This window comes from Panicum hallii, chromosome 5, assembly GCF_002211085.1.
Source record: "Panicum hallii strain FIL2 chromosome 5, PHallii_v3.1, whole genome shotgun sequence".
NCBI classification, from domain to species: Eukaryota; Viridiplantae; Streptophyta; class Magnoliopsida; order Poales; family Poaceae; genus Panicum; species Panicum hallii.
The window spans coordinates 57,690,452-57,751,399 of NC_038046.1; the positions used below are offsets into that span (position 1 = coordinate 57,690,452).

General features: G+C 48.3%; 7 protein-coding genes, 1 non-coding gene and 2 pseudogenes across 11 annotated transcripts; 5 read left to right on the plus strand and 5 right to left on the minus strand.

Moving 5' to 3' along the window:
* Positions 1-4,862: 4,862 nt before the first annotated feature.
* LOC112895125 (protein GRAVITROPIC IN THE LIGHT 1-like) lies at positions 4,863-9,659 on the minus strand. The gene is made up of 2 exons (XM_025963005.1): positions 9,473-9,659; positions 4,863-6,727 (listed from the first exon to the last, which is right to left on the minus strand). The coding sequence occupies exon 2, from the start codon at positions 6,653-6,655 to the stop codon at positions 5,108-5,110; it is 1,548 nt and encodes a 515-aa protein (XP_025818790.1). The 5' UTR covers positions 6,656-6,727; positions 9,473-9,659; the 3' UTR covers positions 4,863-5,107.
* A 5,342-nt stretch (positions 9,660-15,001) lies between these two features.
* On the minus strand, positions 15,002-19,372 carry LOC112895474. Its single transcript, XM_025963428.1, has 8 exons — positions 18,967-19,372; positions 18,224-18,279; positions 18,016-18,140; positions 17,670-17,829; positions 17,020-17,432; positions 16,366-16,860; positions 15,828-15,906; positions 15,002-15,609 (listed from the first exon to the last, which is right to left on the minus strand). The coding sequence occupies exons 1-8, from the start codon at positions 19,045-19,047 to the stop codon at positions 15,471-15,473; spliced, it is 1,548 nt and encodes a 515-aa protein (XP_025819213.1). The 5' UTR covers positions 19,048-19,372; the 3' UTR covers positions 15,002-15,470.
* Positions 19,373-24,710: 5,338 nt separating this feature from the next.
* Positions 24,711-27,697, minus strand: LOC112892864 (annotated as a pseudogene).
* Positions 27,698-27,844: 147 nt separating this feature from the next.
* Positions 27,845-29,905, minus strand: LOC112895966 (annotated as a pseudogene).
* Positions 29,906-31,453: 1,548 nt separating this feature from the next.
* Positions 31,454-35,636, plus strand: LOC112891385 (WD repeat-containing protein 53). Of its 4 annotated transcripts, none has more exons than XR_003228543.1 (11): positions 31,454-31,687; positions 32,560-32,656; positions 32,757-32,818; positions 32,941-32,997; positions 33,158-33,214; positions 33,790-33,846; positions 33,983-34,025; positions 34,179-34,256; positions 34,533-34,863; positions 34,979-35,082; positions 35,191-35,227. XR_003228543.1 is itself a non-coding variant. In XM_025958229.1 (11 exons), the coding sequence occupies exons 1-11, from the start codon at positions 31,532-31,534 to the stop codon at positions 35,278-35,280; spliced, it is 1,095 nt and encodes a 364-aa protein (XP_025814014.1). In that variant the 5' UTR covers positions 31,456-31,531; the 3' UTR covers positions 35,281-35,636. The 4 variants fall into 4 exon arrangements, 3 of the variants coding, with proteins under 3 accessions (XP_025814015.1, XP_025814014.1, XP_025814013.1); XM_025958229.1 differs by having other exon boundaries at positions 31,456-31,687; positions 34,614-34,863; positions 34,935-35,082; positions 35,191-35,636; XM_025958228.1 differs by having other exon boundaries at positions 31,461-31,687; positions 34,935-35,082; positions 35,191-35,636.
* A 605-nt stretch (positions 35,637-36,241) lies between these two features.
* Positions 36,242-37,528, plus strand: LOC112894471. Its single transcript, XM_025962196.1, has 3 exons — positions 36,242-36,506; positions 36,705-36,959; positions 37,195-37,528. The coding sequence occupies exons 1-3, from the start codon at positions 36,428-36,430 to the stop codon at positions 37,368-37,370; spliced, it is 510 nt and encodes a 169-aa protein (XP_025817981.1). The 5' UTR covers positions 36,242-36,427; the 3' UTR covers positions 37,371-37,528.
* Positions 37,529-38,008: 480 nt separating this feature from the next.
* On the plus strand, positions 38,009-38,081 carry TRNAE-CUC. The gene has a single exon. It is a non-coding gene; the product is annotated as a tRNA-Glu (tRNA).
* A 50-nt stretch (positions 38,082-38,131) lies between these two features.
* On the plus strand, positions 38,132-40,650 carry LOC112895508 (60S ribosomal protein L11). The gene is made up of 5 exons (XM_025963459.1): positions 38,132-38,289; positions 38,423-38,530; positions 38,931-38,973; positions 39,063-39,258; positions 40,238-40,650. Exons 1-5 carry the CDS (start codon positions 38,287-38,289, stop codon positions 40,434-40,436), a joined length of 549 nt encoding a protein of 182 aa, XP_025819244.1. The 5' UTR covers positions 38,132-38,286; the 3' UTR covers positions 40,437-40,650.
* Positions 40,651-44,727: 4,077 nt separating this feature from the next.
* Positions 44,728-45,800, plus strand: LOC112894206 (enoyl-CoA delta isomerase 2, peroxisomal-like). Its single transcript, XM_025961839.1, has one exon. The coding sequence runs from the start codon at positions 44,827-44,829 to the stop codon at positions 45,541-45,543; it is 717 nt and encodes a 238-aa protein (XP_025817624.1). The 5' UTR covers positions 44,728-44,826; the 3' UTR covers positions 45,544-45,800.
* A 6,841-nt stretch (positions 45,801-52,641) lies between these two features.
* On the minus strand, positions 52,642-56,703 carry LOC112895075 (shaggy-related protein kinase GSK1). The gene is made up of 12 exons (XM_025962946.1): positions 56,599-56,703; positions 56,378-56,461; positions 55,736-55,795; positions 55,373-55,645; positions 55,214-55,288; positions 55,073-55,129; positions 54,371-54,511; positions 54,217-54,267; positions 54,043-54,138; positions 53,778-53,861; positions 53,187-53,288; positions 52,642-53,079 (listed from the first exon to the last, which is right to left on the minus strand). The coding sequence occupies exons 1-12, from the start codon at positions 56,701-56,703 to the stop codon at positions 53,008-53,010; spliced, it is 1,200 nt and encodes a 399-aa protein (XP_025818731.1). The 3' UTR covers positions 52,642-53,007.
* Positions 56,704-60,948: the final 4,245 nt, after the last annotated feature.

The following is a 60,948-nucleotide window of genomic DNA, read 5'->3' on the forward strand; positions in this document are numbered from 1 at the left end:
CATCGGCCTCGTTCATGGGCCGGTGCGGTCATAACGGATTCCGATGAGGTATCGTCGCGGCGAGGCGCGCTGCCCGGCGGAACTGACGCCGCGAGTGAGCCGGCTCAACGGCGCAGAAAACGGCAGCCACCAGAGCACGGCGTAGGGGCGCAAGAGCATGATGCCTCGGCGCCGAAGGCGGAGCGGGTGTTCGACGAAACGCGTCACCGTGTTCCACGAGCTCCGCGAACATGTGCGTGTTTGGACTGGCCGGCGTTTGGCACAAACAATTGCAGACACGGCCGGCTGATTATGGAGCATAACGACTTAGCTTTATTTGCAGTGATGAACGAACAATGTAAATGATGCATGGTTACTACTCTTTGTTGCTGCAGATCCGCGGAGGAGGCGAAGATATGCTTAACGCATCGCCGGCGAACACGCGCGTCCTCCTCCTCCGTGCAGCCATAACAGCCGATGTTGTGCCAAAACTCAAAACATGCAGAGCAGAGAGCCAGAGACATGGAATTGGCCAAGGACTCAGGACAGACACGGCGAGATATCCGCGCCACCGCCGCCGCTAGAATCGAATCAAATCGTCCTCTCCAGGAACATGATCCAGCAGCCTCGCAGCCAGGCCAGAGCTTGCAGCGACGCACGCCGCGCGTCTCGGAAGCACTCGGTCGGGCTGGTTGCGGGGACGGGGAAGGCCTTCGCCGCGGCCGGTCCCGCTCACCAGGAGCACGACCAGACCTCCAGGAGGCCTCCAGTTCGCGGAAGTGAGGCGAGCGCGCGAGGAACGGCCGGGACGCTGCGGTCGTCCGGCGAGACAGCGACCCCAGCGATGGACGGTAAATGAAATACCGTCCGCCTCTGGGTCCCTACCAACCGTCAGATCGAGATTGCACGGTCGAGATTGGCCTGAAAATTACATCAGGAGACCCCCTGTTCTTCTTCCTCGCTCGCCTCCCGTGCTCCCGTCCCTTCTTCCGGCCAGAGGATCTACCTCCCTTCGATGACGCGCTGACTGAGCGGGCCTCTTGCGAGACGCTGGCCGCCGGCGCCGCCGGCGGAAGGCAGGCAGACGCTCGTTCCTAATTCCGCAGACGTGTCCTTGCGGCGAGGCGCACGGCCCGGCGGGACTGCCTTGTCATCCTGCTACTTGTCGCGAGGGAGCGGGCTCGACAGAACGGCGGCCGCACGAACACGGTGGGGGGATGCTGGGCGACGCGGGTGACATGGAAGCGGGTGTTCGACGAAATGCCTGATCCGACGTTACCGATGGCGTTGAGTGAGCTCGGTTCAAAAAACGAAATGTTTCATCGATGAACATGGGGATTTCTGCAGTCCCGAGGACAGACCACCATAAACCGAAGCAAAAGGCAGTTTGCAAGCGTGGCTACGAGTGAAGACATGCCATCGTCACGCAAATGTTCCTCAAGAAGAACTCACATCAGCCGTCAGGTCATGATCGAGCATGAAGTCGAGAACAGGCCATCACAGTACAACGCTAAGAACATGAAGCCGCTTCTAATTTCTGAAGCAGCAAGGGATTCAGAGAATTGTTCAGCTATCTTCTCCATCACCGTGGAATTGTGCAGGCATGAAATCCTTTGTCAGCTGTAAGGGCAGAACTGGATCCCAATTTTGGGAAGGCATTCATAAGGTCAAAGAGAAGTTCTGCTGGGGTGCAAAGTTTGTGGTGAATAATGGGAGGAAAGCCATGCTGTGGGAGAATGTTTGGTTGAAAGAAGATCCTCTGAAGAAGGTATTCCTTATATGACTGTTGTAGTGATAAAGAGATCCTGGTTCGGGACTGTTAGGATGGAGAAGAATGGGATTTGAAATTCAGAAGATCCTTTGGCCTGGATGAGTCGAGAGAATGGGAGAATCTTATGAGGGTGAAGATCTGGTGAAATGGAAATTGGAGAAATCAGGAGCCTACATGACAAAATCTATGTTGAAGGACTTTAACAGCAAACAACTGAAGAAGCTGTGGAAGAACAAAATGCCAATGAAACTCAAAGTTTTCATATGGCTGGCCTTTCAAGATAAATTACAGACTGGGATGGCTCTGAAAAAGAGAAAATGGAAGGGTTACAGTAGATGCATTTTGTGTGGGGTTAAGGAAAATGTTGATCACATTTTCTTTGGATGTGCCATTTATTCATGTGTCAGGAGCTGTTTCAAATAGGCTCTGGGGTGGGATAGAACGTCTACTAGTTTGCTTGATTTTTTTCAGGGTGTGGCTTCCTTTGGGGTGTGTTGATTATGATCTGAAACTTTTTCAGTTTGCAATTGTTGCTTGGGCGCTCTGAGTTTGCAGAAATAAGATGAATACAGAGAAGAATTTGTTGAGAAAATAGGCAGATGCAATATTAAATTCCATATAAAATAAATCATGATGAACACAGAAACTAGCATGCATAAGTCTAACATACTAGTCAAGTCAGCATAAATAGTATAGCCAGAAACTCAGAATACATGCTTAAAAAACAGATCAGATCATGGAACACGTACTGAGTCGTGGCTGGAGGATTGACGACGAACCGACGCTGCTGAAGACGACGAAGCCGGTTGGCGCATGAGTTGACGTAGTTGGGTGGAAGACGCGCCACGACGAAGATCTTGAGCAGTCGCGCAAAAGCGCTTCCAAAAATCTTATTCACCCTCTCCCGGTGTAGGATCCCAAAGGCGAAGAGTTCCAAAGGCGAAGAGTGTTTGGTAGCGGCGCAGCAATGAGAAGAGGCAAAAACTCTAGGTTTTGGTGTGTGTTTGGTGAAGGCCGATGAGTCATATATATATATATATATATATATATATATATATATATATATATATATATATTGAAGTTAAACCGACTTCGCGTTATGATCGGGATCTAAACCGATTAGGTTTAGGGTTTAGACTTTCATATCTCGCAAACTTAGTTACCAAGACACTAAAAATTAAAACTGTAAAAGAAAACCGCGCCCCCGCAGGGTGGACGGATTTCGACGGACCATTCACGAAGGTGCCGAGCGCCCTCGCCCTCGCCCTCGCCCTTCGCCCGGCCCGGCGAGGCGTGGCGTGCGCATGCGTATGGTATTTTATCTTCCCTTCTCCATTACATAGCTTGGAGGAGTGGAGACAACCTCCGTATTTACGTTGGTCATCTCATTCCTCCACTAGCAAGATAAGACTAAATTTGTACCACTTTCTCTTGTGCATATGGGACTTTTCTGAATTTGTTAATAGACAAGTCCACTAAAATTCCAGCAGAAGTTTCCTGCCTCAGTAATTGATGTTCTGTACAAATTTGGATTGCTAGAAATGGGGGATTCTACTGCGTGACGAGGACCGAAGGAAACTGGATGAAACAAGAGAATGCTTGGCGAGATGGGTGAAGGACTTCGCTCTCAAGGCGCGACAGAAGACTACCGAAGAAGCTCTTTTCTGATTTCCGTTTCGTTGTTGAGTCTTAGTCGTCTTTGTTCATTAGTTCTTGTGTTTTGCGCTACTCTCTGGCTAGCTGGTATCTCCAGCAGGTTGTAAGACCAAAACGTTTATGGCTTTCTATAAACGCAGGATTTGATCTTTGTCAAAAATTAAATTGCAGGCATGACGATATTGGCATGCTGCACCTAGCGTAAGCAGAACAGGATGGCAACGCATGTGCAGCTACACATGCATTTTGCTGATTGCTTTACACAGCTGAAAATTTTCATCAAAAAGAATTGCACAAATGGGTTTGCAGTTGAGACTCGAGACCAATGGTCAAGTCTGGTGTCTAGTATCTGGCAATGATATCCAAGCCAAGCATGGTTAGTCCGAGAATTCGACAAGGGGCTCGCCGGCGCAGCAGAACGAATCAGAAAATAAACACTGTTTTTTTATATATATACTTGAAAATAATAAACACTGTTGGGGATTCAGCTCCAAACAGAAGCATCTGGGAGTCAGCAACAGGAGAAGGGACAGTTGGGATACACCACAAAAGAAGAAAAGCCGTCAGCAGAGAAGGTGCCATTGCCTCATTCCTAATCTTTTCTTTGCCGCTGCTTAGTGCCATTTAGCTGTATCTTTCCCATGCTTGTTTATGAAAAAATGCGTCTCACATTGCCAATCAATAATTCAAAACCAAAGCCAAGACAATTGTGACAACCAAAATACACCAGGCAGGAAACAAAAGGAAGAGGCGAAACGGCCTAGTGGAAAGAACCTTTTTTTTATTTTGTTGTGTGCAGCTCCTTTTTCCCCCCTTCAATCTCAACAAAATAGTCATCCGCGAAGCAGAAGCACGTTTCCTGAAAATTTGTGGTGTTAATCTACTGGGAGGCTTTATGTAGAAAAGATTAGAACCTAAAGCAATGAAAATCATGGTACTGAATATTTTGCAAGCATAACTGGACAGAATGCAACTGCTTCAGAATTCCATTGCCTCACCACACGGACGCCGTCGCCTCAAGCTTGTCCTCTCCAGCATCAACCAGGTGGCTGAATGATGGAGAGACAGGCGAGTTTAACTAGTCCATAATCACACACTTTTAGCGCTTGATCACAAACCACCAAAAGGAGCCAACCAACTGCAAAACGGCAAATCACAAGTTCCAACACACCAAACCCGTATCAACAAACGTCCAAAAAGAATCCATTGCTGTTTGTTCCTCACTTCCTCTTCCTCCCCGATGAACAAAACAAGGCACTAGCAGCTTCAGTTGGGACCGCATTCATCAGATCGGCGGGCATGCTGGGATGCAATCCATGCTCAGATTCACCACAAGATTAGAGGAGCTCCCGGTTCCTTCCTGCAATGGTAAGAACTGGATCTGCTTGTCCCAGATCCACCATAGACATGGCATGCAGCATTGACAATACCAGTAAAGCAGCATGACAAAAGCAGGGAGCAAGAACAGTTGCGGCAATGCTGATGCATCATCTGGAACTCCAAATACCATTTATATTACGATTACATCGCTACTACATGCCCTGATAGATTTACATAACCACCCGTCATCATCATCGCCACCCCCCCAGGCGGCTGCCGGCGGGAGGCCTCGACGGCCTACCCAAAATGGGCATTCTTTCCCCATCATCCGCCGGGCGCCGGAAGCAAGCACGGCCTTTTTTTCCCCCCGCCGCGGACGCATCACGGACGCCGCGCCGGCCGGGACAGGTACACCCGGCATTGGATCAGCGTCCGGCCGACCCTGAACCCCGGAAGCACGGTGAAACCGACCACGCGCTCCTCGGCGGCCGCGGCTGCGGAGTCGTCGGCGCGCCCGTCGCTGACGCTCTCCATGTACACCTCCGAGAACCGCGCCCCAGTGCGCACCTGGAAGATGGACGCGCCGTCCTCCTCGGCGCCGCCGTCGAACGCGAAGAAGAGGCAGTGCAGAAGCCACACGCGGCGGGCCATCTCCGCGAACTCCGCGAACCACGAGCTCTCCGGGAACCCGGGCCCGGCGCTGACGATGCCGCGCTGCTCGAGGCGGCCGAAGAAGGCCGTCTCCATCCGCGCGTGCACCAGCGACAGGTACTTGGCGCGCAGGAACTTGCCGAACCCTCCCCACCGCGGGTTCCTCACGTCCAGGAAGGCGCTCGCCGGCTCCGCCTTGAGCTCCGTGAACTCCTCGAAGAACCGCCTCCGGTCGTAGAACTCCCGCTCGTTGAGGAAGCTGAAGATGAAGTCGCGGCGGTGGAAATTGGCGAACATCTTCATGGCGACGTAGGATTCGAAGACGAACTTGGTGTCGCCGGCGCGGCGCAGCGGGACGCCCGGGTGCACGGCGGCGGCGGCCGCGGCGAGATCCCACCCGGCGGACTGCATCGAGTTGAGCATCGACTTGGAGAAGGACCGGATCGACTTGACGGTGTGGCGGAGCGCGGTGAGGAAGTGCGTCGGGTTGAGGCCGGAGAGGTGGAGGTCGTCGAGCGACGCGAGGGTCCGGCCGGGGTGGAGCCGCGCCTCCAGGGCGCGCTCGGCGCGGAGCTCGGCGGTGAGGGAGGCCCTGGCGCGCTCGGCCTCGGCGTCCTTGGCGCGGAGCTCCGACTCGAGCTTGCGCGCCGTGATCTGGTACGTCTTGAGGAGGTGGCGCTGCTCCTCGGCGTGCGCGGCGAGGGCGGTGTGGCCCGCTGCCGCCGCGCCCCGGGCCGCGGCGGCGGGGTCCCTGAGGTACCTGCGCTTGGTGTCGGAGAGCCTGGTGAGCTCGGTGACGACGGCGGCGTCCGCTGACTGGATCGCCTCCGCGTCGTAGGGGAACTGCGCGAGCTGCAGCTGCGCGTACGCCGCCTTCACCGCCGAGACCCCCGCGAACAGGGTCGCGAGGAGGGAGTCCGCGGCGGCCTCGGGCGTCACATCCCCCGGCAGCGGCCGGCCCACTGCCCCTCCACCTCCCCCTCCCGCCGCCGCCGCAGCCGCAGCCTTCTTCTCGGCCGCGTTGCGGAAGAAGGCGTCGAAGGAGTAGGCCGCGGCGAGGTTCCCGGACAGCTTCAGCTTGCTGAGGGACGGGACGACCGGCTGCTCCGCCCGCTCCTCCTCGTAGTCGCCTCCGGCCACGGTCGCCGGCGCCTCGGGCACGCCCTGGGCCGCATCGTCGGCGCGCTTCCGGCGCAGCAGCTTGGTGAAGGTGCGCGCCAGGTTGGCCGCCTTCTGCTGGTGGTGGTGGTGGTGCGGAGCCGCCACTTGCGCCTCCATTGGAGCCGGGTTACGCTCACACCGCCGGCTCCTCTCCAGCCCCTCCTCTCCTCTTGTGGCGTCCGTCCGCGTCTGTGGGTGGGGAAATGCGGGGTGGGATTAATTTTTCCAGGAATATTTGGGGGTTACTGTAAAGTAAAAGGGCATGCTGCAGCGACAGCAGGGGGGCTGCGCCTACGCGTATACTGTGTGTGCGCGTGCCTGTGTGGTTCGCCTCCCGATGGATGCAGGCGGCGGTGAGTTCAATTTGTGGAGACGTGGAGGGGCGAAAGAGCAAAATTTCTGCCGTTCGTGAAGTGAGGCACGGCACCACGCCAGAGTTGAAACGGTTTTTTCTAGAGAGTTCTTGCAGATTTCGTAGGATATTTCCTGCCTCGCTATTGTTAATGAGCCCATAGCCATTTGTGTTCTTCATTGCTCGGCACAACCTCATCAATTACTTCCTCTGATGTAATTTTACCTAGAAAATTATATACATAGCTATCTAAACACTTTTATGCTCTTAACTTTTATGCTCTTAGTTAAGAAATAATCTAAATTTACCGTACAAGCACGCAACCTAGCACTACCTTCTTATCCAAACTCAAAAACACATCGATAACGTATGCATCGATAATCTATGCATGTGTCGTAAACGGCCGAAACGAGGAGAAATACGGTAACACTTGCAACGTATAATCGGAATAGTGTAATGTATCCTTTTATCTCGTCCAATAAAATTAAAGTTGGTACGCTAGCAACGGCTCTTCTTATCTGGTCCAATAGGATTGAAGCCGGCACGACGGTTGCTACATACAGGAACGATGAGGTAGGAAAGAGCGGGCATCTCAGCATAGCGGAACTGATTCAACGGTTACAATTACGACGAATCCTCTTATCGTGCCCATAATAAAGAGTGTGTTTGCATTGTAGCAAGTCAAATAATATCGGAGAAGCATGGTAGCGCTTATTTGCGTCATCTATAACGTAACGCTCCTCATCCAATGGGGATCCAATTTTGCACGCGCTCGCTGCTACCGACAAAAGCAACGCATGATAGAACAGAGTGGAGGCTTCAGACGGCTGGATCGGCCATTCAAGAATGAAAGGATAGGGATGATCAAATCATTCAACAAGAGATGGTGGAAAGATTGATCAAATAGTAGAATCAATCAACAATCGCCGACATAAGGAAATATTTTAAATCTAAGAAAAAGGGTCTGCATTCATATCTCTTTCTTTTTTAAAAAACTGGGCTGCATTCATATCGTAGGGACAGAAACGGATGAAAACGGCTGCGGGTTAAAGGCGCCCAAAACTGACAAACTCCGTTGAGCTCTAAACTTTGACGCCTCCGGGGGAGGTTTGAATCCAGCCGCATGTGCCCAGACAGACCGCACCAAATGAGAGAGCCGAGCGCGCGCGTGGTGATCCGTGTGCACCGCAACAACCCAACCGTGCTGCTCACCGGATTACCACACGGGCACACTCCACTGTCCCCCTCCCTCTCACTCCCTGTCACCAACCGCAGGGCGCGCGCGCACGGCTCCGATCTGGAAAACCGTAGGAGACCTGACCGACCTACGGCGCGCGCGAGCGATCCGGAAATCACATCGGCTGACACGTCGGCGTCCCTGTCAATGACTGGGCGGTGACACGGCCTGGCGCCGGCCGGAACGAGCAGGCCACACCGATGGAAATCAGGTCGCTCTCGCCGGAAAACCGCCGGCTTTACTGGAGTTAAGCAGGGGCCAGCGCCCGGCCGCGCGTGCAGGTTCCGCCAGTGGTGTCGAGGGACAGGGACACGGTGCGCTCGGCAACACCGGCGGCCAACCCAACCCAAACGAGACCTGGTACGAGACTGCTCCACGTGCGGACGGGTTCACACGCGGGAGCTTTCCGTTGACAGCAACGGCTGGGCTTTGGAGCCTTGCCACAGATCGAGCGCATCATAGTTTTTTTTTAAAAAAAAACATGAGCGGGGTCGGAAATAGAGCAGCCTTAGCATGCGTGTATCTGACAATGTCCTGTTCTAGCGTCGTACTACTAACCTAGTTTGTTATTCAAGCCCGGAATCCGAGGACAATCTCGAACGCGGCTATATAGACACTCCTACTAATTTCTCCATCTGTCTCTAATCCTCCCCGGAAACTCGGTATCAAAATGAGACCAACGAGCGACGCCTGAAGAAGCTGGCATGTGCGTGTCGAAAGGGCACCTTGTGATGGCTGCACGCACCCCCGGCCTGCGCCACGAAAAGAGGGGAGGATTTAACAGCGCACCGCCGGGTTCTGCCGTGCTGTAGTGGCACTGATCGCTTGCCTTTTTTATGCTTGTAATGATCTCCACCACTTGGTGGTGCAAACTTACTGGCAAATTGCGAGGGGGTACCATACCACCGAGGAGGGCAGAGGTCAAGAGGAGCTGCAGCAGAGCAGGGGGCGTAAGAGAAGATTGCTCTGCTCTCCTCGCCTCGCAAATTGCCCTTGATGTGCGTCTGATACGTATCCTCCTCAGAGAAATCCAGTGGTGGCGACCTCACCGACCACGCGTTCCACGATCCAGAAAGCCAGTTTCTTCCTTTCGACATAAAAAAAACAGAGGAAACTTCGCCAGAGGAAACTAACCCCAAATTGCATTCTCTCGGGACGACCCCTCCTTTTTTTTATTCTTCTCAACGACGACAGGAACAAGGACGTACAACTCGGCCAGAGGTGCGGTGCGGGTTCAATTCACAGAGGGAGCGGCAGCCAGCTTTCCCACCGAAACCACCGCCGAGGTCAAGCAGCAAGCGAGAGACAAGCCAAGGAGGTGGAGTGCGGAGATCAAAGCACTCACCAGCTGATTATCCGAAGCAACCCTCCCTTCACTTCTCGGCACCGGGGACGCGCCTCGTCCTCGTCAGGTGGGCACGCCACCGCCACCTGTCCCGACGCCGACCTGCCGCCGCCCGGGACGAAGCAACGCCACCACCGTCCGCGATCAGGAACCCAGAATGGTATATGTCGTCGTCGCAGCAGCATTTTCCATGGGTGCCCCCCACCCTCGGGCCCTATTTATATTCCGGTCCAGGCCCATTCATTCAGACCCAGCCCTGTCCGCAAGGTCCACGTGGCGGGGCGGGGTCGCTCTTCTGGTCAGAATTTGGCCCACGTATTTGCGTCTGATGCACGGACGAGAGGAAATACGCGCACGGATTAGTGGCCAAACTTTTTGTTGAGTACGCCCTCCATTTCCCCTTTTGCTGAACCGGCACGACGTGTTCATAGGCACCGACGTGGGATAAAGAGGAGCAGGCAGTCCTCCGCGGGGTAGATTGGCCGGTCAACCCAGCCCGGTCCGCTGATCTGCTGCTCCACGGCCTAACCAGGACAGAGCTGTCGGGTAGTGGCGCGTCGAGCCACGCGGTAACGGCCGGTGTGGCAGGTGGTGAATCACCGACCCAAAATTCATCCCGCTCACCGCTCACCAGCCACCTGCTTGTACGACCGAGATTGACCCACCGGCAGGCGGGCCCAGCTGTGTCGGCGGTCCTGCTTGTCAGACCCGATGAGGTTGCCGTAGGAAGTTGTTTTTTACCATTTATTTTCTACAGCACCTAGTTATCTCCAACCATACCAAATCTGTCCGAGAGGGTTCATTCCACTGATTTTATTCTGTATTTATTTCCTCGGACAAAAGAAACAATGACCTTGCCAAAGGCCAAACGCAACAGCGACGTCCTCCGCGGCGGCGGCCAGCGTGCCGATTTCCACGCAAGATTAACTCGATTCCCCACGATTCTCGGCCGTGTTGGATTCGCCGGCCGGCCGGTAGCATGAGAGACACCGCGGCTACACTGAACAGCGCCGGCGATGGCGACGGCGGCGCGTTGCACGCACGCGTGAGGACGGGGGAGGAGGGACGTGCGCCGTATCGTCTCCGGTGCCTTTTTGCGACGCCGTGTCGCTGTCCCGCGTCCGGCCCCGTCATTCCCGGAATCTATCAGTCCGGGCCAGCACGTCCACACTGCTCCGGTTCCTTCTTGCACAGTTTTCTACTACTATTCTTCCTCCATGACTCACTCTCTCTCTGAAAATGTTGGGTGGGGAAAATGTTTTTTTCAGTTTCTTCCTGGTCCGATCCTAGACTAGCTTGTTGCAAGCTGCAGTGCTTCATGATCATTGATCGGTCTGAATGAAACTGGCTGGTCTCTCTTCCCGTTGCTTGCATTGGCATTGGCATTGGCACGCACGGTTTCTTCTTTTACGGCTTTGCTTGTTGCACGACTTTGGCAGCGAGAGGCTTTAGTTTCCTCTTTAATTAGTTCCATGCATATGCATGCAACACTCCCTCAGCACGCGCGGAGTGCAGGCAGCAGCAGGGTGCTTATGCGCTTTGCAGCGGTTGACGACTGACGAGCTCAGAGCGAACTCGGCACCATCGATCATGTGCGTACAGTGACGAGTGCCCAGTTTGGACGCACGCACGCCAGCTTTGGACGCAGGAGCACGAGCCGCTGCAAGCGGCAGCACTGTACTTGCTTGCCGCGGCCCCCATCTCTCTCTTACCTTTCCACATGATCGAGCGCATCCGATCAAAAGAATCGAAAGGCAGTGGCTGCGCGCAGAGATCATGACGCGCGCGGGCCGGGGGAGCTTGGGTGCAGGTGATCCGCTAACCCCTCTGCACTTGTAAGTTGTAACTTGTGCGAGGTCTCCCAGCTGCAAAGATCACGCTCTAAACCTATCATCTCTAGCTAGCTTTTGTAGTTTTCTTTTTGTTTAGGAGGATGTGCATGCATGGCCATATAGAACACAGGACAATAGCACATATTCTCACTCATCTACCTACCAAGCTTTGGCTTTGTAGCCAATCAAGCTGAAAGCCGTGGCAGAACGGAGATAACCAATGAAAAGGAGATCGAGCTAGATAGAGGCCCCACCCTCCAGCAGTCCCGCATACATCATGGATGGCCATGGCCTATTTCAGCATGAGATGACAGGGCATGAGGACCCAGGTGAAGGCAGAGTGCATCTGAGAACACGATCCCAAAGCCAGCCACTGCGAGTGCAGGCATGGTACTTTGCCCTTTTGGCGCCTGTCGCGTGGGCCCTCGATAGCTCGCCTCGGCTTTGTGATCGAGAACCCGGCCATCATTCCCTGCTGCCTGGCTTTTTCAGTTTTCCCATGGGGGCCACTCACTCACTCATTCCGCTCGCCATCCATTCATCACGGCCTCACCGGTGGCTACGCGGTAGCTTGGCTTTCCGTGCAAGTTTCCCGGCCGGAGCCCATGCATGCATGGTCTCTCTTTGGTTTTGGAATCCGAGAATGAAGCGAAGAAGAAGACCACAATGTTCAACGAGAGACGCAGGACATGTACGTATGTAGTAGTCCAGTGGATTAAGCAATGTATTATGGAAGCAAAAGAGATGGCGCGCCTAACGTGCCGTGGTGATGATGAGCTCTGATTGCGATCAAGGACTCTCGATCGTGCAAGTTTAGGCGTGGCTAGCAATGAGCGTCGATAAGATCGTAACAGGGTCCATGAGTCGTATGAACTTGCATGCATGATTCTAGTCAGTTGAGCAGTCCATTTGTGTCGGATGTACACAGCTGGCTGGGCTATTAAATCTCTTCTCCTCTCTCTTTCTCCCTTTAATTTCCTTCAGGAAAATGACATCAGCGCATGAGAAGAACGTGGGCCAAATTAAAGTCTTGATCGAGGTTTTAAAGTCGAGTAATGATCCAGAAACATATGGAGCACAACTTTTAAACGGTACGGGTTAATGAAAAGCCATGATCCACAAGCTATGTAAACTGACGGAATGCTGCAGAGTCATGGGTAGCTTATGCCTCATTAGCAAACAGATGAAATAAAAAGAAAAACAGCTTTTGCGGATCAAAATGAGTCCCAACTAGAATGGCAGAAATATATTGCATTGTTTTTGCTGCATATATTAGCACGATGGTCATGTGGGCCAATTCGTTTAGGAACGAAGCCGCGGGGGTTGCGCCCGGCGCTCGCTGCGTGCAGATTATTAGCCGTCGGTCGGGTGGGTGGATTACATCATGATCCATCGATGACGGCCGCCTGGGGAGGATTGTTTTGGATTGGCCTGTGTCTATCCTTTGACGGCACGGTACGTGATCTGAATGAAGTGCTTAGTATATTCAGGTTGTCGCGCCACCAACAACCGATCACACATCGTCATCATGATTAAGTCATCATCATACACATATATATATATATATATAGCTATTCTCATTATCAGCATACCACCATGCATATGTATACCTTGTATGTACGGCGACTGCAAAGGAGATTGAGCAGTTTGCAGTTTGTCACACTTGGCGTCGATCGTCCTTGCTATGCTAGAGCAGCTGTGCCATGAAGGCAAAGGTTGGGCTGGACGATGGTGATTGGTTTGGCCCTTTGGCTGGACGTAGTTGCGTCATGCCCTCTGCCCATTTGATTCAGTAAAAAAGGTAGTTGCTGACAGATCTGGCGGCACTGTTCACGGAGATGAAGGGCTTCACATGCGCGCGCTGAGTGTTTGTTAAGTGATCGAATCCTCGCTCCTCTGCTGTACCTGTAATTCGGCAAGACTATCCATGGAACTCGAGCCGGTGCCCTAGCTTGAGCCGGTTCGGTTCGGTCGGGCGTGGGGTCAGGATGGCAGGGAGTACACACAGCGGCTGCGGCGCACCGCACGACGGCCTCCGCTTGTCTCATTTTACGGCGCGCGCGCGCGGGCGTCAGGGTGGGGGCCCACGCACGGTCTGCGCCCTCCTTCCCCCTCCTGACGGCCGGTACACTAGACCCATGTGCCCCTCCCTGCTCCATTCCAAAATCCAATCCGGCGTGGGCCTGACTCGTGGGGCCGCCCCAGCCATGGCCCGCAGCTCGCCCAGGAGGCCCCACACCGTTGGAAGCCTCTCTTGTGCTTTCGACAGCTGGTAGCTGGAGACGCCGAGACAGTAATAGTAGGGGCATTTTCACACCCGGGGCAGCGTCCCACCTGTCAGTGTCTCGTCAAACATGTCCTGGACGACGACGACTGGACGTAGTTACTGTCTACGTGATGGCATTTGAGGCCGACTTTACTCACGCCGATGATGATGTAACAGTAACTAATCCCCCAACAAAATCACGAGCCTGCAAATCATTAAACGGACCACGGGTGGCGAGTGGCGAGCGGCAGCCAAGTTAACGAGTGATTAGATTAGGAGTTGAACTGTGCTAGAAAGGAGCGAGGAGTTGAAGCCCTTCGCGATCGTCAGTCCTCGAATCAAATCAAAGGCAGCTCTTCTCTCTCGCCCTATCGTCTCGCTGCCGTGTGTCGTTGTTGCTGGCGTGCTACGCCACTGTACCCCCTCCATCCGTGATTGTTTCCTACCTACTTACTTCTGGGTGAGCAGTATCGGATACTCCTCCTCCTCCTCCTACTACTGGATAAGCGCGCCGTTTATTAAGCGTCGCGCGATGGCGCGAACGAAGCTGCCTGCGTCGCGTGGCGTGGCGTGGCGTCATCATGCCTGCCGTTGAAGGAGCGGCGCCACCACCAGATCGCAGCTTGATTGGCAAGTACCTAAGCGAGCCATGTCGACGCGAACGCGGTGTTGGATGCATGATAAAGGGCGTCGGCGCGCGCACGGGCGGACGCGGCCGGAAGCCTCTGGGTGTGACCCGAGCGAAGACTTGGGAACGGGAGCACGGGACGACAGGATCATGGTGTGTATCCCCCGCTTTCCTTGCGTCTCACTCCTCTCCTCTCCTCTCCTCTCGTGGCACGCAGCGCCTCCTTTACTTCTCTCGTTCCCTTGGCTTTACGCAGCACAATCAGATACACTAGCAAGCGCCAAAAGTTCAGAGTTGGTTGGCCAGTTGGATACTTGGATTGGATATACTTGCTTGAGGGATCGATCAATGATATATCATCATGGGGCATGGAGCGGCAGGTGTTGCACGGAACAGTGCTCGTGTCAGAGTTCGCTCACGCCCACACCCTGAGGGTGTGTTCGTTTCCTGGGGTCTAAAGTTTAGATGGGTCACATCAAAGAGAATCTTGCCATTTAGAAGTATTAAATAAAGTCTAATTATAAAACTAATTGCAGAACCCTAACGCTAATTCGCGAGACGAATCTAATGAGGTATATTAGTCCATGATTAGCGGATGATTACTGTAGCATCACTGTAGCAAATTATGGATTAATTAGGCTCATTAAATTTGTCTCGCGAATTAGCACCCAGCTGTGCAAAAAATTTTATAAACATATTTTATTTAATACTTCTAAATAGCAAGATTCTCTTTGATGTGATGGGTCTAAAATTTAGAGGGTGGGAAACAAACAGACCCTGAATCTCAGGATCTGACAAGACGGTGAACGCAGGCAGGGCCTGGCACACGAGCACGGAGCGCCCGCCCAACTTTTCAGAGGCCCATATCGTTGGCCATCACACATACATCTTCCAGTGTTTGCTCTAACGAACCAGACAAAGATACCCAACAGTGCTTCCTCCTCCACTTCCAGACAGCACAACACCGTGCAAAGTGCAAACGTTTCGAGTCGCCGGCGGCACAATTATATGCACACATCTACAGCAAGACATTCTCTCAACTCCTAAACGTCATATCTGCTTTGATTCAACCAACACTACTCACTACACTTGCTACAACAAAAGGATACAGCTAACGGACGCCTGCCTCCACAGGTCCTCGTTCGACGACCTGACGACGTGATTCAGGTAGAGGAGCCACTTCAGAGACGTCTGGCCGGGGTTCCAGTTCCGTGGCTGAATGCAGTTTCCTGGACAAGGTCGCGTCTGATAAGCGTGTGCAGACTGCAGGCTCTATACCTTCTTGAAGAATGACATGATGCTCCCTTGCTTGGTGCCGGCCTTCGCAGGTTTCTTGCTGCCGGCTGCCTTGCTTGGAGCTCTGCTCTTGTCAGAGTTTGCTGCCGGCTGTGGCTTGCTTGAAAGGGTTGCCCTGACAGAAAATTGGTGGTTAAAGAGGTGCATCAGTAGGTTTTAGCAGGGCAGTGAAACCGAAAATGGATGCACTAGAACAAGCTTTAAACAATATTTGCTTCACTTCCAGTACCAACTGCGCTTGAACTGTTTCAAGTATAAACATGCAGATATAATTTTGTAGATCAGGATTATCATGGGAGTTCACATGTTACAAAATAAAAACACGTGTATTACCCGCTTGCAGCAGTAGTGGTCACATTCTTCTCTGTTTTGTCACCTGCAGAAGCTTCACCCTCCCAAACAACCTCAGTAACTGAAAGGGTTATAAGAAATTATAAGCAAAACTTCAACAACATTAGAATCATGAATCTTGCTGCCAAATGAGAAAGCAGATGAGATAACCAGCAAAAAGATAAGTGATATCAATAATATAAATAATTGGCACATATAAGAAAATGTGGACTTTGTATTCATGCAACCAGACTAAAATAAAAGAAACTGGATCACCTAAAAAATTCCAACATTCTGATACTAAAACATTTGACTATAGCTTGTCAAAATTATTCTTTTCTTAGCAGAGTTTTCAAAATTATATTTTGCACCAGGTCAACATTTTAACACAGCATGTCAGCAGAATCATGATGTATTGGTGTGCAGCATTGGAGTTTCCTTTTTCATTGCTGTGTTTGCTTTTGCACTCGCCAGTAAGCATAAGAAAAGAAAAGAAAGACTGAGTATGCCTAGTGTCTTTTACAGAGCTTGGTATAAATACCTTCCCTTCCCCGATCATCTATACGTGTCTTCAAAACCTTTCTTCTCTTCGGCGAGGTGGAAGCAGGCTCAGCTGTGGAATCCTGCTTACTATCATTGACTGGAGGATCACTGCTCTTTTCCTTTAAAGTAATCCCAGAATGGTTCACAGTACTGACACTTTTAGTTTTACATTCAGAAGTGAACTCAGAATCCACCCCCCTTGAACAATCTTTCACACTGTTTGGTAAATCATCTTTATTTTCTGAGTTCTTTGGATTTGCTTCAGTGTCTTCAGCAGTTTCGGTAACTGGGTCCAGGGCATGCTGTTTTGGTAGCTCAGGAGATGCAATTCTTATAATATTGTCATCTTCCTCATCATCTGAAAAATCAAATACCGCTCTTCTCTTTCTGTCACTTGCACTGCTAGAACCCCTCTTGTACTTTATTCCCTGTTCATCATCACTGCTATCTGCATCTGCTTCTTCCTTTTCACATATTTGTGCATCAGCAGTAGCTGCAAATATTAACAGAGAGTGAGATATACAGTAGTATGCTACAAATAGTATACAGGACTAGATGTGTTTTTTGAGTTTAAAGGACTACAAGTGTGCTGGTAGTAGTACACAAGAAAGTAAAGCAAAATAATTAAATATGAAAATTTGTGGGACAATACCTGCAACAATTGCTGCAGCTGTAGAATTAGTGGTAGCTGGAGGCTTCGGTTTTGCTGATGCACGGCCCCACATGTTAGACAGCGATCCACCATTACCTGGAATGACCTTGCCGTTCTGAGCTTTATTTTTGTTAGCATGGGCAGAAACTGATGGCTCTTTGACAACAAGAGCATTGCCAGCTTTGTCAAATACAGTGGAATTATCCTTCTCAGACTTATTGCCTGCTCCCTGCTTTGGACTAGATAGTCCAGGCAAATCTTGCTGCCGAGCAGTAACAAACTGCTTCTTTGGAGCAATACTAGGTTTTGACTGTGCAGCTGCCCCAGCACTATTTATGGGCTTTGGTGGCAATGAACTCACATGCTTCCCACTGGATGTTCGCTTGACAAAATAATTCAAAACACCACAAAACCTGTGCATAGTTGAGAATAGTAATCAGGGATAAAAGTAACATGCATATAAACACAAAGTTTGCATCAGGATGCTATGTTTGACATTTTTTGCTATTTTATGTAATACTCTATCACCATCTCTTTGTGTGTTTAGTTATGTATTATTCTCATCTGGTTATGTCTTCCCTAAAATTCCTTTCTAGGTATGCCTACTTGAAACTTGGGAGGAAAACAAAGGGGGACTGAGAGAACAACACCTATTATCTCTCAAACAGTTCTCTTCATCAAAAGGCTGGTTGAAAAGTTCTTCTGCCTGCACAAATTCAGGATTCCAAAGTACGGCGGTATCTTTTGGAATACTAGCCTGGATACTGTAGACCTGAACAGAACAAGAATCTTCGAATGCTTGTCTTGCTTCTGCATGGAACAAAGATATCAACAATTCAGGTAAGACGTTTGACACCACAAAACACAGCATATAACTGCTAACTGGGGAGTAAAGACGCAGAACATTTCAGGTCCAATTTTCAAGATATTTATCTTAGAGGGGAAACAATAATTTTGTAAACGTACCATAAGTAAGAATAGAAAGCCATGCATTACCTTCAAGTTTTGGGCCTGAAGTGAGTTTTACACAATAATTTTGGGGGTTGTTCTTCAGCCACCCTGAAACACTGTAAATCACTTGGAGGTCTGTTCCATTTTTGTTGACAAACTCCTGAAGCAACCTGAGTGAAATTTGCAAATTACACAACTCATGCTCATGATATTACAGTTTTCCAGGGAAAATATAATAAGGCTGATATGTTACCTCTTGGCATCATTTGATGATACAGAGAAGTTCCGACTAAGCCATTTATATGAAATCTGTTATAGAAGCACAAATAAAATGTTGGAACATTGGCATGGGGAAAACAATTACAGCAACAAAATAGAACAATGGAGGACAACAATCTCAAGTGGCAAAGGCATATCACTGATCATCATATTGAGTTCGAGTAACACAATGCGCTTTAATCACTCCAAACTGTGGATAAACTCATCAAACATAGATATCTCATGCTATTTCATCATTTGTGAGACTGCCAGCTGAACAGAATTAGACAAATCAAGTCCAATTTATATGACAATGCATCCGCAGGTTTCAGTAAGGAATTGTAGTAAATCATATCTTACTCTTATACAGGAGCAAGCATCAATGAAACTGGTGTCATTTTTTCGTTATTGTTTAATTTTATTCTAAGAAGGATGAGTGCCCTGAATCAACAGATATGCAGTAGTGCAGTACAAAATGCTATTGAGTTATTTCCCCACAGAATCAGGCAGTGGTACCCAAACTAAACCACAAGAGCATAGCAAAAAAAAGTCAACAAAATCATCTGAAATTACCACGACACTAACTAAAGACCTGGTCCTAACCACGCCAAAATGAGCAACAAAACCGACAGAATCCACGATATCTAACCCCCAACCGTAGGAATCAACGGAACAGCATAGCCACGCGCCGCGAGACGGTGAGGAGAATACAGAGCGGGGATCGGTTCCATCACTCACCACGCGAAAAGGGTCGGAGAAGAGGGCGTGGATCTGGGGCAGCAGGTCGAGCAGCGACTGGTCCACGGCCCCTCCCGCCATCCTCCCGCGCCGGAAGGTTCTGGAACCCTCCGCGGCTAGGGCTTTCAGAACCGCGGGGGGGGGGGCGACGAAGGGCTCGAGAACCCGCGGGACTAGGGTTTTCGGATCAGGGGATGGGGAGCAGCCGTGAGGACGGCGAGGCGCGCGCGGGATTTGGATTGGAGCCGAGCCACCGGCGGCGGTTTTCCCGCCTCTCTAATTTCCTGGCGGCTGTAGATAGCGCACGCACCGGGAAGGCCGGCCCCAGGCATCGGCCGATCCTACCGGCGGCCCCGCGGCCTGGTGCACGACGGGCGGCCGCGCAGGCTGACGCGGAACGAGCGCACGGGGCTGCCACGGCGGACGACAATGGAGAGCGAAGCCAGCACAACGCAGCCCACGAAAAAAGAACTGGGCCTCGTGTCGGAGTTACGCCGTGGTATGGCCGCCGGCCCATTCGAGGGCACCAGGCCTGAGCTACGGCCCCCGAGGACCGCGGGCGCCGTTCGTTTCCCTGCCATGCGGGCCACTCCTGTCATCGGGTAGGGTCCTCGTTGTGTTGCGTGCACGTACATACGTAGGCGTGCGACGACCGACCGGTACGGGACTGTGTGATATATATATATATATGAGAAAAAATAGGGATGTATATATATGTGTATCTCTGACAAGGGCGACTCAAAAGGTTGGGGTGTATTCTAAGTTTCCTTGTAAAAGCATTTTGAATTTTAAAATTTCCTCTATAATGAAGTTGTAGTTTTTGAATTTTTTGATCAATTTTTATATTGAACAACTTTTGATTTCAATGTATTTTGATATTCAAATTGTACGTATCATGTTGCTCGTGTAGATGTAACGAATGGAATAGGTTGTGGTTTGATTTAATTAAAATTTGAGAGATGACCAGGATGGCAGGTTGATTTTATAAAAACTCAAGGTTTTCTTTGCAAAATTCTCTGGGAAGGTTGGACTGCGGATTGATTTTAAAAAAAAGTTATGCGCTTTTCCGTAAAATTACCTGAGAGAGGAGGCCGGACTGCGGGTTCATTGCACTAAATGTCGAGGGCTTTTTTGCAAAATGACCTGGAGTCACACGATCTAGGTCGTCCGCCCAACCGATCCGACGGCCGAGAAAGGCCCGCGACGTGGCCACGCTCCCCGGGCACCTTTTGATGCGTGAATCATATTAAGCCATAGAAGAACGGTGATACGATATTATATTTTTAGCAAAATAGGATCTTATGTTGTTGTGCTACTTTATTCATGCAAGCAGTGTCAGTATTAGAAATGACGTATTATACAGGGTTCGTAGTTTCGTTACAAGAATAGAGTCTCAGATTGTGGCGGATTAGTTGCGTAAGATATGCAGATTTTTTTTTCAAGAATAATTTCTTGGACTGCGGGTTGATTTTCAGCAAATAGAAGGGAGCATTTGTGCAACCGAATTGTGAAAGCGTTTTGAATTTTAAAATTTTCTCTATAGTGAAGTTGTAGTTTTTGAATTTTTTATCAAATTTTATATTGAACAACTTTTAATTTCAACACGTTTTGGTATTCAAATTATACGTATAATGTTGCTTGTGTGGAAGTAACGAATGGAACATGTTGTGGTTTGATTTGATTTTATAAAAACTCAAGGTTTTTTTGCAAATTTCCTTGAACCGGGAAGGTTGGACTGCGGGTTGATCTTGAGAAAAGTTATGCGCTTTCCCCTAAAATTGCTTGAGAGAGAAGGCAAAATTGCTAGTTGATTGCACTAAAGGTTGAGGGTTTTTTTGCAAAATAACTAGGACTCACACTATTTGGACCGTCCGTCTGGCAAATCCGACGGTCGGGAAAGGCCCGCGATGTGACCATGCTCCCCGGCCACCTTTTGGTGCATGAATTGTATTAACAGGTACTAAGAAACCGATTGCCAGCAGAAATATGTGAGCAAAACAGATCTAACAATGAATTTGCTTAAATTGACATGTATATCGCAGCAAAACAGGAACATGGTAGTAATGCATATTTTTATGGTTTCATGGTAGTTTCCATACAGGTGCATAAGATGATTCCTTAGATCATAACAATCAATTGGGCCATCGATGAGTTGAGATCACGCATTTCGTCAAACACCCGCTGTCGGTACATACGGACAGGGGTACTTCCTGCTAGGGTGTCCAGGCCCTTAGCGTCTCACTATCCGTAATCTTCCCCTCGTCTTCTAGGTGATGTGGCATACGACCCGGGCCTGACAGCTGGGATCATGGTCTCCGAACCTTCCCCGTGCTCTTATAGGTCCGGGGCCTCCACGTGCCCATGAAGGCAGGGAGGCTCTCGGGTGGCCCCCGCGGACCCGGACTCCCCGGGGAGGTCCGGGGCCACCACGTGTGGAGGCCACACCACCATAGGCCTGACCGCTCCGACCGGCCTCGGGGGCCCGGACCCCCCTCCCCCCGGGACGGGGTCCGGTGCCGCCACGTGCCGCCCCCGCGGTGGGAGCGGGGCTGGCCCTGCCACGTGCCCGTGGCAGGAGGCCCTTCGCGGGTCTCTAGCCCAACTACCGCATTAAATGCTGGTAGGTGGGCCGGGCGCGCCCAAGTCAAAAAGTATGGCCTGCCACTGACACACGGGGCAGGTAGGTTGATACCACGGTAAGCCCGCCTGTTTCCAAGACGGCGCGTCGTATCACCGTATACTATGCGCAAGCGGCATACAGTCCCGTCACGGCGCCACACGCGTGCGTGATGATGGCCTGTGATAGGAGAGCCGAGGCGTGCTCTGCCATAGTGCGCGCGGAGGCAACGGCGCGGCGGGTCAGCGCTGCTCCCTCGCCTGACAGATTCTCACCCAACAGTGGCAGCACGGCTACACTGTTGGGTAACACTGACAGTGGTCACTGTGCAGACAAGGCTGCACATGGCCATATCCTGGCTGTAGATATGCACATCAACTTCTCGATCGAGAGAACTACAGAGAGGAGCTGGAGATGAAGATCTCCATATCTCTCATAGAACAGGCTCCTGTTGGCCGGGCCCACCTGTCGGGGCCCCGTACAGTGTAAGCACCTCCTTTGAACTATAAAAGGGAGCGTGCACTCATTAGAACACAAGTTTTTAGACAAGCTCACAGGCTCACAGGTTTACAAGCTGGCAAGATCCAGACTTCTACAATCAATACAACTCCCAAGTGGACGTAGGGTGTTACGCTCCGGCGGTCCGAACCACTCTAAAATCCTCGTGTCTTTCCTGCCTTCATCCGCAATCGATCAAGCGCTCTTAAGTCTCCTCCAAACCCATCCTTAACTAGGATTAGGCGGGTGCATTCCGCCACCCCGCTGGAGATTTCCTCCGACACCCGCTGTCCACCTTCGATGCCACGCGCGGCGCCCATGCTTAATTTTTCACGCCGCCCAGGCTTCATGCTCTCATGCCCCCACGACGTGCTCCTTTAGGCTGCGGCCGCCATTCTCTGTGCTGCTAAGCCCGCTCCCTCGCCACGATACGAAGGAATAGCCGCCCCCCGTCGCCCTTCCTCGGATGGACCATGCTGGACGCCGCCCCACGACATCCTTCCGCGGTTTTCCCACACAGGCTAGACGGGATGGGAGTGCGTTCACCAATCATCCATGATGGTTGCCTGTCTCTACTCCTTTGCTTTTTCCGGGCATTGCACCGCATCTAGAGAGCTCTGTGCCGCTGTCCATGGCGGCCGTCCCGGCCTCAGCTACCATGGCCATGGGATCCCTTTCGTCTCGTCTCGTCTCGTCTCCTACTTTCTCCGCTTCTGGTCGTTTGGGTGCGCCGGGCAGTGAAAGGGATGGATACGGTTTGAGCACGGAGGCACGCTCCTGAGTCCTCGGGGGTGGGTGCCGGACCGGAGCAGCCATGGCCGCCACGGCGAGGTGAAAGTGCATCTAGGCCCCTAATTCATTTTGGTGATTCTTGACAATCACAATTTGGGATATGATGCTTTGATGAAGTTGTGTGCAGGAATAAAATGAAAGAATTAAGAAGAAGATGAAAAGAAGGTTCCCGATTCAAATATGTATGGTGGTGGAGTTCACTGGTGATTTAATTCAAATTTTCATTTTGAATTTGAGTATAGGATCACCGTACTATAAAGGGGATGCGGTTGATTGATCCAGGTTGTCAAAGTGCTTCAATTTGAGATGAAATACTTTTTTTGAGAAAAACTTTATTCCAAATTTATCTGGGTCGGATGATCTGGCCTGACAGCCAATGTCCTCTGCCCTAGGCCGGATGAACCGGTCTGCCTGGCTGTTTCCCTCAGCCCTGGGTCGGATGATTCGGCCCTAGGCCGGATGATCCGGCCTATATGCCTGAAACCTTCTGTTGGCTGTCGGATGATCCGAACCCATGGCCGGATGAACCGGTCCTGGGAATTCTGGAGAGCTTTTCGTGCTTAAAGAGAGTGCTGGGTCGGATGATCCGACCCTAGGCCGGATGATCCGGTACCCCTCAGATTTACACATAACGGTCACTTGAGGTGGGTGGGGTATTTATACCCTCTCACCCCCTCATTCATGGCTGCTGCTTCCCACGACCTAACACCCCCTCCACAGCATTGATTTCAACTCTCCCCTCCATCCAAGAGCTTGATTCTTGCAAAGATTCACCTAGGGATCGAGAGGAAGTGAGATTTGGGGTGTGGGAAGAGAGCACTTCGTGGGTTTTCACTTGTTCATCTCAAGAAGCATTTGAAGCATCCTTTGATTCGTCGATTTGCGTTTGTTACTCTTAGAGCCCAGCTCCTAGACGGTTAGAGGTGCCGGGAAGCTCCCATTCCTTTGTGGTTTGAGCTCCCGAAAGTTTGTATTACCCATCTCTTTGTGAGATCAATAGTAAGTAACTCAATCCTCCTTTGTGGTTAATTGTGAGAGACTTGGGGCCAGTGACAGGCCGGCTCTTTGTGAGCATCTCAACGGAGACGTAGCTCCTTTGTGGAGTGAACTTCGGATTAAATCTTGTGTCTCCATTTACTTATTGTTGTTCATATCGTTCTTGAGCTTATTTCGACCCGATCTACTAGATAGGTGTAGATCTTTTATATTGGATTCCTGCATAGGCTTTGCAATACCTTTTTACCAACTTTGTATTCAAAGGAAATTGTCAAAAGTTAAGTATATTTTGAATTTAGTTGTTGGTCATTTTCTCCCGGCAGGAAGATCCGACCTTAGACTGGATCATCCGACCCCCGGAAGATCCGACCTTGTGCCGGATCATCCAGCCACTGACGTTCTTCTGCCAAGGTTTCCATGAAAATTTGAACAAGGTCTATTCACCTCCCTCTAGGCCTAGTATTGGTCCTTTCACGAGGTCGCGACTGCGCGCGCTAAAGGGGGGCGATGCAACTTTTTCAGAAACCTGCTCAACTAAATTCAAAAACCTTCTGCTTTGAATCATGACCATTAATCACGGTTCAAACTCCTAATTAATCGACATAGGGACCCTCCAGCCCAGCCCCCCCCCCCCGCACTCCATCTCTCTCGAGATGCTGGACAGGGAGGAACCCGAAGCGGTGCTCGTGTCAGGCTCAGGCGGACCCTGCTCCATCGTGTCGGCCACGCGTCGGTCTCTCACCTGGCTGGGAGAGATTTCCATCGATTTCACCATCCATCCCCATGCCTTTCTAGCTAGTTGCTGTTCTTGAGTTCCAGCACTGGTGGCCGCCCGATCGATCTTGAGCCATGGTTAAATGATTCCGATCTTACCAGAATCATTTTGACTTCCTTAGTTTCCTGACCCGTTGCCGTCAGGCTGCAGGCCTCCTGTTCGACGAAATGCCACATCGAGGACTCTGCACTACAGCTATCTCCAGTTCCCCAGCTTTGTGCTGCATCTGGGGTACTCGAGGAATGCAAAAGATTGGGTGCAACCACTGTGCAAGCAGGGACTATGTGATGTATGGTGATCGTGTGCTAAGTTTCAGGATGCAAACCGGGTGGATGAGGATATGGAGAGGCAGGGGACACTTCAGCTCGCTGGCAAGGTTGTTACTTGGTCGGTGCAGGGAATGGTCATTGGATAATGCTGAGAAGGTTTGTATCACGCGCTACACGAGCCCCATGAAGTACCATTATGAAGATCGGCATCATATGATTGTTTTCTCGAACGCAGCATCATATGATTGTTGCTATCAGAGATGCTTCTAGATTAATCCTCTCACTCAGAAAGATCAATTCATATCAGCTAAATGTGTTCAGCTCCAGGCTCCTTGCAATGTCAAGTAATGGAAAGTAGTGGCAGGCTCCTCATATAGTTCTATTGGCTCTAGCAGGAAAGCAGTGAAAGCAAGCTGCAATTCTTGCTGCTGGACAAATATCACACTATGAAGACAACTAGCAACAGGGCATCTCGAACTAGAAGTGCATGCCAGAGGAGTGAAAATGAATATGGTTTCTCAGGAAGTATATCTAAGCAAGAATTCTTTATTCAGGTAGCATTTTTTCTATAGATGTTGCCTTCTACTGATTACTGGTACATAATACTACCTCAACTTCATGTGTCCATTACCTTTCTGCCTGCTTATATTTGCCTACTGCTCACGTACTGCACATGGTATATGTTGCAATTTCTTCACTTGAAAAAATGTCATGCAACAAAATAGTAGAACAGGCCTGTAGCTATAAGACCAACTGCAAGTATGTTCTCCAAATTTGTGAAATATTAGTTAAGTCTTTTGTTATTAACCACAAATAATGCTCAGAGCTACTACTATTTCTTGAAAAGAAGGCACAAATCCTAACAGCAACAAAGATCTAACATAAATTCATGTTGCCAGTGCTTACACTTAATTCTAGCATTATTTGGTTCTATATATAAACTTGATTCTTATTTTATCCATAGAGAAAATTAACTGGCACCCCAAAAATTGAACTATATTCTTCATCTAGTCCATACAAAAAAAGCATAATGGTATCTAGATTGCTATGAGAAAACTACTGGAAAATATTCACATACATCAGAATATATTATCTTGTGCAGCAGAAGCATAGTTAATTCTGAGCATACAAATACTCTGTATGTGATCTTTGCCCGGAATAGATTCATTTCACCTAGGACCTGATAAATGCGAGGCTAGAAGCGGAGCTGATGAAGACAATTTCCCATCATTGCCAAGGTTGCCTGGAGCAATAGCTACAAAGTTGAATTCTATATTAGTTTCCACATTCATTGTACCTTCCAATACTTTGACAACAACCGACATTTGAGGCCTCTTGTTGTAATCAATCTGCAAACACCACATGGCAAGCTTCATTATCTGGATCAGTTCTTCTTTGTGGATTTGGATTTCATCGCCATTCATACCAATCAAATCTTCCAGCTGATCATTCCTTGCCTTCTCTTGCAATATGCTAATGAGAGAACGTTTTCTTGGGGTTGGGAATAGTCAAGGTTCTTTCTCCCGCTGATAATTTCCATTACTACACCGAAGCTGTATATGTCAACTTTCTCAGTTATTTGTGATGTCAACCACTCAGGAGCTAAATATCCAGGAGTGCCTCTCATTCTTGTAACCACTTGGCTCTTATCCCTGTCAATCATCTTAGTCCAAAATCAGAAAGTTTTGCACTGAAGTTGTCATCTAAGAGGATATTTTGCGGTTTGATATCCAGATGAGCAATTCTCTGCCGGCACTCTTCATGAAGATAAGCTAGGCCCTTGGCGGTATCGGTGATAACCCTGCATTGTGTATGCCAATCAAGAGGCCTATTCGCATCTTGGAAATAGATCCAGTTGTCCAATGATCCTTTCGACATATTCGTACACTAGTGTCTCTAAGATTTCTCCTGCTTCTACACGTGCCTATACCATGGTTCTAAATCGCCACGCCGTGCCTATACTATGGTTCTAAATCGCCAGTTAAGACGTTTAGCAATAGGGTTGCCGTTATGGCATTTAGCGGGCTAAATATCATAACGGCTGCCCTTTCTAGCAGCTATAGCCGGCTAATTTAAACCTTGATATATATTCAGCGCTGATTGTGAGAAGGATTGTTCTTGTTCTTTGGATCGGAGTCGTATACTCGTACGTATGTTTCTTTTCCTTGCCGGGCAACCACAAGGCCGGTTTCGTTGTGCTGGCCCAAGCGTCAGAAGCAGCTTGCCCTGATTTGCTTCTGCCGCTAGAGAGGTTTGCCTGCCATTCAACGGCAGAAACAGGAGTGCGTGTCCTCTCCCTCTCTCCCCTTCTTGCTTCATTAGAAATACAAGATGCCATCAGAATTTAATTTGGATAGATAATTTGAAAACTATGGACTTGAACCTTTCTTTACACAAAATTCTATGCACCATACATACAAACAGATGGATTGACGATCGTGGGCCGGAAACAGGAAAAAATAAAAGGAAATAAAGCTCAAGGAGAAAGACAACGCTTCTGTGATGCTTCGCCTCCAGGTCGCGCGCGCGACGTGGATTATTTCCGCACCTACTGGCTCGCGCTGGCCAGCCGCGCCCTGCTCGCTCTAGCGCTCTGCCCCTGCGCGGCCGCCGCGATGGCGCCGGGCGCGGCCAGCCCTTTGCCGCCTTCCGCCTCCGCGCGCTTCGCCGGCGCGCACTCGTCACGCCGTTGCCGCGACCAAGGCGATCATCTCCCTGGACGAACTCCGCTTCTCAATCCGTTGCCGTTGGCTCGCCGCCCACCTGTTCGATGAAATGCTGCATCGAGTTTTTTGCTCTGGAACTACGAGGCCATGCAAGCAGAGCAGGAAAAATTATGCTGTGATTTGCTCGCACAGAGCTCCTCTGCATCTAAACAAGTTGTTGACTCGTTGTACAGAAAGGAACGATGCTAGTACCATGAATAGTTCGTGCAAAAATCATTTTTTATTACTCTGTGTTGATCCTTGGTTCATTTCAAATTTACATATATAGTAGAGGTCCCAGGTCTTACAAAGAAGGCTAGTCATTACCTTCAGAACTTCAAGACATCATATTTATGTAAACGTGCAATCAACTTGTAAACGATCAGACCACTGAGCTCTAATATCTGCTGTATGTTTTTTAAAAGAAACAAAAGACGTAACACACTATCAATGACTTTCTGCAACGTAGATTGTCCTTTTGTAGTATTAATATCTTTTTGAACATAGTTTCAAATGTTATGTCCTTTTGTAGTATTAATATCTTTTTGAACATAGTTTCAAATGCTCACCTCGGGGCAGAAAGCACTGATGCTATAGGCGGAGTTGACAAATTGGTCCCTCCAACTGGAACAGCAATTGTAGCACTTAGATCAAAGAAGTTATACTCTTAAGTTTGGTTCCACTTGCCTTTCTCCTTCCAGGACCTTCACCACCAACGACATAGCAGGCCTTCTATTGCTGCCACTCTCTAGACACCAAATTGCAAGATTCATCATCTCAATCACTTCTTCCTTGTGTATATACATGTCTTCACTGTTCCTGTCGATCATATCGTCCAACTCGTTCTTCTTTGCCTTCTCCTGCAGCAAGCTGATGAGCTGAATGCTACGTTCAGGTTGGGAATAATCTAGATTACTTCTGCCGCAGATGATCTCCATGACTACCACACCAAAACTATAGACATCAACCTTCTTGGTGATTTGTGACGTCAACCATTCAGGCGCCATGTGTCCAGGTGTGCCTCTAATTCTTGTAACCACACGACTCAAAGTTGTCATCTAAGAGGATATTGTGTGGTTTGATGTCAAGATGAGCAATTCTCTGCCTACACTCCTGATGAAGATAAGATAGACCCTTGGCGATGTTAGTTATAATCTTGTGCCGCGTGTGCCAATCAAGTGGAGCTTTGTTGTTTCCACGGTAGATCCACTGATCTAGAGATCCTCTTGGCATGTACTCATAGACTAATAGCCTGTGTGCCTTTTCAGTGCAGAAACAAATTAGCCTTACCAGATTGATGTGATGAAGGCTGCCAATTGTCTGGGGTTGAGCAAGGAATTCCTTTGTTCCTTGAGCAGCTCGAGGCAAATGTTTTACTGCAACCAGTTGATCGCCTAACTCTCCCTTGAAGACTGAGCCGAACCCTCCTTCCCCAATCTTACTACTGAAATCTTTGGTTGCTACTTGGAGCGATTGAAAAGTGAACCTTGCTGGCATTCTAGGAAGTTCACCGAACTCATCCTCATCAGATTCGTCTCCATTTTGCCTCCATCGCATGATCGCAAAGGAGATCACAATCAGTACAAGGCCAGCAATGCCCCCTCCAATTGCAAACGGTAGAACAGCTCTTTTCTTCCCCGATCTTGGTGGGCGTGTGATCTGTACCTTCAGGAATGCCGAACCAGACAAAGATCCCATCAATGAGAGGACTTGTGATATAAGTAAGCACGAGCCATTTGAAGCATCTGTGTTGTACCCAAACAGAGCAGCCTTGCAATAGCAGTTTCCCAAGCAGGCCTTCTTGCAACTCTCTTCATCAGTGAGCGCTCCAGCATTCTGATCGATGCAGTTGACGTAAGAAACATTATGGACTGCTATCAGTTGATGATCTTCTATATTTTGGCAAGATATTGGAGTGTTGTGGATGCAACCAAGATTTGGTTTCTGGTCATCCAGTTGTCTGAAGTAACTGCCACTTGTACTGCTTGCCATCGGGCAAGAACACTGGCCACTGGAGCAGATACATACCATAATCTCCACAAACGGATGGGTATCTGCACGGGTCTAGTTCTTCCAGGATATCCTTCATACAGCCTGAGATGGCCGTCGGAGTCGAACCTCACACGCTGAAGCCACCGAGAAAATTGGAAGAAATATAGTGGATATGCCCCATCACCGGACGCCGAATCAGCCAAAGCTAAGCTCCCGTTCATGAGAGTCACGTATGTCTGTCTACCTCTCCCCAAATAAGAATCGTTATATGGAGTATTTTTGTAGTAGAGCTGTGGCTCTTGATACCCAGCAAAAGCATAGACTCCATCAGGGCGAAGGGTGAAGTAGAACTGATTTCTACGAGTCATATTGATGGAGGACATACTGGGAGTAACCGTTGGCCGTCCCGTTGTGGTGGTCGAAGAGTAGCAGGTTACTCGACTCCGTCATGTTCATCCCAACGACAGATCGGCCTGATGTGTTGCTGGACCAGACAAGGCTGCCATCGGCATCCCGGAGAATCAGATCACCGTCGCCGGCGAAGCTGAAGGCCGCATTGTGCTGGAGCTGGCGGTCACGGTTTGCGGACCAGGCAACGAGCATCGAGTCGGTGTAGAGGTCGACGGAAGTCTGCTGGTTGGCAATGGCGTGGACCCCAAAGCTGTATGTGTTGCAAGGGAAAACACAGTAGAAACCGGCACAGAAGGACAGACCTCCATGGTGTAGTGTTCCGGGTTTGCGATGGGGCGGAGGAGCGAAGGGGCAGCGGCTTGCCGCAACCCGCTGAGGGAGCAGGGCCAAGCGAGCCAACTGCAGAGCAGGTATGGAGGGCTAGACAGGTGCCGGTGACGACGAAGAGGAGAAAGCCTGAAGCAGCCATGCTCTCGTGCAACTCTAGGCTGCCATTGAGAAACGGAAGATGCGGCGTCTGGAGAGGAAGACAGCCAGACAGGGCGGGGACTGATTTGCCTTTGAGATATGGCAACTTTGGGGTGTCCTAATGTGACACAGCTGTGAGAAAATGAAACGACGACCCAAATCATCGACGACTTGCATATTCGTCTTCATTTCTTTCTTTCTTATTCCAAAAAGACAGCAAGACATTTGTCACGAGTATATTATTAGATTAGAAGAGAGAGCAAAGGCAGGCACCCAAAAACAAATGGTAAAACAAAATGGAGAGGAGAGGAATAAGCAACAGATGGCAGCTAGAGGCACCCGCACGCGCGTAAGTGTCGGCCCGGCCGGCCAGGCCATATAAACAATAAAAGAAAGCATGATGTTCTACCGAAGTACTCCCTCCATCCTTAAAAGAATGCAACTCTCGCTTATTCAAAATGCAACTCTCACTTCTCGCTTCTCGAAAAGTCAGTTTGATCAAATTTATATAAAAAACAACTAATAGTTATATCTCCAACTAGATCTAGTATAAAAATATATTACATGACTAATCTAATAATACTTATTTTGTATCATAAATGTTACCACTATTTTATATAAATTTAATTAAAATTGAAATTGTTTGACTCTCAAAAACGAAAAATGAGAGTTGCATTTTTTTTTACGGAAGGAGTACAGTAATAGCAAAAACAACCACCCCACCCTATATAGAAAGCACGTCCTTGATGTTGATGACAAACGCTAGTTGCAGCGGCTGGAGGGATTTTTGCTGAAAAGTTCTTCGCTGATTTTCTTCCTAAATAAATGCGCCACCAAAATTATTGTCGAATGAAAACCGCATTGGGCCGGGCCGGCTAGACCCACTTGGAAACTGGACCCAAACTGGGGGAATCTGGACCGTCCAATTTCCCATCGCACGGTCCGTGCTCCTTTCCCTACAACCTCTCTCCAGGGGGTTCAGCTTCGGGGGCGAAGGGGACAACGGAAAAAGGCTCCGTGACCTCACCAGCCACGCGCAGCCATGTCGGAGGCTGAATCGGCGGCGGTGGTCCCTGGGCCGGCGCCGGAGGCAGCGGCGGAGCGGAAGCCCCGGCGGCTGCGGGGGCACAAGAAGGGCGCCGTCACCTGCTGCGTCGCGTCCTCCGCCCGCCCGGGCGTCGTCGCGTCCGCCGGCGAGGTACGCGTTTCTGCTCACGCTGGTCTTCTACTCCTCCGAGAAGATTGTGCCGTAGAACCAGCGTCCCGCTTGGGAGTGCGTCCCTGAGACCTGGTCCATGGGCGCCCTCCAACTGCTAAGAGTCGCAGGGCAATTGGGCATGGGAGTCGCAGGGCAACTGTCTTCCGCTGAGGACGCGAGTCGAACACCTCATGGGCACTGGCTGCTGGGTGCTCCTTTGAGCTTCAGTGCGGCGCTGCTTGATCTGTAGCAGGGAGCAGTTCGGCTAAATTTTTTCGGTCACTGCCAAACTGGGTGGGGAAACCATATGCGCCAGCATATAACGGTTTTGTTTCGCTCACGGCACGTCGAGCTTGGCGTTAACTGCACGTTGTGGGCGGTTCCTTCTTGCATTCTGCAGATGCGCCGAATGGCAATATCATTGTGCAATTAGCAGCGCGGATAAATTTTTAGTGTTCAGTGACCATGGCCATTGTCTCCATGGAAGTAAACTACTTGGTAGCAACCTTGTGCAACACCATGAGTTTTAGGCTATTCCTCTATCACATCATCAAAAGTTTCATGCTAACTAGACAGTATCAGTTGGGAGGGATAAAGAATTTCAGGCGGTAGAAAGTACCGGTAAGCAGAGAAGAGAACAAAGCGTCAATAATGACTTGATCACTATGCTGGGAAATTGTGGTATTGTGTTCATAGGCTATTAGATGCTTTCCTTGTGTAGGTCTTCTTTCCTTGAATAATTCCTCACTGATGGTGATTCTACTCCAAATTTGCAATATCTTAAGCATATGATTTTGTACTATTTGTCCCCTCTTATTTGTCTGGCCCTTGGGTTAGTTCTCATGTTGTCATGACTTCTCCTACCACCTTAGGATGGATGTCTTTGCTGGTTTGATTTGCGCACCAAAGATGTGCTTTTGACCATTGAGGCAGCTAATAAGCCAATTTCTTCGGTGTGCTTTAAACCAGGTCAGTAAGCCCTCCAAACCCGATTATATTCATATGGGCATCCCTGAATCAAATACTTGGTGGGCATGTCATCTATAATTAAATTTTATTGTTCATGTAGGAAATGAAGACTTTGTGTATGCCTCTGCTGGAAATGAAATATTATCCTTTGATGTTCGTATGGTAAGTTCAGCATCCAATTTTTTGTTCTTAGTTTGAAGGTGTATGATCCAACTTACAGTTCAGTTAGTGTGCATGTACCTTGGTTTCTTGTCAGTAACATGATTACAGTGATTTTCTTGTAGGGACCTCAATCGAAGCCATTAGAGACGTATAACTACAATAGAGATGAAATCAATCAGGTAGTGTGCTATTCTACATTGCTACTACAAAATATTCTTTATTTAGAATGAATTGCTGTTGTCACCGTGTAAACTTTCTTGTACAGTTCAGTTCATGGTTTTATAATGACATTGAGTTGGGCTAAAGATTCAGAATATGATACTTCCACTTTTGATGCAGATTGCTGTCAGCTCTAAAGGTTTTCTCGCTGCTGCAGATGACAGTGGGGATGTTAAGGTATTGAGTACGTTGCAAGTGTATGCACATAAATGTTGAAGACTACTGCTGTTTCTACCATTTTTTTTTAAAAAATATGAAATACCATGTGTGATTTGGTGTTGGCTTGACATTGTCGCATGAAAGTGGTGAAAAAGTTTCTTTTTCGGGGCCAGTAAAACAAATCAGTGGTGCACTGTTTTTCCAGCTTTAAGTGATAAAAATATTGTATGGCAGTTCTTTTGAAATGTTCTACTTCCAAAACGACACAGCTAATGCACCCAAAGTTAGGCACAACCTTTGCAGTTAGGATACTAAATAAGATTGATGTAAGAACCTTTGTCATTATGGAAATATTTACTGGCTTATATATTTGATATAAGAAACTTTGTCATTATGGGCAAATTTTACTGGCTTATCTACTTCTGCTTTCATTTTGAAACCTTAAATGAGAAGTGGATTGATAGTCTGAGAACTTGAGTACAGTAGAATGTGTGCCTCTCAAGTTAGAAGAAAGAAATGTGCAGCACATTGGTCGGCTGTCCTGTACTCCTGTTTAATATTTTTTTTCTTGAGATCCTTGTTTCATTTTGCAGATTGTCAATACCACTCAGAAATGTCTGTATAAAAGGTTGAGGGAAGCCCACACAAGTGTATCCTTATTTAGTTTAAATGGATGCTTTCAATAATTTTGATTCGAGTAGCAGTACCATTTTATGTTTAAATTGTACTATGTTTTCATCTTCATGCAACCTGTACATCAGTTGTTCCTTAATGATTTTTGTACAGATTTGCAGCACTGTACAATTCATTCCTTGGAGACCTTGGACCGGTTAGTGCTACATCTTTTTGGCTTAATATTGTAGTCTTGTTGCATTGTTTTGTCAACTTATTAGGGAGCAAATACTAGAAAAAATTCTTGGATTGTTTAATGCAGAAAATTTTCGGTGTTTCATACTCACTAAAGATAGGTTTCATTTGGCAGCAATCACTGGTGGCCTTGACTCGAAGCTTGCTGCGTGGGATTTTTCCAAAGGGCGAGCACTATTTTCTATTGATTATGGTACATCCATTACTTTATATTAAATGCCTGTGAATAGCTTGCATTACTTAAGCGGCTCCAAGTTATATTTGTGTCTTTTATAATAAAATATTCTTACAATAATAATATATTTGCTTTAAGCATGATAATTGAGCCCTATTATTGTTTGTTAGAAAGTGGATTCACCTTGCTAAAAAGTATGTTGATCCATTACAAAGCTGTACACGGTGTTGTTTTCACCTCAAAATACTTCCCAATTTGGATCAATCAACACAGTAATTTATTATTGAATTTCAGGATCACCTGAATTGCAAAATGGCAGTTCTTCCGGTAGTGCAGGGCAATGTTTCAACCCTGCTTTTGTTCATTCGCTAGCAGTTTCTGAAGAGGGCATTTTGGGTGGATTCTACAAAGTTTGTGCTGTTGCAAGGGGCGATGGTGCTGTTGATGTAGTTGATCTCGAATATGAACTGGCACCTGCTAAATCGAAAGGACCTCCTCGGACAGCAACTTCAACAATGAGTTCAAAAAGAACTGAACCTGGAGATGGAAGCAGTAATCAAAGTCAAGTGAAAAGGATCCATCTTGATTTCACAATGGGTGGCCATACTGCAGCTGTGTCTTGTGTGTAAGTCCATTCTGTTGATGTATCACTTACATCTCTCCTTCCAAAAAAAAAACTAATCAGCTGCTTAACAGAGCATTTTCAGCATTTGGTGAGAAAGGAAAGTTCCTTGTTTCAGGCGGCAATGATGCATCAGTGAAGATATGGGATTGGTCCAAAGGATTTTCTTCTGAAACAAACAGCGATGCTGAATTGGTGTTGGATATTGATGTGAAGAAAAAGGTCAGAATTGAACCTTCAGTTTTTTGTCTAGTTACGAGCACAGTTCAGAACAAAATATATCTGTTGCATTTTAAAATGGAGTTCTTAGGCTCAATAATTTTTTTGCAGGTAAATTGGTTGTGTACTACGCCAACTGATTCAGATAATCTGATTGTATGCGACACATCCAAGGTGGTCAAAGTATACAATTTTCGGTAGTTAGATTAATGGGGCCCATCAGCTTGTTGGATAATTTTCTGAGATAGTGAATGTTGCCTGGCCATCTGTCTGTCTTGAGTTGGTCCTGACTCCGGTTTCCAGAGACATGATGCCAAGCCTGCAGCAGATAGTTCTCTGAGTCGATGCTCAAGATTATTGTTTAGCACTTTGCAATATCAGTTGCAGGACAGAATGAAGCCGCTAAACTATTTATTATTTTCTTACGAGACAGATCTTACTTCGTTGTGATATTTTTTGTACTTCCACAGGCTTCTAGCTAGACTCGGCATGTATATCTTCGTTGACCGTTGTATGATGAAATGAATTTATGGTTTTCAAGGAAAACCTTTGTGCGCTGTAATGGTACGCAAAATTTTTCAAAAAGATGTTGAGATGTATTTATCTTTTTGCTCGTATAGGTTGCAATATGGTTCTGGAACACCATACATGCTAGTTGGAGGAGTACTTATATATGCTACCACGAATAACTGCAGTTAAATCACTCATATTTTATCAGCAGTATAATTAAGGGGCCTGTTTGACTATCTCAGAATGATCTCTCTGATGCACGCTTTGCCTTGGACTACTTTGGCAGCTTCAGTTGCTGCAAACTACTCTCTCCGTCCTAAATTATTAGTTATTTTAGTTTTTTATATTCATAAGCTTTACTAAGAATCTGCAGAGCAAAATATATGTATCTAGAAAAATTAAAATGCAATGTAATTTAGGATGGAGGAAGTAGTTGATATAGTTAAGATTTTGCTGCGAAATGCCGTGATTCTGAGTGCAGTTTGGGTTGGTTGCTTCCTTGCTGCTACTGGTAATGGATAGCTTTCTGGATTATGTCGCCCATTTCCCCCTTTGCCCCCTCACATTGCTAGTTGCAACAAAGGGGGCCTCTACTGACGTTTCAGTCTTTCCCAAGAATAGCTCATCAGGAATTCTCTCTTGTGAAGGGCGTTTCTGCGAATTTTCCCTGTCTGAATCATCTCTCAAGTCTCATCTGTGCATGTGGTGAGGAATTGGATAGAAGCAGGTCTCCATTCTCTCTCTCAAAAGAAAAAAAAGGAGGAAGAAGAACAAGAAGCAGGTCGCCATTGGAGGACAGTTCTGCTAATCTTTGGTGGAGAAAGAAGAAATAGGAGGCATGCTCTTACCGCATCATCAAATGTATCCAAACCCTCTGCGGAAGACCGCCTTTGCCTCACCGTTTGCGCTTCACAAAGGTGAGTGGAAGGAGCATTTTACTTGCTAATTTGTATGTGTTTGAATTCTTCCCGTCGTTGGTATTCTTGAAGCTTTGTTCTTGATGAAATTTTGACTCTGCAGCATCTCATTCTCTCATAGTCTCATCCCGCTCTATGACAAACTAAAGACTGTAGTACTGTATCTCGTGCCGCTACTGAACTTGGTGGAACTTGCAGACGGGTTGCTCTTCTCTACTGCTCCGCGGCAAGGTTTTGCGCACCCACCATGCGCGACCGTCAGTGTCATCAGATCAGAGGCCAATGGGGCTGCGTTGCCAGACGCGGTCAGAAAGCATAGCAAGGAGGAGCTCATTGCTTTCTTCAGAGACATTCAGACCTCCATTGCCGAGAGCTCGCCTAAAACTTCCAGGAGGGCGAGGAAGCCGTCGCCTGACCCGGTCGAAGAGGTTGACAAGAGGAAGCAATCATATGGTATGTGGTAGATAGCATTGAGATCTCAGCCTTTTACATGCTATGCAGAACGATGCTGGAGTTGCACTCTGAAATGGGCATTTGTGATGTGTAATTCACTTTGACTTGTGTGACTCATTAGAGCTCATTAAACCAGCTGCAAGCATATATGAGTTACAAATCGAAGCACAAGCTGTTTGTTTTCGCGCTCTAGATATCACATCTGCTTATCATCGTGATGTAAACTGTTCACAAGGCATGGATGGAGATGGTGGCGCCGATGATTTTTCAGAGGAACAAGGAAGGATGATAAATCTGGAGGACATGAAGGTGGCTGACTTGAGGGAACTGGCGAGGGCGAGAAGGATGAGGGGTTACTCCAAGTTAAAGAAGGGTGAGCTGATTGATCGTTTGAAAGGGGTTATCATGTGATAAGCTTGTCCATGATCAAGAGTAGGAAGATGTTAGGGACCTATTGTAGATGTGCGGACTAGATTATTGTCGCTTCAAATGTATGATGGGATTTTGCCAGAAAGAAACGTATGACATGATCTGCTGTCTTTTTTATAGAAAGAAGCTGTATGATGTGATCTGGCAGGCTAGTGGTACTACAGGGATCACACATAGGAAACAAAAAAACCAATACAAGAAGAGAACCTTTGCCATTCCTTTTCCACTAAAACTTTCACCGTTCTCATGTAGCGCACATCGGTGCTGTACCAAGACCATTTATGCAGTTCGCATAAGTCAGGATATATCCTCCTCACGTACATTAAAGCAAAGAAAAGATTAGAAATAACCTAAAATTGCCCAAACAAACAGCTGAGAGATGAACACGTTGAAGTTTAGTGATGAGAAGCTTTTATTTTGCGAGGAAAAAGATTTTTCATTAAAGTTGTATTGAACATATTGTGATTCAACATTGTAATGTCACCTAATCATTCTTAATGAAAAATATTTTTCCTCGAAAAAAAAAAGCTTCTCATCACTAAACTTCAACGTGTTCATCTCTCAGCTGTGTTACCCGAATTCAAATCTCTCAGGTTTTACCTGTTCAAAGCTATCACAACTCCGTTGTAGTCTAGCTGGTTAGGATACTCGGCTCTCACCCGAGAGACCCGGGTTCGAGTCCCGGCAACGGAATTATTTTTGCCCATCCGTCGAACGAAATTACCAAAGCACCCCTCCCCTCACGCATTGCTCGGGGTCAAGTACGTAATTGTACACAACATAAGGATTTAGGGTTTCCTTGTCTCCTTACAAAGCTTCCTCTTTCCGCCGCCGCCGCCCCTCACCGCGCTGCAGAAAACCCTCTCACCTCGCTCGCCGTCGCCTCCCCAATCTCCCCATGGTGAGCTCGCCGCCGGGAGATGCGCTGCGCTCAGCGCCATCCCGTTTTCTTTTCTTAACGAGTCGTTCGACTCTCGCGTCTGTGCGGTTCTGACGGTGTGGGTTGGTTTCGGTTTTGGTGTCTGCGATTGCAGGCGTCGGAGAAGAAGCAGGCGAACCCGATGCGGGAGATCAAAGTTCAGAAGCTCGTGCTCAACATCTCCGTCGGCGAGAGTGGTGATCGCCTCACCCGCGCCGCCAAGGTATTCGCCCATTCCCCACAAATACATTGTTTGGTTCTGCGCGCTAATTCATATGCTTGCTCTGCGCTTGTGGTACGGTCCATACTTCCATGGTTTACTCCAGCATATGTATCGCAGTATGTCTAAATCGCATCTAGATGTGCTCCATTCTGTTTTTTTTTATTAGAATTAATTCTGCGCTGTAGGTTAACCTCCACTCCTCAAGCCGTCCAATCTTGTGTTATGTTTATCTTCACCATAACCAAATGCTTAGCAGTTGTAGTTAGATGTTTTGTTCGCATAGTTTCATTTAGAGACTGGCCAATATCGTCAATTGCTTTGGCGTTTCTATGCATAGCACTATTAGTTGTCACAATCTTCACCATTGGCTCTTCAATAACCTACAGTGATTGTTTATCAGGTGCTCGAGCAGCTGAGTGGGCAGTCACCGGTGTTCTCCAAGGGTGATTTTCTTAAACCTGATATGCAAGTATGATTTGTGGTTTGGGTTGGCGGTATAGGTGCTGATACCGATGGTGTTATGATATTGCAGCGAGGTACACTGTGAGGTCGTTCGGCATCAGGCGTAATGAGAAGATTGCGTGCTATGTGACGGTGAGGGGAGAGAAGGCGATGCAGCTGCTGGAGAGTGGCTTGAAGGTCAAGGAGTACGAGCTGCTGAGGAGGAACTTCAGTGAGACCGGCTGCTTCGGGTTTGGTATCCAGGAGCACATTGATCTTGGCATCAAGTATGATTATCCCATTTCTGCTCTCTGGTGATTTAAGTGTGGTGTATTTATTTCTGCAGATGGGTGCTTTTATGATGGTGTTGTTGCTTGTCTGTTAGTACTACTAAGTAGAGGAAGTAACATGTAGATGTACATTCATGTGTGCAGCATGTTGGTTGCTACTCACTATGACAACTTAACACAGTTTGAGAATCTGCTATAAAGTAGATTTTGGGTAGCTTGATCCATTTGCTGATGTGCTAAAATGACCGAATCACACAACCATGGAGTTCCCTTTTACGCCAAGAACTTCATTTTGGTCTTTTATATGTACTGGAACGGTTCCTTATCTAATAAAGTGCTCAAGGTTATTTTGCAGGTCATATTGAATTGATGACATCCAATTTTTTCCATGTAGCAGTAGCCATAGTACATGACACTATTTCCTGTATTTTGTTCTCCGAGCTCTATTGTATGCTTATTCAGACACTGCCATACCAGCCTGTAATATAACATTAAGTTTTAGTCTAGTGTGGGCTTGTAGCAGGGTTGCCATGTTAGCTCGAGTCCCTGACAATCAAAATGCTTTTCTTTGGGTGCGTCTGACATTTTGTCTCTGATTTATTCCATAGTCAGCATGTTTGTGCAGTACCCACAATGGTCAAATTTGTAGTACTGTGGTGCACGGGACATTTTGTTGTGCTGTCATTATTTGACAATTTATTTGTATCCTGAAGTATCACCTTGATTTAAACTGTGCATATAATGCCATTCTCATTTTTTTACTGTTGTTGTCTTTTACTGTCTGCATATGTGGGCATTGCGTGTTTGTATCTGTGGCTAGTTCCTCCTCCCTTAGCAATTAGGAATTTCAGAACACCTAACATATTGCGCATTTGAAGGGGATGGTTCCTTTTACCCCCGCCTACCTAGTTTCTGCTTAATGAAGTCTACATTTTGTTGATGACTAATAACCAATCTCTCTGTTGCATTATCTCAGGTATGACCCATCTACCGGTATCTACGGCATGGACTTCTACGTCGTCCTTGAGCGTGCCGGGTACCGTGTTGCCCGCCGCCGCAGGTGCAAGTCCCGTGTTGGTATCCAGCACAGGGTCACCAAGGAGGATGCCATGAAGTGGTTCCAGGTCAAGTACGAGGGTGTCATCCTCAACAAGGCCCAAGCCAACACCTCCTAAGCGTCACAAGACCCTAGCCCCCACTTTAGAGCTCGAGTCAATTAAGTTTATCTGGTGTTTGGATTTGTACTAGAAGAAACCAAATGCATTGTCAGTTTTGCCTGTACTGGAGTTGGATCCTTTTTTGGGTGCCCCTTACATTAATCTTAATTTGTTGTTGGATAATCCCGAATAGCGTTGTTTGCTACAAGAATGGTGCTAAGTTAGACCTGAACTTATTCGTACTAAGATATATGATACGTTCAGCCGAAACTGAACCTAAACTCAGTTGTGCTAAATTGAACATGACGCCATGTGAATTATGCAGTCAATTCGTTTCCTGTAGCTAACAAGTCTTCTCTGTGCTCGGTAAGAAACTCTTGCATCTGCATAGAAAGCACAGGCTTGTGTTTAAGATCTTCAGCATGCCTTTCAAATGTTAAGGGACCTGAACAAATCGGGACCCTCTCTCTTCTCCCATCTTAAGGAGATTGACCTCACTGATTGCTGTAGTGATGTTGAGGGTAATCGAAAAACAGCTGTGTGTTCAATTGCTTTTCTCTAAACAGTTCGTTATTTATAGTCCCGCATTTTCAGCTTTGCAGCACTTGGCAAGCTGCTCGGAACTGCAAGTCTTGAACCTTGGCATCTGCTCAAGCATTTCCGATAAAGGCTCCCTTGTTTATCAGTTCAATATGCGGAGAGCTTGTGGAACTTGATCCATACCCGTATTGGGAGATGTTGCTTATTTATGGTTCAGTAATTACTTATCAGAAAACCATTGATCACTGGAAACACCCAAATTACCGATGCTGGTTCTCCGGATGAGCTCACACACAAACCTTGAGCTGAGCTGCTGACCGAGGGCTCGTTCGGTTAGGTCAGAATGAGGCCAGGAATCCTTCCAGGGGGTTAAAACTTATATAAATTATTACATTAGCTAACAGTTCCGGCCTGGAATCCTTCCATGGAGAACCTAACGGCCCCTGAACCGGACCTGAAGCGCTGTTATTCCGTAGATGATACTCCCAAAACCAATCTGTTGCACCTCCATTACTCTTGCCACTTTCGAGATACTCTGCCATCTGCTGGGCGGGCTGAGCTCCGTGCTCTCCCCCGAGCTGTGCCCGGTGGGTCGACAAGGCCCTCGTCTACAAGGGCTAAGCCTGAACACGACTGGTGAATCAAGAGGACAATCGTTCTTCAGGCTTCAGATGATCAGATCAGAGAAACAAGACCAAAAAGGCAAGCAACTGTGATCTTTTCGGTCGCTTGAGATGTCGCTGTTTTACCGCCGCTCTGCGCCATTGCTAGCTGCACGCGCTTCCGGCCAGCGTGCGTGGTTGGCGCCAGGCTCACCGTCGTACGGTGGCTGGGCGTGTCGGCGCCGGGCGAGGAGGGGAAGGGGATGGATGATGGCGACCGGGCTATCTCATTCCCATTTTTCTAGCTTCGAAATCCAGAGGCAGATCCTGGTTGATTTGATTTCCAAAGTATAGTTTCAGTTTCCACCTCAGTTACCTAGCCGACCGGTCTGCGGAATGTGCTTGAGGTCAGGGCAGCCAGCGACGGCGAGGCACAGGGGAGGCTCGGACATGGCGGCGGCGAGCTTGACCCGTTGTCCCATGTGTGGCCTCCGCAGAAACGGCATCGGCGCACTAGGGGATCCGCACGAACTCAATGGAGGAGAACTCGGGGAGCACGGTGGCGGTAGTACCGGAGGTCGCCAGCGGCCGCGCGATCGACCTTCGCCGGCTGCCATGTCGCCGGCACCGAATTCTTGCATATATGCCCATTAGCAAATAGACCCCTGTAATTTTCATATAGACCTCTAATTCGGATCGCGATTATAATCTCCATCCGAATATATATATTTAGCCCCCTGTATTTTTACGAAAAGTACCCTGGTTTGGATCGCGATTAATAATCGCGATCCAATTATTTGCAAAAATATCCCTGATTCGCATAGGCTAATCCGTCATCCCGCCGGCCGGCCGTCGCCGTCGCGGTGCTCCCGACCTCCCCGGCTCGCCAACCGCTGGATCGCGCTCCCGTAGTCACCGATCACGCCGACCCGGGACACGGCCTCCCCGGGCCTCCACTACGACCTCGACGCGGCGACCGGGCGGGTCTCCTTTACCGTGGTGCTCCTCGTCCGCGCTCGTCGCCGTCGCCTGCGCGTGGAGACCTTCTCGTTCCCGATGGGCAGGTGGGACACGTCGCAGCTCGTCTTCGGCGTCGCCTACCCGGGGATCCGCGTCGGCACGTGCTTCTACTGGCTGTGCCGGTGCCGCGGCCATTCCGCGGCCGCACGTCGGTGGTCCGCGACCCGCCGGAGGCGGAGGACTCCAAGGGGCGCGTGTGGCGGTCCCTGGGGTCGGCCGGCGGGCGCCTCCGGCTGTGCGCGTTCGACATCCGTGACGAGGAGAGCTCCAACATGCTCCCGCACGACGGCGTCGAGGGCGTACCGGCGTGTGGGCGATGGACCCCGCCGGGGCGTGGCGGCGCATGCACGAGGCGGTGGTGGACGACCTGTCGGCGTACTACTTCAACATGCTGTGGGGCATCGAGATGGCGCTGGACTTCGCCGGCGCGTGCAGTGACTCCGTCATCGTCGACAAGAACAAGTTCCTGCGGCGCTACGACCTCGTGAGCGGTGACAAGGTCGAGCTCGCGAGCCTCTACCGGATCGACGGCAAGCTCGGCGCGCTCTACGACCGCGTCCGCGTATTCCCCTTCTGCAGGTCCGGTTGAGTTGATTGCTGCACGCTCTGATCGGTGGCATCCTAGGAGAAAGCTTCTTTTTAGCATGGTGCTTGTTCGTCCCTTGAGGTGCTACCTACCACTATTCCAATTCCAATTCGTTATAGATGCAGTGTCAATTCCCTTTTTCAGAGAGAGTTTATGTTACTTTTTTTTTAAAAGAGTGCAGCATTTTAAGAGCTTTTCTAAAATCTACTCTCTAAATCATCATTTAGAGAGTTATTTGAGTAAAACTCATTTTCTATATTTTATACTATCCAACACTTTTTCTATATCTTGTGTATAGTTCAGAGAGCAATTCTCTCTCTCCATATTTGGTTAGCAAGAAATCCGAAATACAGGGGTATATATTTAGATATCCAATTGAAAATATTGTTGGAGAGTAATTTTTAACTAAAATTTTTATTTCTAAAGATGGATATAAAGATTCTATCGGAGATGGATGCTCCTATGTTACATACTCGTGTTTTCTGATGAGCCATCGAGTGGCAGCAAAGATAGTCTTGTCAAGGTGCAGCAACGATTTTCAGCACCTAAACTTTAGTCAAGTTTAGCAAATTTTTACGACAAACTGACCAAATATACCCTTACTGCCTCAGATAGTCTAATCCACTAGGTCAAGGGAAAATGGTTGACGGTTGACCCCACTACGGCTGAACCGAAGTACATGGCCATCAGCTGTCCTTTGCACGGCCCTACAGACCCAAATGTGTGGACTCAACTGAACAACCGTACTGAAGCTCTGAACACAATGCCATGTGAACTGTACTGAAGCTAGTGTGTTCGTTTAGAAGTATTAAATAAAGTCTAATTACCAAACTAATTGCAGAACCCCAGAGCTAATTCGCGAGACGAATCTAATAAGGTATATTAGTCCATAATTAGCGGATGATTACTGTAGCATCACTGTGGCAAATTATGGATTAATTAGGCTCATTAAATTTATCTCGCGAATTAGCACCCATATGTGCAAAAAGTTTTATAATTAGACTTTATTTAATACTTCTAAATAATAAGATTCTCTTTGATATGACGGGTCTAAACTTTAGAGGGTAGGAAACGAATACACCCTTACGTTCAAAATCATTATATGTAGTCAGATCGGTGCTCCGGAGCACATTTCTAATTCAAAATTATTATGTATTACTAATTAGTAATATTAAATATAAATTAATTATAAAATTCACTGTATAAATGGAGACTAATTCGCGAGACGAATTATTAAATCTAATTAGCTCATAATTTGATAATGTTGTGCTACAGTAAATATGTGCTAATTAGACGTATTAGATTCATCTTGTGAATTAATTTCTATTTATGCAATTGGTTTTACAATTAGCTTATATTTAATATTTTTATTAGCATCAAATGTTCGATCCGACTGAAAATTAGTCGCTAGATCAAAGCATCCTGAACCAATTTAATAACGTCTTCTAATTTTTATCGCCCATCCTTTCGTCTACCGTGGAAAGTTAGCCGCCATATGCGCATCATAGTGGGCTGCTCGTCCCAAACTCTGTCCATTATTTAACCGAAGACAGTTGATTCACCAAAGATAACGCAACAGCGAGTCAGGGAAGAGAGCTTCACTTTCCTTTCCACACACCATCCCTCTCGGTCTCGGCGGCCCGGCCGGCCGGATCCCCAAATGGAGGCCAAGGACCTGTGCGCCGTCGAGAGGCGCGGCCGCGTGCACCTCATCACCATCACCGGCGCGGGCGACCACCGCCTCAACCCGGCCCTCCTCGCCGCCCTCCGCTCCGCCGTGGCCGCCTCCGCGGGCGCCGGCGCGCTCGTCCTCGCTGCCGAGGGCAAGTACTTCTCCAACGGCTTCGACCAGGCGTGGGTGCGCACGGCGCCGCCGCACCTCCACGCCACCATGGACGGTGGATTCCGCGCGCTGGTCGCCGACCTCCTCGCGCTGCCCGTGCCCACGGTCGCCGCCGTGACGGGCCACGCCGCGGCCGCCGGGTGCGCGCTGGCCCTCGCGCACGACGCCGTGGTCATGCGCGGCTCCCGCGGGTTCCTGTACATGAGCGAGGTCGACGCCGGGCTCAAGATCGTGGACTTCTTCGCCGAGCTGATCCGCGAGAAGGTCCCCGACGCGGCGGCGAGGAGGGACCTGGTGCTGCGCGGGGACAAGATGACGGCGGCCGAGGCCAAGCGGCGGGGCATCGTGGACGCGGCCGTGGACGGCGGCGTAGGGGACGTGGTGGCCGCTGCCGTCGCCGAGGCCGAGCGGCTCGCGGCGAGGGGCTGGGACGGGGAGGTCCTGGCCGAGATCAGGAAGGCCGCGTGGCCCAAGGTGTGGGGCAAGGTCAAGGACCACGGCGCCGGGCCGGCAGCCGCGCGGCCGCGGCTCTAGGCGCGCGCCGCGTGGTACGGACGGTCGGCGGCTGCGCTGGCTGGCTGGTACTAGCAACAGTGACGTGCTTCACATGATTCGCCGTTGACTGGAACATGTAGCTGGCCAGCTAGGTCAATAAATCTAGATGAATGTATCCTGCTTGCTGCCTGTAGTTAGGAAGCAGATGATCTGATTGAACTGCTCTAGTGATGATCTGATTGAGAGTGTTCATGCCACCAAGAGCTCTTGTTGTGTGTAACATTGATAGTTGAATCGCCAAGCAAGCTCCCTCTGCTACCTTCTTGTCAAGCTGGTGGTGGAATGATGGTGCGACTGCCGCTCGGGAATGTAGTTGTAGATACGTAGTGCTTCCGTTCCTGCCTGTAGAACCGGCGCGGATGGTGGAATTTGAGAGGAGCCTGTGTTGTGTGAATTGTGATGAACGAGAAGAGGTCGGGTAGAGCTTAAACGACGACGTTTGGCCAAACCGAACCCTTGAGGCCGCGGAGCATCAAAGATTTCGTGGTGGCCCTAATGGCTGTCACTCTAACTGCCGTATCGATAAGACAAAACCAAGTGATCAGTGGAGATTGGAGAATGCTACGGAGAAACAAGAAATAACTAATAATAAAATGTAAAGAAATAGAAAAAGAACCTGTAGCCGTGGGGAACCTTCCGCTGATTTTGGACCACAAGCTGGGCCGTGCTTGCTCATAGGGCGCGCGAGCGTAAGTAGTTCCGCTTTCGGGCTGGCGGCGAATCTGTGGGCCGCTTCATGGGCTGTCGCTATGTCGGCTGCCCTCTTCCACATAGAAAAGCCCCCGATACAGCACTGCCGTATAACGACTTTTTTTAAAAAAAGGTTAAAAAAATTAAATTCGAAAAAGAGGTGCCGGTTTGGAACAATTCGAAAAATGGGCGCCTCCCGCCCGATCAACAGGCGGGTGTCAGGCCCCCGGTAGGGGCCTCTTCGAAAAAAAAAACTTTTCTTATTCGCGAAGAGACCCCTGACGCGGCATCCCGCCCGTTGACGGGCGGGAGGATTCCCGAAAGGCATCCCGCCCTCCCAACGGGCGGGAGGTTCCCCCGAGGGGCATCCCGCCCTCCCAACGGACGGGACCCCCCCCCACTATTTAAGCACCCCACCCACCCCCAATTCTCATAATATTCAGCAAAAATCAAAAAAAAGAAAGGGAGGAAAGGAAGAGAGGAGAGGAGAGGAAGCGGCGAAGTCCTGTCCACACGTCGGTTTAGAGGTATATTCTCGTTATAATCGTATAATTATCAATTGTTTTTACGAATATTTGTTAGGGTAGTTATACGTAGAATAGTTTTCAGTATTTTCAATAGCTTTTAGAAATATTTGTTATGGTAGTTCTATTTTAAATAGTTTTTAGTATTTTCAATAGTTTTTAGATATATTTCTTAGGGTAGATATATTTTGAATAATTTTTATAGTTTCAGTAGTTTTCAGATATATTTCTTAGGGTAGTTATATTTTGAATAGTTTTCCGTATTTTCAATAGCTTTTAGAAATATTTGTTAGGGTAGTTCTATTATAAATATTTTTAGTATTTTCAATAGTTTTTAGATATAGTTCTTAGGGTAGTTATATTTTGAATAGTCTTTCGCAACTTGAATTATTAAATCTTTTTTATAAAAGATCGATAACAATATTACTCTGCTTCCCATTACGTATGCAGATCGATCTGATCAACTTCGCGGAGGTCGAAGCTACATCTCAGATCATGTTGCTTGAATGTGGAGTACGTGTACCGGAGGCACAGTACAAAGACAGCTTGCGTAAGATTCAAGACAATTTGACGCGAGCGTTACGTGCACTGATGTGTCGCGGCAGAGATGACGTGGGGGCCTCCAGTTCATCTCATGCGTCCGCCCACGTGTACACAGCTGGCCTGTCGACCTCTGCAGCACCGCACGCGGCGTCCAGCGGTACTGCCGCTAGTTCAAGCTGTAAGTCCTTTATAATTGCCATTTCAATCACCTTTAATTTACACGACTAATTTCGTTTATTTTTATAGTCATGCACTCGACGGCAATGGGACCTCCTCCTGCAAGAATGGAGCCTCATACGTTTGGCACCTATGCTCCAGGAACGTCTCTCCCGTCGGGTTCAACGCCAGCTGCATCGTACTCTCAGGGCTATACTCAGCATGCATGCTCGATGGGAGCTTCTGCATACGGTGGTCCATCCAGTGTGCCGGACTGGGACGACTGGGAGGGTGGCTCCGCCACTTGGTCGGAGTTGGTGGGCGGCGGCGCCGGGCCTAACATCATTGGTCCCTCCTAGACGCATGACGCTCCAGGTGCACAGTCCCAGGATGACCCGTTCACGCCTGCACCTCCTCCGCCTCGTCCTCACCATGCTCCAGATGCATTTACGTACTCGGAGGACCACATACGCCGACGGGCTAGGACTAGGGGGGAGGATGAAGAGAGCGCGAGGTCCGGGACAGGCGGGGTAGATACTCCTGATTCGGTGGATTTTTTATATTTAAACTGTTTTTGTATGATACTATTTTCTTTTTAATTGGTTGACGTATCGTACTATCGTAATATTTGGATTCTACGTTGCAAAACGTTATCGTTTAACCATCTTCGTACGAGTTTTAGATACCGTAATCTTCTTCGTAAAATTGAATTAAAATTTTGTATGCATACATAAGAGTATAGCGAATAAATCTTGTATTTGAAAAAAATCAAAATTTCAAATAGTTTGTGAAACATAAATTCCAACAAAATATAACAAAAATCATAAGCAGGGGCACCTCCCGACCACTGGCCGGGCGGGATGCCTGCCTTAGGGACCTCTTCGCGAATAAGAAAAGTTTCTTATTCGCGAAGAGGCCGTCGGGAGGGGCCTGGAAATATTTTTGGAACCTCCCGCCCGCTGGATGGGCGGGAGGTCCCCGGCCCCACGCCTCCCGCCCAATCAACGGGCGGGAGGTACCCATTTTTCCAATTTTTCACAACCGGCACCCCTTATTCGAATTTTATTTTTTTAAGCCCTTTCTAAAAAAACTCGCCGTATAACAAGAGTCCCTTTGACAAAGAAAGAGCATTTAGGTTAGTGGTTCAGTACCCTCTGTAGCATCTTAGGATCTGGGTTCGACTTGCCGTATGTTGGTGTTTCGTTCATCAGCTAATAAATTAAGCGCTGCACTTATCCGTGGCTTGATGGCTAACAATTGAAGGCAAAAATTTAGACTGCTTCGGGCAATTGTCCTGCGTCCAGTATAAGGTGGTGTTCTCATATTCTTCACATTCGAATGCTGGGTGGCGGGCACTTTGCAAGCGGTGTGCGTGTGTGTGCTTTTCACGTGTCCTATCCCTAGAGGGAAGACCCAGCTCTGCCTTATATACATGGTGGACTGGACTACATTACGTGCGAGAAGGGGTGTCCCGAGCCCCAGGGCCGATGCCCCGGAGCGAGGTCGACTGACTACGCATGTCCGTCTGGAAGGCCCTCCGGTGGAATGTGCTCCGCCGCTTTCCGTATCGCGACTTGTCCGCCCAGATCGCGGTGCCGCCTGACACGTCCTTAGGTCCGCGCGCCCCTCCCGCAGCAGGGGATGGCTGAAAGTACGCCTAGAGGGAGGGGGGTGAATAGGCGATCGCTGCTTAAAACCTGCACACAAGAACTTAGTCCGAGGCTGCCTGGCGGACCGTCCGCTGGGAGGTCTCGGGTAAGGAATGCAACCGTTCAAAAAATAAAACGTGTATACAAAATCTACTTGAATAGAAAGACTCTAAAATAATTTAGGAACACTAAATGCGGAAGCAATCTAGCATAAAGTAAGTACACAAGTAGATCGGGCAAGAATGCTAGACAATGGTAAATATAACAAAAGCACAAGAATGAAGTAAGGTAATCAAGCACAAGAGACACAAGATTTTCACCCAAGGTTCGAATCCACTCAAGGATTCTACATCCTCATTGAGGAGTCCATAAAGGACCAGGTTCCTCTCAACCCTTTCCTCTCTCAAATAACCACAAAGGTCAAACTTGAGCTCTTCACTAGCAACAAGGGTAATACAAACTTCTCAAGACAACCACACCACGAGTTGGTTGTTCTTGAGCACCTCTAACTGTCTAGGAGCCAAGCTCCAAGAGTAATAGATGTGGAAAGCGATGGAGAGTGCCAAGAGATGCCCAAGAGAAGTGAGTCTCTTGGGAAGAACTTGAATCTTGCTCAAACCCAACCCTAGACTAAAATTTGGAGTGGGGAAGCTAGGGTTTCACTTTGGGGAGCTTTGGAGTGCTTAGAATGTGCTTGAGACTCGGTTTAACTGGTTAGGCAAGAGTGTTTTTCGTTTGAGGTCGTGGGGGTATATAAAGTGCCTCACTGAAAACTAGCCGTTAGGCTGTTTTTAGTGACCTGGCGGACTGTCTGCCAGGCCTGGCGGACTGTCCGCCAGGAGCTCTCGGATTTGCGTAAATTGCATCAAGGCTTACACTCCGGATTTGATTTATTGGTGATCTTCCACACACTTTCCACATCCCCCTTGATAGTACGGTATAACTAAACTCAAGAAAACATAAAACAAAGAATTTTCTTCGCTTGCAACACTTTTCTTCATCCGGTACCGTTCTCCAAATTTGAATAATCGTCGGGATTCACTCCTTTTCTTTTCTCCTTTTTGGTTTCTTTGACCCCTGCTCATTATACTCGTCGGGATTCTCTCCTTTTCTTTTCTCCTTTTTGGTTTCTTTGACCCCTGCTCATTATACTCAATTGAAACATTAGATACTCATTTAGATTGTTATTAATCACCAAAATAGGTCATTAGGCCTAGATGCACTTTCAATGGCGCCGTTGCACTTGCGGCACATCCCTATCCTGATGCGTCGGGGGCAGAGCCTCCTACTTGGTTGGCACGCCAAGCATTCCTCACCGGGCTCAGGAGGTCAGGCATCCTGCTCCTCTTCTCGCCGCGTGGTCCACGGTGGGGCATGCTAGCATGGCGCGCCACCTTCTCTCTATGCTTGATGGTGGAGGGTGACCCGGTACGGGCTGTCTAGTCGCTTTGTGCAGGGAGTGTGGTCGGCATGAGCGCCGGTCACGGTGTCATGATGACCCAGCACCGGGGCGCCGCTTGTTCCTCCGATTTGTGGGTGGCGCTCCTACCCTGGCTGTCAACAGAGGGCTCGCATGCATATCTTGTAATGTCGCCCCGCGCCTTTCCCAAGTCGACTTGGGCCTGGGTACAGTTCCGGGGTTGGCCTGGTCCTTCGACCTCTTCCGCCGTGTCACGGGTCACGAGGCCGCCACGTGTCCCGGACCTGACTTGCTGCTGGGCCGTCAGGATCTGCCTTGCCATCCGCCCCGTCCTGGATGTGCGCTTACCTGATCGGGCCAGACCGTCTGGTTGGATGGGCTAACCCGAGTTTAGATCCCTAAGGACTGTACTTAGGGGTACCCGTGGTATTTAACCTCATCACCGTGAGAGCGAATTTTCTAGAATTTAATGGTGTTGTGCTTTTAGTGGTAGGCGATATTTCCGTCGCAGCGAGGTGTCTATGGTGATTTCGTCAATCTCGAGAATTTGCTGGCTCAATCTTCGAAGATGCTCATAGGAAAAGAGTTTGCGTACATGTGTTTATAAGAGTGAGCGTGCGTGCGTTGTGTGTCTCATCTTAGGGCCTATTCAAGGTCTTAAACATATTTCCAGAATGAGCTCAGGATGCCGTGACACATGTCCTATTTGCCATCATGGGTTGTGATGTTGAATATATTTTGACACTATATCGAGAAGAAATTCATCTAGACACCAACACGGAGGATCAACTCTATACAAAAGAACTCAACTTTTTATTCACTGTAACTTAGTATAACTGTAACTTAGTATAACAGAAGATTTTTTATACTCTTTATACGACTACCATAGCATGACACAACTGCATGTACATGGTTACCATGCCACCTACGAGATCTCTTATTCCATGGTATGGCAAGAGGGAAGCACCTCTATTTATAGGGCTCACGGATATTGCGGTGTTATCGTGTGGCAAGTTCCACACTCTTCTTTTCAAAAATATCTAACTTTATAATTTTCTCATCCTAATCTAACCATGCTAAATATCTTATTCTATAGATTTCATATCTTACCATGAAGCGTAGCAATTCCACTCTCTTACTATTTTCAAATTCTTCTAAAACTTTCTAAATTCTTCTAAAACTTTCTAATTCTAAAGTATGGATTGTTATTTTCAACATATTATTATCTAAGCATTATGCTGACACTAAAATAATAATTTAAATATTAGAACCGCGCGACATGTACTACTCAGTATCTTGCCCGGGCAGCGCCGGTCCGGCCTGGCCAGTGGCGATGGCTGACCGCCTCTCCGCCATGTGCACCGCCCCGACGTCCTCGCGCTCTACCTGCCCCCGGCACGGCTGCGCTCGCGCCAGCGCCCGATGCGGAGGTCCCGCGGGTTTACATGAGCGAGGTCGATGCTCCACGCCACCGTCCATGATGCCGCACCGGACGGCCGGCCTAATACCTTGCGGGGGGGACGGGCTGCAACGGGGAGACACTGGCAGAGATCTGGAAGGTCACCTGGCCACTTGATCGGACTACTGCGTATTTGGATGTTTGGAATGCAAAATTTCACAAGAATCAGGCAGAAGTTTCACCAAAAGTAATTCGATTTCAACAGCAGTTGTTCCCATTTTCCGCATCTTCAACATATTACTTATATCTCAATATCTAAAAATCTCTCTCCACTAACCAATAAGTATTTTTACCTTTAGTGATCGTTACTGCGACTACCAAAACCTAATCACCGGAGGGTAAGATATAGAGATAATCCTTTTATTTAGATTCCACTAACCAATAACTATTTTTACTTTTACTATTAGTGATGATTGCGGCAACAAACTACCAAAACCTAATCACTAGAGGATAAGATATAGAGATGAATCCACTTTATGTTGGTGAGAGTTAAGTGTGCTTTGGTAATTATAAAATAATATTTAACTAATAGGGATTGGATTGGTGACTTACTAGAGCATCTCCAATCACCAAAAGATCAGTTTTTTAGTATTGGAGAGAGGCATGAACGTTCGGACCACAAAACGTTCGGGCGCCTAAGCATAAACGAGACATCAGTCATGGCAATTGGGGAGATGATCATTTACATCATGGCAGACAAACAAAACAGGAGCAGCTACACTACTGCTGAGAAGTACTGACGAACATAATAACCAAAAACTGCCCTAGGCATTAACCAGTCACCACCTCCTACATTCTTACCTTAACTACGGGAACAACAGGCGCCAGTTACCGACTTAACACTGGCGGTAGTTCTTTGCGGTCAGATAATTTACATAGTTTTACTTCTCTCTGGAACTGCTGGGTCGATCTCTCCAGATGGTGCAATGTTGCCTACGCTTGCATCGGCCCAGCTCATGGGGAACTAAGACCAAAAAGTTGAACATCGCAGTGCCTGCCCTCCTAGCTTCCGGTGTGCCGTCTAATATGTTCCGGTATGAGCCTGTTGACGAGTTCCGGAGAGGAATTTGCTAGCTGCATAACAGAATCAGTGGAATTGATGAGCACAACAGTACAGCAAGAGCTAAGTGCATTCATTGGGGGGTCTTAACAGAACAGTACATCATGTTCCGTATACTTACTTCATGCTTGAAGTTGAAGAGCGGAGGGAATGGACGGCCATTTGGCAGGCGTGCATTCGGCGCCCGTAGCTCATCAAAGAAGGGATGCGCACATGCATCAAGCTGCATAGAATCCATGAAATGCATAAGTACATTTATAATCAACAGGATGCAAATCTAAAGATTATGTTGCGTTCCAGCTACAGCATGAGCACTATCGCTGTCTTTTTTAGGTGGGGCACTAACTAGTACACTTAACAAGCACATGTGACTATAAAGTTGCACCTACTCTTCATCAGCTAACACTCATCAACTCTTGGTTCTAGCCTCCTGGGCCACTGGGTATCATAATTATCATATCTATGCAGGACCAGAAGCTATGGTTTGGGAGGACATACTTCCACATGCATTTAACCTCTTTTAATTGATCATGCTCTATGAGACTATGAATAATCGAGAATAATGCAACCTAACAAAATAAGCACAGCCATGTAAAATGGACCACAAGCAACACAACCACCTTAGCCAGATGCCTCGTTCCAATTTTCTATTGCCCTCAAACCAACAGCTTCAAAAACAACAATAAAAAAATGAAGTAAAGAAAATACTCACAGCAGAGCAGCGAAGACTTGGTGAGTATTGGAGGAGACGAGAAGCAAGGTCTATAGCTTCCGGAGGCATTCTCTTGTGAAAAATCTGGAGGATAAAAGTGCAAGTAAGAAATCAGTTAGTCACTGGTGCATTTTGAATTCAAAGTGCAGATTTGATATTAGATTATAGAACCCATTTTGCGCTACAAAGACATGGAACCGTAGACTACAATTACAATACCCTGTATGTAAAATGGCACGATATACATGATTGAACATATGAATACCTTGTGCCATGGATGAGCCTTTATCTGAGGAAACCTGAACTCAGTATAGTTGGGGTTCATGCATCTTATTTCCTCACGAGTTGGAGTACCAAGAACCTAAAAAGTTTTCACATGGGCATAAGAAACACTCATATCATAATAAAAGAATGTGTTTGGTGGAGCATTATGAAATACCTTGATTATCTCCACTAGCTGGTCAACCGCACTCTCTCCTGGAAACAGTGGCTGTTAAAATCACAACGCAAAATGGTCAGAATCACATCATAGATATCTTTCTTAGTCGAGGTACATATAAATAGAGATTAATCATCAGATAAAGGCAACCAACCTGACCAAGAAGTAACTCTGCAAGAACACACCCAGCTGACCATATGTCTATCGAAGTTGTATACTCAGTTGCTCCGAATATGAGCTCAGGAGCACGATAATAACGAGAGCAAATGTAAGATATATTTGGTTCACCAGGAATCTGAAAGAGGAACACAAGGAACTGGTTAATAGGAGGGTCCAAATTATAGTATGTGAAATGAACAGGAGTATCAAGAGAGTCCAACAGTTAAATTCCATATTTAGGAATCAATCAGTCAAGTTCAAGACACGGATATTTTTTTTACAGAACTAACATGATTGTGGACTACCACCAGCAAATGTGATAACTAAAAACCTCATAGCAGGTAACCCCCCATGATAAAAACCAATTCAGTAAGCTCAACTCAAAAGGAGGCACCATTTATCCATTACATCGTTAACGAAAATGAACAGTCTGCGTAATAACAACAGTTAAATAGGAAATGTATCCGTGTATTGTTTCAATACTCAAGCCACCCTCCAACATATGATTTGATTCTAACTACTACTGCTATCACAAAGCGAATCATCAAAAGGCAAAAGCAACATATTGAAGATAAATGTAACATGTTAACATAAACTGCTGCCCAATACTAAAACTAGCCTGACATAAGCATATTTCAACAATGCATACAAGTACTGGATCAAACTACAGATTCTCTTGGGAGGAAAATTAACATACCAGGACTTTTGCGCTTCCAAAGTCACACAGTTTGACTTGGTGAGTGAGAGGGTCAACCTGTATAGGCAAGCAAGAAGAGACCAATTCAAAAACAATTACCAAATCTCAGAAAGAACATGATCTTGTTCATGTAACACATACTAGGACATTTTGTGGCTTTACGTCCCTGTGGCAGACTCCTGGCACAGTATGAATATAAGCTAGCCCTCTAAAAAGCTGTAAACATAACAAGAGACAACTCCTTAGCAAAGCCAGCACATAAAAGCAGCTGAACAAGTTTGAGCATGGCAGTTCACCAACCTGATACATGTAGAGCTTGACATAGATAAGAGGCATTCTCTGGTTCGCATTGCTGTAGTGCTTCAGGACACGATACAGCGTCTCTGGAACATATTCCATGACGAGGTTCAAAAATAGCTCATCCCTGGGCGTCGTCGAGAAGAAGCAGTGCTTCAGACAGATGACATTGGGGTGTTCCATGGCGCGCATCAGTTGCAGCTCCCGGTTCTTGTAACGTCTATCTTGCAACACCTTCTTGATGGCAAAGGTCTCCCCAGTCTCCAGACACTTAGCCTACACGTCAAAAGCAATTCAATACATATCGCATCAACTAATGTAGAGCACCTTAAAGGAACAGAAATCTCTGAGACCAAGATAGCGTACCTGGAAGACAATCCCGAATGAACCTGTACCCACAACTCGCTCCGCCATGTAACTTATAGTCTGCAATAAAGGCCAAAACAACACATGCGTAACCTAGGACAAAATTGAGGCTAACAAAAGTAGACAGGCCTCAGGTTAACTGAGCAGGCAGGCATTCAGTTTCTCACCCATCTAACTAAGCTAAAAGTAGAGCATTTCTATTCTACACAACGAAACAAAGCACAAAACTAGCAAACCTAAAGGAGAACAAGCTTCGGAAATGCAGATTAGCCACCAATAATTAAGCAATCTGCCACATAATACAGCCACAAACACTAAATCTTTGACAAATTAAGGAAAGACAGAAATATGTGCACAGCTCGGCGCCTCCAAAGTAGCGGAAACATTAAATTTCTCAGCAACCAGCACTAATCCACCGAATTTCGCCCGAAAGAAGAGAGCAACACTAGCAACTAAACTATAAGGTACAGAACACGAATCCCAGCGCAAACCAAGACATCACGACGGATTCCGACCGCGATTCCGCGACCAAACAAGCAACGAAACCACCCTACGCGCACTAGCAGCAGCAACATTCATCCACACACCCGCGCGACAGACAGACAGACAGACAGAGAGACAAGACAGAGAATCGCAGCTCACCCTCTTCGGTTCGCCGTTCTTCCCGCCGATGGTGGTGGAGATGATGTGGCCCGGGACCCTCTCTCCCCCTTCGCCTTCCTTCTTCTGCGCCACCAAAGCCAACCAAAAAAAAACAAGCACCATTAGCCACAGCGCCCACGGAGCCAGCAGATCGGCCAGCGCCCGGCCCCGACCCCCACCGCAGATCCGACCCCAGCCCCAGATCTGGGCCACCCGCTCACCTTCTCGCCGCCGGCGGGGGGGACCGCCGCCGCGGCCGCCGCTGCGTCCTCGGCGGCAGGGGGGGCGTCCAGCGCCATGGGCTCCGGCCCCGGCGGCGCCTCCATGCGTCGGGGTGGGGAGCGGAGGTCGCCGCGCTCGCACGCCGAGTCCGAGGCCGGTGGGGGCAGCTGCGGCTGCGGCTGGGGTGGTTCGCTTGGGGTTGGGGAATGGGGATGGTGGTGTGGTGTGGTGTGGTGTGGAGCGGCAGTGCTTTTGACCGGTCGGACTGCCGCCGCTCGCCTTTGCTTTGCTTTCGACAGCTTGCCTGCTTAGCGATAAGCGTGCTGACTCGTTTTAAGTAGCTGGGGGTGGGGATTATTCTTGGTAGTGAGTTAGTGAGCCGTTTCTACAGCTAATTTTTTTCTTAGCAGCAGCAGTTTCTGCTGCTAAATTTTGAGGCCCTGGAATAGGAGTGCATTGGTTGCCTGCCCAAAAATGAGGGCTGGATACAGTGGCAGTAATCAAGTGCAATTGCTGAGTGGCCTAGCAGATTTTGGCTGGACTTTAATTCTCTCTATTTTTTCACAGGTATTTTACAGAACATTAGGACCTGGCTAAGAGGTGCATTGCCTGTCTGCCAAAAATGAGGGTGGGGAGGGTGTGGCTACTGATCATTGCTATTTGCTGGCTGCTATAGAGGGATGAGCAATTTTGGTTGCTTTTAAATTCTGCCAAGCCTTTTACACTACACATTCGCTTCTATTTACTGCTGCCAAAAATGATAAAGGGGTGTCTGGCTACAGCTCAATGGTATTTACCGCTTGCTACAAAATCATGACCATATTTTGGCTGGCTTTTAATTCTCTGCATTTTACACATTCTTTTAGTCTTAGCAGTACAGCCAGGGAAAAAATGGTCACCAGTGAAAATACCCCCCCCCCTTTTAAGAATCTATTTCAATATGCTCCAAAATCCAGGACTAGAATAGCCGTAGCCAAAATTCTTTATGCGCATTCTTCTATTCTTAGGAAGCACCGAAAGATAAATCACCACGGAAAGGTGACGCAGAAAGTTCTTCTAACATGCTCCAAATTCCACATCCAAATCCCTTACAACGATTTTTTTTCAAATGAACAAATCCCAAACCAAAATGACATGAACAGTGCTGCAGGCTGCACGTCGACGTACGCACGAAAGGTAAACGCCAGTCTCGTTCCAAAAGCTTGCGCTTGCGCCAGTGCCACCGGGTAACCTCACACTCCACCTGCTGCGGTTGGTACCGTACGACCGGCACCATAACTGCCGCCACCACCCTCTTCCGTTGAACGAGCCCGGACCAGGAAACCAGCCGCGGAGCAACCGCCGCCGCCGCCCACCCCGGTGGCGTCCGGCAGCGAGCGATCCGGGGGGGAAGCGAGCGGCGTGACACGGTGGCGGTCAAAGCGGCCGAGGCGAGGGAGTCCCGAGAATGCCCCTGGCGCTGGCGGGGCTCCGGCAGGCAGCGCGGCCCCACCGGGGCCTTGTTTAGCCGGGGCGGGCCCCGGGCCGATCATTGTTAGCGCGCCCTAATAATTGGCCTCGGAGACGCCTCGCGTCACATGCGTCCTCGCTGTAGCCACCGACCGTTACTCCCTCTCCTCGCTTGTGACCGATGCAGCAGCAAAGCAGCCCCCGGCCTTCCTTCCCTGGAGCCTGGACGGACGGATCGATGCCTCTGCCCGTGCCCAGGTGGCGTGAGGAAGAGGGAGCTTGAGCTGAAGAGCGGGGAGTGGAAATGGGATGGGATTGGATACTGGGATGGTCCAGCGTCCAGCTAAGATCAGAGCTGAGAGCTAGTAGCAAGGAGGAGGAACTGGTCCTCGTCCTCCAGATCACCACGCACCCGTTCGCACATGGCGACTGCGAGCTCGTAGCGTTGCTGTCTTGTGCGCGCGTTTGCGTTGCGTCCCCGGTTACTGCCACTGTACTTGATCTGGATCGTGTGGTCAAAGCTGGTGATCGGAGCGTCTGGGTTGGAGATCGACGCTGGATTGGACGCTACCTCCTGCCCCTGCTGGCAGTCAAATCCGCTCCCCGATTATGCGGTCAAAGCCGTCTGTTCCGAGCTATCTTTGCCTGCTTCCCTAGTCAATTGCCATTTGTTCCTCGTCGGGACGCTGCAAGGTGGTGGTAGCTGCTGGTGGAAGCCTAGAAAGATCTGCCAGGCTTCAGGTTTTCAGCTAGAAATCGCTCTTTCACTTTCACACAAGCGATCCCATTCATGATCCATGGTACGAGCGAGTAGCGCCCGCGTCACATGTTCGTCGGTTTTCTCCTCACCATTCCAATTCCAACTTAGACTAGGCCAGCTAATTTTACACTTGCGTTTCCAGGCTAACAACGAGCTAGCTAGGGCCATGGCCGTCGCACCTTTCGATGAAAAGCGCCGGCCTCGTGCCGAAAACTTGGACCTTTCGGAAGACCCGGAGCTAGCCGCATTGTTCGTTCCTGCTCCGCCGGCGTTGCACACTGGCCAGTGGCCATCTCGCCGCGGTGCCAGTGGCAGCTCGCCGCAGCTACGGCCTACTACCGCCGTGACCGGGCGCCGGGTAGGCTTTGACTGCAGCCGCCGCGTTCAAACATGCATGGCAATGCTCAATCGGGCATGGCCTGGCCGCTCCCTGCCCTCCGGTACAGTGCCGTGCAGTGCAGAGAGCGACGCGCCGACGCCGCCGTATTCTTTTCCTTCTGCCAGCGGCCAGCCACCGCTGGTTCTCTGCCGAAACCCGCTGCTGGGGATTACTCGTACTTGCACGTCGCGGCCTGCAAGCAAAGCTGTTCCGTGATGTGAATGCTCACAGCGACGTTTGCCTGACCTGACCCGGAGCAGATCCTTGCTTGCCGACCTTGACCCGTCCATCCCTTCCTTGTAGCTGTAGCTCTGCGAAGCTGTTGTGGCCTTCCGGGAACCGGCCCGGCATCAGTGTTCAGTAGTGCAGTGTCCAGTATGGAGAAAACGTAGAGGTCGTAGAACTTGCAATGGTCTGCATTGACTAGCCCCAATTGTTCTCTTGCTGTGTTTATTGGTGTGCTTATCATAAATGTTAAAGTTCAGTCCTATCACATCGTATATTTCGATAACAATTAAAAAGAATAAATATGAGCTAATTATAAAACTAATTGCGAAAGTCTATGGCTAATTTACGAGACGAATCTATTAAACCTATGTAGACTTAATAGATTCGTCTCGTGAATTAATCTAGAAGTTGTACAATTATTTTTATTATTAATCTACGTTTAATACTTCTAATTAGTAACTAAATATTTAATGTAGCAGAGCTAAACCTGCCGGATCCAAACCGAACCTTAGTAGCGACATCAAGATAATTTTGTAGGCTTTTGCTTCGCCAGTTCTCCATTCCAACTATCAAGATTCCAATGGCTGACGTAATTGGGTACAAAAAGAAATCCCTGGTTGGAGCATCTGCTTCTCCATTCCAACCAACAAGTTTTCCGGCCGTCTAAAATATTTGCCGACTTTTTTCCCCACCATAGGCACACAGCCCGAATTTCATTACTGCATAGCAACGAAATTACAAGAGTCTGAGAAGTACGGCCCAGATGGGGCGCGGGTCTGAGCGTTCTCTCGCCTCGGGAGGAGCGAGTACAGCGTGCAAAAGCTTTAGGTGGTTGGATCCGAGATTGAACTTTAGCCCGTATCCTATTGAATGTTTGGTTATTTAATTAGAGTATTAAATATATACAAATTATAAAATTAATTGCACAGATGAAGGTTAATTTGCGAGACGAACTTATTAATCTAATTAAATCTAATTGGTCCATAATTTGATGATGTGGTGCTATATTAAATATGCGTTAATGATAGATTAATTAGACTTAATAGATTTATCTCGCGAAATAGCCTTCATTTGTGTAATTAGTTTTATAATTAATCTATATTTAATATTTCGTAATGAATATTCGATGTGATATGGACTAAAATTCTAGCGTATACTTAAAATATTCGGTGAGATACTAGCCATTACAGTAACAAAAGAAAGCTACTGCAAAAAGAGAGGAAACGCTCAGGTGTGAGCCAAAACATTCACACTTCCACACCGGCCTTCAGAGGTTGCGTCATCTTGATGGGGGCAGGAGGAGATCACTGCAGCAGCACCGTTCCTGTGTTGACTTCAGGGTCTCGGGGATGGAAGTTGATTGCCGCCGTCTTGAGGGCTTCTTCACCGGTCTCCAGCTCATTTTTGTCACTCCCCTTCTGAAGACCTGCCCAATATGATAGAAAGGAGCTAGGTTAGCAAATTATCTCCGTTTGAGATGAGATTATTTTGTTTGCAAAAGGGATAAAGTTCCTTGTTTTCCATGTGGTCCAG

Excerpts from the sequence above, each read along its gene's own strand:
- LOC112895508 (XM_025963459.1), top strand. Across the intron at positions 38,974-39,062 it reads GTCACCGGTGTTCTCCAAGG|CGAGGTACACTGTGAGGTCG; the intron begins GTGATTTTCTTA and ends ATGATATTGCAG. Across the intron at positions 39,259-40,237 it reads CACATTGATCTTGGCATCAA|GTATGACCCATCTACCGGTA; the intron begins GTATGATTATCC and ends GCATTATCTCAG.
- LOC112895474 (XM_025963428.1), bottom strand. The coding sequence starts at position 19,047 with ATGGCGGGAGGGGCCGTGGACCAGTCGCTGCTCGACCTGCTGCCCCAG. Across the intron at positions 15,907-16,365 it reads AGATGATCGGGGAAGGGAAG|TTACTGAGGTTGTTTGGGAG; the intron begins GTATTTATACCA and ends TAACCCTTTCAG. Across the intron at positions 15,610-15,827 it reads ACCACTACTGCTGCAAGCGG|GGCAACCCTTTCAAGCAAGC; the intron begins GTAATACACGTG and ends ATTTTCTGTCAG.
- LOC112894471 (XM_025962196.1), top strand. The coding sequence starts at position 36,428 with ATGCTCTTACCGCATCATCAAATGTATCCAAACCCTCTGCGGAAGACC. Across the intron at positions 36,507-36,704 it reads ACCGTTTGCGCTTCACAAAG|ACGGGTTGCTCTTCTCTACT; the intron begins GTGAGTGGAAGG and ends TGGAACTTGCAG. Across the intron at positions 36,960-37,194 it reads CAAGAGGAAGCAATCATATG|GCATGGATGGAGATGGTGGC; the intron begins GTATGTGGTAGA and ends ACTGTTCACAAG.
- LOC112894206 (XM_025961839.1), top strand. The coding sequence starts at position 44,827 with ATGGAGGCCAAGGACCTGTGCGCCGTCGAGAGGCGCGGCCGCGTGCAC.
- LOC112891385 (XM_025958228.1), top strand. The coding sequence starts at position 31,532 with ATGTCGGAGGCTGAATCGGCGGCGGTGGTCCCTGGGCCGGCGCCGGAG. Across the intron at positions 34,257-34,532 it reads ACTATTTTCTATTGATTATG|GATCACCTGAATTGCAAAAT; the intron begins GTACATCCATTA and ends ATTGAATTTCAG. Across the intron at positions 35,083-35,190 it reads ATATTGATGTGAAGAAAAAG|GTAAATTGGTTGTGTACTAC; the intron begins GTCAGAATTGAA and ends ATTTTTTTGCAG.
- LOC112895125 (XM_025963005.1), bottom strand. The coding sequence starts at position 6,655 with ATGGAGGCGCAAGTGGCGGCTCCGCACCACCACCACCACCAGCAGAAG.
- LOC112895075 (XM_025962946.1), bottom strand. The coding sequence starts at position 56,703 with ATGGAGGCGCCGCCGGGGCCGGAGCCCATGGCGCTGGACGCCCCCCCT. Across the intron at positions 54,512-55,072 it reads TTGGAAGCGCAAAAGTCCTG|ATTCCTGGTGAACCAAATAT; the intron begins GTATGTTAATTT and ends TTCCTCTTTCAG. Across the intron at positions 53,289-53,777 it reads CAAGTCTTCGCTGCTCTGCT|CTTGATGCATGTGCGCATCC; the intron begins GTGAGTATTTTC and ends GATTCTATGCAG.